The following is a 72089-nucleotide window of genomic DNA, read 5'->3' on the forward strand; positions in this document are numbered from 1 at the left end:
ATACTCCATGGAATTAGCGGCACACTTAAAGTTATCCTTGCGGGTGCTGGACGCTGAGGACCAGGAAGTGGTGGAACTGTCAGTCCGTCCACGTTCTAAAGCTGTATTTGTTTGTATTTGTGCACACCGTAAAATAGCTAAGTTGCAGGTTGTTAGGAGTACTGTGCTGCAGTTCCACTTATATGGAAAGAGACGATATTCATTTTCATTGACTGTCATGGAGTTTGCTTTGCTTTTCACATAAAACGCTGACCAAAGACCTCATCATTGCCATGTGCATGTGCTAAAAAAAGATGAAGAAAGCAACTTGAATGGGCGGAGACATACCTGGCACCGCAGAGTCACCACTCAGGAGGCGCACCAAGGGTGCGCCCCAACCACTAGTTATGAAGATGTGTGAGCAGCCAAAAAGAAATAGCATACCAATGTTACTATGACTAAATTAATTAGGGAAGGACAACCTAAAGACATATTGTTCTACCCCGAAATTTTTGACATGAATCACTAATCTTTGGTATTGAACTTAGGTACTTCTCGTCATAATCAAGTAACGGTTGGCCACCTGAAATTGGAAGGAGGCCGAAGCACAAAAATAGACAAACCACTTTTTTGCACCACATGATTATAGTAGCATGCGTCAATATACTGACCTACAAAGAAGTGAAAAACCAAAACTAATCTGACTTTATAAAGCACAAATAAAGATCTCTACATGTAACACTAAATCAGATTTCATTTTTATTAACATCACCTCATGGTTAATAAAACGACCAAAGAAAGGGAGCCCCACCTCATGGTCGCAGCAACTGTTGCTCAGAGAGCATCTCCATCTTTCCTGTCGTCAGGTAGTTGGCCCACTCCAATGCCCAGACGCGCTGAACGACCAGCATGATTCGCAAGAACCGTACAAAATGAACAAGTTCAGGCACAGGGGCGTGCTAGTGTACAATCAGTTAATGTGAATACAAGATTTATAATTTGCAGAAGCATATAAATCCTAGCAGGGACCGCACTAATCAAAACGAAGACTACAAGTGTAAGGATAGAAGGCGTTGTTTACCTTGGCTACGGCTGCGGCTAGGTTGGCGGTGACTTTGCTGTTGCAGATGTTAGTGATGAGGTGGTCGTAGATAAACTCATTATATCGCGATGCATATCAGAAAGAAATTGAAATCAATCAGATGGCTAGAAACAGAGACATGAAAGATGCGTATTGCACTGATAAGCACATATGAACACATGGGCAACAGGTTTATATTACAGATACTTTAGTTGATTCAGAAGCAATGACACTGTCCAACAGTATAGTCTCAGCGATGAAGGACATTTCTGTTGGGGAACGTCGCAGAAAACAAAAAAATTTCTACGGTTCCACCAAGATCCATCTATGAGTTCATCTAGCAACGAGTGATCGGATTGCATCTACATACCTTTGTAGATCGCGAGCGGAAGCGTTCAAAGAACGGTGATGAGGTAGTCGAACACGACATGATCCAAATCACCGGAGATCCTAGCACCGAACGGACGGCACCTCCGCGTTCAACACACGTACGGTTAGCGTAACGTCTCCTTCTTCTTGATCCAGCAAGAGGGAAGGAGAGGTTGAGGAAGATGGCTCCAGCAGCAGCACGACGGCGTGGTGGTGATGGAGCTGCAGTACTCCGTCAGGGCTTCGCCAAGCGCTATGGAGGAGGAGGAGGTGTTGGAGAGGGAGAAGGAGGCAACCAAAGGCGTGGATGAAAAGCCCTCCTTCCCCCACTATATATAGGAGGGCCAAGGGGGGGGGCGCCGGCCCTAGGAGATCCAATCTCCTAGGGGGGGGAGGCGGCCAAGGGAGGTTTCCTTCCCCCCCAAGGCACCTAGGGGGTGCCTTCCACTTGTGGGACTCTTCCCCTTTGGAAACCCTAGGCGCATGGGCCCCTTGGGGCTGGTGCCCTTGGCCCATGTAGGCCAAGGCGCACCCCCTACAGGCCATGTGGCCCCCGGGGCAGGTGGACCCACCCGGTGGACCCCCGGGACCCTTCCGGTGGTCCCGGTACAATACCGATGACCCCGAAACTTGTCCCGATGGCCGAAACAGGACTTCCCATATATAAATCTTTACCTCCGGACCATTCCAGAACTCCTCGTGACGTCCGGGATCTCATCCGGGACTTCGAACAACATTCGGGTTACTGCATATACATATCCCTACAACCCTAGCGTCACCGAACCTTAAGTGTGTAGACCCTACGGGTTCGGGAGACATGTAGACATGACCGAGACGACTCTCCGGTCAATAACCAACAGCGGGATCTGGATACCCATGTTGGCTCCCACATACTCCACGATGATCTCATCGGATGAACCACGATGTCGAGGATTCAAGCAACCCCGTATGCAATTCCCTTTGTTAATCGATATGTTACTTGCCCGAGATTCGATCGTCGGTATCCCCATACCTCGTTCAATCTCGTTACCGGCAAGTCACTTTACTCGTAACCGTAATGCATGATCCCGTGACCAGACACTTGGTCACTTTGAGCTCATTATGATGATGCATTACCGAGTGGGCCCAGTGATACCTCTCCGTCATACGGAGTGACAAATCCCAGTCTTGATCCGTGTCAACCCAACAGACACTTTCGGAGATACCCGTAGTACCCTTTATAGTCACCCAGTTACGTTGTGACGTTTGGTATACCCAAAGCACTCCTACGGTATCCGGGAGTTACACGATCTCATGGTCTAAGGAAAAGATACTTGACATTGGAAAACTCTAGCAAACGAACTATACGATCTTGTGCTATGTTTAGGATTGGGTCTTGTCCATCACATCATTCTCCTAATGATGTGATCTCGTTATCAATGACATCCATGTCCATAGTCAGGAAACCATGACTATCTGTTGATCAACGAGCTAGTCAACTAGAGGCTTACTAGGGACATGTTGGTGTCTGTTATTCACACATGTATTACGATTTCCGGATAACACAATTATAGCATGAATAAAGACAATTATCATGAACAAGGAAATATAATAATAATGCTTTTATTATTGCCTCTAGGGCATATTTCCAACAGTCTCCCACTTGCACTAGAGTCAATAATCTAGTTACATTGTGATGAATCGAACACCCATGGAATTCTGGTGTTGATCATGTTTTGCTCTAGGGAGAGGTTTAGTCAACGGATCTGCTACATTCAGGTCCGTGTGTACTTTACAAATATCTATGTCTCCATCTTGAACATTTTCACGAATGGAGTTGAAGCGACGCTTGATGTGCCTTGTCTTCTTGTGAAACCTGGGCTCCTTGGCAAGAGCAATAGCTCCAGTGTTGTCATAGAAGAGCTTGATCGGCCCCGACGCATTGGGTATGACTCCTAGGTCGGTGATGAACTCCTTCACCCAAATTGCTTCATGTGCTGCCTCCGAGGCTGCCATGTACTCCGCTTCACATGTAGATCCCGCCATGACGCTCTGCTTGCAACTGCACCAGCTTACTGCCCCACCATTCAAAATATACACGTATCCGGTTTGTGACTTAGAGTCATCCAGATCTGTGTCGAAGCTAGCGTCGACGTAACCCTTTACGACGAGCTCTTCATCACCTCCATAGACGAGAAACATTTTCTTAGTCCTTTTCAGGTAATTCAGGATATTCTTGACCGCTGTCCAGTGTTCCTTGCCGGGATTACTTTGGTACCTTCCTACCAAACTTACGGCAAGGTTTACATCAGGTCTTGTACACAGCACGGCATACATAATAGAACCTATGGCTGAGGCATAGGGGATGACACTCATCTCTTCTATATCTTCTGCCGTGGTCGGACATTGAGCTGAGCTCAATTTCACACCTTGTAACACAGGCAAGAACCCCTTCTTAGACTGATCCATATTGAACTTCTTCAATATCTTATCAAGGTATGTGCTTTGTGAAAGACCTATGAGGCGTCTTGATCTATCTCTGTAGATCTTGATGCCTAATATATAAGCAGCTTCTCCAAGGTCCTTCATTGAAAAACTCTTATTCAAGTAGGCCTTAATGCTGTCCAAGAGTTCTATATCATTTCCCATCAAAAGTATGTCATCTACATATAATATGAGAAATGCTACAGAGCTCCCACTCACTTTCTTGTAAACACAGGCTTCTCCATAAGTCTGCGTAAACCCAAACGCTTTGATCATCTCATCAAAGCGAATGTTCCAACTCTGAGATGCTTGCACCAGCCCATAAATCGAGCGTTGGAGCTTGCACACCTTGTCAGCATTCTTAGGATCGACAAAACCTTCCGGCTGCATCATATACAATTCTTCCTTAAGGAAACCATTAAGGAATGCCGTTTTGACGTCCATCTACCATATTTCATAATCATAAAATGCGGCAATTGCTAACATGATTCGGACGGACTTCAGCTTCGCTACCGGTGAGAAAGTCTCATTGTAGTCAACCCCTTGAACTTGTCGATAACCCTTAGCGACAAGGCGAGCTTTATAGATGGTCACATTACCATCTGCGTCTATCTTCTTCTTAAAGATCCATTTATTTTCTATGGCTCGCCGCTCAACGGGCAAGTCAGTCAAAGTCCATACTTCGTTTTCATACATGGATCCTATCTCGGATTTCATGGCTTCTAGCCATTTGTCGGAATCCGGGCCCGCCATCGCTTCTTCATAGTTTGAAGGTTCACCGTTGTCTAACAACATGATTTCCAAGACAGGGTTGCCGTACCACTCTGGTGCGAAACGTGTCCTTGTGGACCTTCGAATTTCAGTAGGAGCTTGATCAGAAGTATCTTGATCATCATCATTAACTTCCTCTCTAGTCGGTGCAGGCACCTCAGGAACATTTTCTTGAGTTGCGCCATTTTCCGGTTCAAGAGGTAATACTTCATCAAGTTCTACTTTCCTCCCACTTACTTCTTTCGAGAGAAACTCTTTCTCTAGAAAGGACCCATTCTTGGCAACAAAGATCTTGCCTTCGGATCTGAGGTAGAAGGTATACCCAATAGTTTCTTTAGGGTATCCTATGAAGACGCATTTTTCCGATTTGGGTTCGAGCTTTTCAGGTTGAAGTTTCTTGACATAAGCATCGCATCCCCAAACTTTTAGAAATGATAGTTTAGTTTTCTTCCCAAACCATAATTCAAACGGTGTCGTCTCAACGGATTTCGACGGTGCCCTATTTAAAGTGAATGCGGCAGTCTCTAAAGCATAGCCCCAAAAGGATAGTGGTAAATCGGCAAGAGACATCATAGATCGCACCATATCTAATAGAGTGCGATTACGACGTTCGGACACACCATTACACTGAGGTGTTCCAGGCGGCGTGAGCTGTGAAACTATTCCACATTTTCTTAAGTGCGTGCCAAACTCGTGACTCAAGTATTCTCCTCCACGATCTGATCGTAGGAACTTGATTTTTCTGTCACGTTGATTCTCAACCTCACTCTGAAATTCCTTGAACTTTTCAAAGGTCTCAGACTTGTGTTTCATTAAGTAGACATACCCATATCTACTCAAGTCATCAGTGAGGGTGAGAACATAACGATAGCCTCCGCGAGCCTCAACACTCATTGGACCGCACACATCAGTATGTATGATTTCCAATAAGTTGGTTGCTCGCTCCATTGTTCCTGAGAACGGAGTCTTGGTCATTTTACCCATGAGGCATGGTTCGCACGTGTCAAATGATTCGTAATCAAGAGACTCTAAAAGTCCATCAGCATGGAGCTTCTTCATGCGTTTGACACCTATATGACCAAGGCGGCAGTGCCACAAGTATGTGGGACTATCATTATCAATCTTACATCTTTTGGTACTCACACTATGAATATGTGTAGCATTACGCTCGAGATTCATTAAGAATAAACCATTTACCATCGGAGCATGACCATAAAACATATCTCTCATATAAATAGAACAACCATTATTCTCGGATTTAAATGAGTAGCCATCTCAAATTAAACGAGATCCTAATACAATGTTCATGCTCAAACTTGGCACTAAATAACAATTATTGAGGTTCAAAACTAACCCCGTAGGTAAATGTAGAGGCAGCGTGCCGACGGCGATCACATTGACCTTGGAACCATTCCCGACGCGCATCGTCACCTCGTCCTTCGCCAGTCTCCGCTTATTCCGCAGCTCCTGCTTTGAGTTACAAATGTGACCAACTGCACCGGTATCAAATACCCAGGAGCTACTACGAGTACTGGTAAGGTACACATCAATTACATGTATATCACATATACCTTTTGTTTTGCCGGCCTTCTTGTCCGCTAAGTATTTGGGGCAGTTCCGCTTCCAGTGACCACTTTCCTTGCAATAAAAGTACTCAGTCTCGGGCTTGGGTCCATTCTTTGGCTTCTTCCCGGCAGCTTGCTTGCCGGGCGCGGCAACTCCCTTGCCGTCTTTCTTGAAGGTTTTCTTACCCTTGCCTTTCTTGAACTTAGTGGTTTTATTCACCATCAACACTTGATGTTCCTTTTTTGACTTCTACCTCTGCTGATTTCAGCATTGCAAATACTTCAGGAATGGTCTTTTCCATTCCCTGCATATTGAAGTTCATCACAAAGCTCTTGTAGCTCGGTGGAAGCGACTGAAGGATTCTGTCAATGACCGCGTCATCCGGGAGATTAACTCCCAGCTGAGTCAAGCGGTTATGTAACCCAGACATTGTGAGTATGTGCTCACTGACAGAACTATTTTCCTCCATCTTACAGCTGAAGAATTTGTCGGAGATTTCATATCTCTCGACCCGGGCATGAGCTTGGAAAACCATTTTCAGCTCTTCGAACATCTCATATGCTCCGTGTCTCTCAAAACGCTTTTGGAGCCCTGGCTCTAAGCTGTAAAGCATGCCGCACTGAAGGAGGGAGTAGTCATCGATACGTGCCTGCCAAGCGTTCATAACGTCTTGTTCTGCAGGGAGAACAGGTGCATCACCTAGCGATGCTTGTAGGACATAATCTTTCTTGGCAGCTATGAGGATGATCCTTAGGTTCCGGACCCAGTCCGTATAGTTACTGCCATCGTCTTTCAGCTTGGTTTTCTCTAGGAACGCGTTGAAGTTGAGGACTACGTTGGCCATTTGATCTACAAGACATATTGTAAATATTTTTAGACTAAGTTCATGATAATTAAGTTCATCTAATCAAATTATTCAATGAACTCCCACTTAGATAAACATCCCTCCTGTAATCTAAGTATAACATGATCCGAGTTAACTAGGCCGTGTCCGATCATCACGTGAGACGGACTAGTCAACATCGGTGAACATCTTCATGTTGATCGTATCTTCTATACGACTCATGCTCGACCTTTCGGTCTTCTGTGTTCCGAGGCCATGTCTGTACATGCTAGGCTCATCAAGTCAACCTAAGTGTTTTGCATGTGTAAATCTGTCTTACACCCGTTGTATGTGAACGTTAGAATCTATCACACCCGATCATCACGTGGTGCTTCGAAACAACGAACTGTCGCAATGGTGCACAGTTAGGGGGAACACTTTCTTGAAATTATTATGAGGGATCATCTTATTTACTACCGTTGTTCTAAGCAAACAAGATGCAAAAACATGATAAACATCACATGCAATCAAATAATAATAGTGACATGATATGGCCAATATCACATAGCTCCTTTGATCTCCATCTTGGGGCTCCATGATCACCTTGTCACCGCCATGACACCATGATCTCCATCATCGTGTCTCCATGAAGTTGCTCGCCAACTATTACTTCTACTACTTTGGCTAACGCGTTTAGCAATAAAGTAAAGTAATTTACATGGCGTTTCTCAATGACACGCAGGTCATACAAAAAATAAAGACAACTCCTATGGCTCCAGCCGGTTGTCATACTCATCGACATGCAAGTCGTGATTCCTATTACAATAGCATGAACATCTCATACATCACATATAGATCATTCATCATTCATCACAACTTTGGCCATATCATATCACAAAGCACTTGCTGCAAAAACAAGTTAGACGTCCTCTAATTGTTGTTGCAAGTTTTACGTGGCTGAAGTAGGGTTCTAGCAAGAACGTTTTCTTACCTACGTGAAAGCCACAACGTGATTTGTCAACTTCTATTTACCCTTCATAAGGACCCTTTTCATCGAATCCGCTCCAACTAAAGTAGGAGAGACAGACACCCGCCAGCCACCTTATGCAACTTGTGCATGTTAGTCGGTGGAACCGGTCTCACGTAAGCGTACGTGTAAGGTTGGTCCGGGCCGCTTCATCCCACAATACCGTTGAAGCAAGATAAGACTAGTAGCGGCAAGAAAGTTGACAACATCTACGCCCACAACAAATTGTGTTCTACTCGCGCAAGAAGAACTACGCATAGACCTAGCTCATGATGCCACTGTTGGGGAACGTTGCAGAAAACAAAATTTTTCCTACGGTTTCACCAAGATCTATCTAGGAGTTCATCTAGCAAAGAGTGATCGGATTGCATCTACATACCTTTGTAGATCACGCGCAGAAGCGTTCAAAGAACGGGGATGAGGAAGGCGTACTCGACGTGATCCAAATCATCGAAGATCCTAGCGCCAAACGGACGGCACCTCCGCGTTCAACACACGTACGGTCAGCGTGACGTCTCCTTCTTCTTGATCCAGCAAGAGGGAAGGAGAGGTTGAGGAAGATGGCTCCAGCAGCAGCACGACGGCGTGGTGGTGGTGGAGCTGCAGTACTCCGGCAGGGCTTCGCCAAGCACTATGGAGGAGGAGGAGGTGTTGGAGAGGGAGAGGGAGGCACCAAAGGCTAAGGTAAGAAGTCCTCCATCTCCCCACTATATATAGGAGGGCCAAGGGGGGGCGCCGGCCCTAGGAGATCCAATCTCCTAGGGGGTGCGGCCAAGGGGAGGAATCCCTCCTCCCCAAGGCACCTAGGAGGTGCCTTCCCCTCCTAGGACTCTTCCTTAGGGTTTCCCCCCCCTTAGGCGCATGGGCCCTAGGGGGAAGTGGCGCCCCAGCCCACTTTGGGCTGGATCCCTTCCCACTTCAGCCCATGGGGCCCTCCGGGATAGGTGGCCCCACCCGGTGGACCCCCGGGACCCTTCCGGTGGTCCCGGTACAATACCGGTGACCCCGAAACTTGTCCCGATGGCCGAAATAGCACTTCTATATATAATTCTTTACCTCCGGACCATCCGGAACTCCTCGTGACGTCCGGGATCTCATCCGGGACTCCGAACAACATTCGGGTTACTGCATATACATATCCTACAACCCTAGCGTCACCGAACCTTAAGTGTGTAGACCCTACGGGTTCGGGAGACATGTAGACATGACCGAGATCGCTCTCCGGTCAATAACCAACAGCGGGATCTGGATACCCATGTTGGCTCCCACATGCTCCTCGATGATCTCATCGGATGAACCACGATGTCGAGGATTCAAGCAACCCCGTATACAATTCCCTTTGTCAATCGGTATGTTACTTGCCCGAGATTCGATCGTCGGTATCCCAATACCTCGTTCAATCTCGTTACCGGCAAGTCACTTTACTCGTACCGTAATGCATGATCCCGTGACCAGACACTTGGTCACTTTGAGCTCATAATGATGATGCATTACCGAGTGGGCCCAGTGATACCTCTCCGTCATACGGAGTGACAAATCCCAGTCTTGATCCGTGTCAACCCAACAGACACTTTCGGAGATACCCGTAGTATACCTTTATAGTCACCCAGTTACGTTGTGACGTTTGGTACACCCAAAGCACTCTTACGGTATCCGGGAGTTACACGATCTCATGGTCTAAGGAAAAGATACTTGACATTGGAAAAACTCTAGCAAACGAACTATACGATCTTGTGCTATGTTTAGGATTGGGTCTTGTCCATCACATCATTCTCCTAATGATGTGATCTCGTTATCAATGACATCCAATGTTCATAGTCAGGAAACCATGACTATCTGTTGATCAACGAGCTAGTCAACTAGAGGCTTACTAGGGACATGTTGGTGTCTATTATTCACACATGTATTACGATTTCCGGATAACACAATTATAGCATGAATAAAGACAATTATCATGAACAAGGAAATATAATAATAATGCTTTTATTATTGCCTCTAGGGCATATTTCCAACATCTAATCCCCATTAATCTCCACCATCGGTGGCCATGTGCATGTGTCTCGCAGGATCCAGCTTCTATTCACAATGCATTTACTGATTACTCTAATGCTTTGCTTCATATCCAAAGCCTATCATCAGACTTAATTTGCCTTGCACAACCAGGTGACAAAACTTGAATCTGTGTCATCAAGAGGAATAGATCAGGAGAGGGCGAGATATCAGAAGGTTGAAGAACTGAAAGAAACAATAAGAACAACAGAAGACGCAAAAAATCATTCATGCAAAGAGTATAAGGTTATTAAGGTAAATCACCCGCGTGTTGTACTTGATAGTAGCCTTCTGAGATGTGAGCTACTACTTATTTCTAAACTGTACAATTCAAGGTTGTTATGATGTAAGGTTGGATTACACCATTTCGTAGCATTTACTGATCGATCATTGGTTTGCCCCTTTTTTAGGTATCCTGCTTTTCAAGTATGCGGTGCTGTAGTGAACTAGTGATCGATTCATGTGTGGATTAGTTTACCTCTTTCTAAGGTATCTTGCTAATTATCCTAAAGGCATGCTATTCCTTTTTTGTTTGTGTTAAGCAGGTAACTTGTAATGGTTGCTAATTATATATTCATGTGCACCAGATTATGCTCTTTTGACTTCGTATCACTTTACTTATACTTAATTACAAGCTAAGTATCTGTTTACTTGTTTCCATTAAGAAAAGTATCTTAAAAATATGTGAAGGTTATATAAGATCAAAATATTAACATGTAAATCTGAAATATAAGCATCAGTGAGCAATGCTCCTGCATCAGGGACTCGGGGTATAAATGTGCGTTTTTAGATTGAGTACATTCTATTCCATTAACCGCTATGACCAGCAATATCGTCTCCAGCTACCAAACTGAGCACAAAGTCAGGATCACCATCTAGCTAGCCAAACACACGTCAGCGACCTTGTAACAATGCACCTTTGTTTCTCAGATATTTTTTTGACCTGTATACTATTTATTTGGTTTGTGTTCCTGTTATTTATCGAAAAATACATCCATATTGTTTATACACATTATTACCTCTCTGTAAAAATTGATGTTTTCAGAGATCCGGTGAAGAAATTGTTGGAAATATGCCCTAGAGGCAATAATAAAAGCATTATTATTATATTTCCTTGTTCATGATAATTGTCTTTATTCATGCTATAATTGTGTTATCCGGAAATCGTAATACATGTGTGAATAATAGACACCAACATGTCCCTAGTAAGCCTCTAGTTGACTAGCTCGTTGATCAACAGATAGTCATGGTTTCCTACTATGGACATTGGATGTCATTGATAACGAGATCACATCATTAGGAGAATGATGTGATGGACAAGACCCAATCCTAAACATAGCATAAGATCGTATAGTTCGTTTGCTAGAGTTTTCCAATGTCAAGTATCTTTCTTAGACCATGAGATGTAACTCCCGGATACCGTAGGAGTGCTTTGGGTGTACCAAACGTCACAACGTAACTGGGTGACTATAAAGGTATACTACGGGTATCTCCGAAAGTGTCTGTTGGGTTGACACGGATCAAGACTGGAATTTGTCACTCCGTATGACGGAGAGGTATCTCTGGGCCCACTCGGTAATGCATCATCATAATGAGCTCAAAGTGACTAGTGTCTTGGTCACGGGATCATGCATTACGGTACGAGTAAAGTGACTTGCCGGTAACGAGATTGAACGAGGTATTGGGATACCGACGATCGAATCTCGGGCAAGTAACGTACCGATTGACAAAGGGAATTGTATACGGGGTTGCTTGAATCCTCGACATCGTGGTTCATCCGATGAGATCATCGAGGAGCATGTGGGAGCCAACATGGGTATCCAGATCCCGCTGTTGGTTATTGACCGGAGAGCGTCTCGGTCATGTCTACATGTCTCCCGAACCCGTAGGGTCTACACACTTAAGGTTCGGTGACGCTAGGGTTGAGATATGTATATGCAGTAGTAACCCGAATGTTGTTCGGAGTCCCGGATGAGATCCCGGACGTCACGAGGAGTTCCGAATGGTCCGGAGGTAAAGAATTATATATAGGAAGTGCTTTCGGCCATCGGGACAAGTTTCGGGGTCACTCGGTATTGTACCGGGACCACCGGAAGGGTCCCGGGGGTCCACCGGGTGGGGCCACCTGCCCCGGGGGGCCACATGGGCTGTAGGGGGTGCGCCTTGTCCTACATGGGCCAAGGGCACCAGCCCCAAGGGGCCCATGCGCCTAGGGTTTCCAAAGGGAAGAGTCCCACAAGTGGAAGGCACCCCTAGGTGCCTTGGGGGGGGGGGAAACCTCCCTTGGCCGCCGCCCCCCTAGGAGATTGGATCTCCTAGGGCCGGCGCCCCCCCTTGGCCCTCCTATATATAGTGGGGGAAGGAGGGCTTTTCATCCACGCCTTTGGTTGCCTCCTTCTCCCTCTCCAACACCTCCTCCTCCTCCATAGCGCTTGGCGAAGCCCTGACGGAGTACTGCAGCTCCATCACCACCACGCCGTCGTGCTGCTGCTGGAGCCATCTTCCTCAACCTCTCCTTCCCTCTTGCTGGATCAAGAAGAAGGAGACGTTACGCTGACCGTACGTGTGTTGAACGCGGAGGTGCCGTCCGTTCGGTGCTAGGATCTCCGGTGATTTGGATCACGTCGTGTTCGACTACCTCATCCCCGTTCTTTGAACGCTTCCGCTCGCGATCTACAAAGGTATGTAGATGCATCCGATCACTCGTTGCTAGATGAACTCATAGATGGATCTTGGTGAAACCGTAGGAAAATTTTTGTTTTCTGCAACGTTCCCCAACAGTGGTATCAGAGCTAGGTCTATGCGTAGTTCTTCTTGCGCGAGTAGAACACAATTTGTTGTGGGCGTAGATGTTGTCAACTTTCTTGCCGTTACTAGTCTTATCTTGCTTCAACGGTATTGTGGGATGAAGCGGCCCGGACCAACCTTACACGTACGCTTACGTGAGACCGGTTCCACCGACTAACATGCACTTGCATAAGGTGGCTGGCGGGTGTCTGTCTCTCCTACTTTAGTTGGAGCGGATTCGATGAAAGGGTCCTTATGAAGGGTAAATAGAAGTTGACAAATCACGTTGTGGCTTTCACGTAGGTAAGAAAACGTTCTTGCTAGAACCCTACTTCAGCCACGTAAAACTTGCAACAACAATTAGAGGATCTAACTTGTTTTTGCAGCAAGTGCTTTGTGATATGATATGGCCAAAGTTGTGATGAATGATGAATGATATATATGTGATGTATGAGATGTTCATGCTATTGTAATAGGAATCACGACTTGCATGTCGATGAGTATGACAACCGGCAGGAGCCATAGGAGTTGTCTTTATTTTTTGTATGACCTGCGTGTCATTGAGAAACGCATGTAAATTACTTTACTTTATTGCTAAACGCGTTAGCCATAGTAGTAGAAGTAATAGTTGCGAGCAACTTCATGGAGACACAGATGAATGATGGAGATCATGGTGTCATGCCGGTGACAAGATGATCATGGAGCCCCAAGATGGAGATCAAAGGAGCTATGTGATATTGGCCATATCATGTCACTATTATTATTTGATTGCATGTGATGTTTATCATGTTTTTGCATCTTGTTTACTTAGAACGACGGTAGTAAATAAGATGATCCCTCATAATAATTTCAAGAAAGTGTTCCCCCTAACTGTGCACCATTGCGACAGTTCGTTGTTTCGAAGCACCACATGATGATCGGGTGTGATAGATTCCAAGTTCACATACAACGGGTGTAAGACAGATTTACACATGCAAACACTTAGGTTGACTTGACGAGCCTAGCATGTACAGACATGGCCTCGGAACACAGAAGACCGAAAGGTCGAGCATGAGTCGTATAGAAGATACGATCAACATGAAGATGTTCACCGATGTTGACTAGTCCGTCTCACGTGATGATCGGACACGCCTAGTTAACTCGGATCATGTTATACTTAGATGACTAGAGAGGGATGTCTATCTAAGTGGGAGTTCATTGAATAATTTGATTAGATGAACTTAATTATCATGAACTTAGTCTAAATTTACAATATGTCTTGTAGATCAAATGGCCCACGTTGTCCTCAACTTCAACGCGTTCCTAGAGAAAACCAAGCTGAAAGACGATGGCAGCAACTATACGGACTGGGTCCGGAACCTGAGGATCATCCTCATAGCTGCCAAGAAAGATTATGTCCTACAAGCACCGCTAGGTGACCACCCGTCCCACAGAACCAAGACGTTATGAACGCTTGGCAGACACGTGTGATGACTACTCCCTCGTTCAGTGCGGCATGCTTTACAGCTTAGAGCCGGGGCTCCAAAAGCGTTTTGAGAGACATGGAGCATATGAGATGTTCGAAGAGCTGAAAATGGTTTTTCAAGCTCATGCCCGGATCGAGAGATATGAAGTCTCCGACATTCTTCAGCTGTAAGATGGAGGAAAATAGTTCTGTCAGTGAGCACATACTCACTATGTCTGGTTGCATAACCGCTTGACTCAGCTGGGAGTTAATCTCCCGGATGACGGTCATTGACAGAATCCTTCAGTCGCTTCCACCGAGCTACAAGAGCTTTGTGATGAATTCAATATGCAGGGGATGGAAAAGACCATCCTGAAGTATTTGTTGGGGAACGTAGCAAAATTCAAAATTTTCCTACGTGTCACCAAGATCAATCTATGGAGTCATCTAGCAACGAGGGAGGAGTGGATCTACATACCCTTGTAGATCGCGCGCGGAAGCGTTCAAGAGAACGGGGTTGATGGAGTCGTACTCGTCGTGATCCAAATCACCGATGATCCTAGCGCCGAACGGACGGCACCTCCGCGTTCAACACACGTACGGAGCAGCGACGTCTCCTCCTTCTTGATCCAGCAAGGGGGGAGGAGAGGTTGATGGAGATCCAGCAGCACGACGGCGTGGTGGTGGAAGTAGCGGGATTCCAACAGGGCTTCCGCCAAGCGCTGCGGGAGGAGGGAGATGTGTCATGGGAGGGAGAGGGAGGCGCCAGGGCTTGGGTATGGTTGCTCTCCCTTCCCCCCACTATATATAGGGCCAAGGGAGAGGGGGAGGGCGCAGCCTTGCCCCTTCCTCCAAGGAAGGGTGCGGCCAAGGGGGGGAGGAGTCCATCCTCCCCAAGGCACCTCGGAGGTGCCTTCCCCCTTTAGGACTCTCCCCTCCTCTTGTCCCTTTGGCGCATGGGCCTCTAGGGGCTGGTGCCCTTGGCCCATGTAGGACAAGGCGCACCCCCTACAGCCCATGTGGCCCCCCGGGGCAGGTGGCCCCACCCGGTGGACCCCCGGACCCCTCCGGTGGTCCCGGTACATTACCGATAAACCCCGAAACCTTTCCGGTGACCAAAATAGCACTTCCTATATATAATTCTTTACCTCCGGACCATTCCGGAACTCCTCGTGACGTCCGGGATCTCATCTGGGACTCCGAAAAACATTCGGGTTACTGCATATACATATCCCTACAACCCTAGCGTCACCGAACCTTAAGTGTGTAGACCCTACGGGTTCGGGAGACATGCAGACATGACCGAGACGTTCTCCGGTCAATAACCAACAGCGGGATCTGGATACCCATGTTGGCTCCCACATGTTCCACGATGATCTCATCGGATGAACCACGATGTCGAGGATTCAATCAATCCCGTATACAATTCCCTTTGTCTATCGGTACGATACTTGCCCGAGATTCGATCGTCGGTATCCCGATACCTTGTTCAATCTCGTTACCGGCAAGTCTCTTTACTCATTCCATAACACATCATCCCGTGATCAACTCCTTGATCACATTGTGCACATTATGATGATGTCCTACCGAGTGGGCCCAGAGATACCTCTCCGTCACACGGAGTGACAAATCCCATTCTCGATTCGTGCCAACCCAACAAACACTTTCGGAGATACCCGTAGTGCACCTTTATAGCCACCCAGTTATGTTGTGACGTTTGGCACACCCAAAGCACTCCTACGGTATCCGGGAGTTGCACAATCTCATGGTCTAAGGAAATGATACTTGACATTAGAAAAGCTTTAGCGAACGAACTACACGATCTTTGTGCTAGGCTTAGGATTGGGTCTTGTCCATCACATCATTCTCCTAATGATGTGATCCCGTTATCAACGACATCCAATGTCCATGGTCAGGAAACCGTAACCATCTATTGATCAACGAGCTAGTCAACTAGAGGCTTACTAGGGACATCGTGTTGTCTATGTATCCACACATGTATCTGAGTTTCCTATCAAAACAATTCTAGCATGGATAATAAACGATTATCATGAACAAGGAAATATAATAATAATCAATTTATTATTGCCTCTAGGGCATATTTCCAACAGTATTTGCTATGCTGAAATCAGCAGAGGTAGAAGTCAAGAAGGAACATCAAGTGTTGATGGTAAATAAAACCACTAAGTTCAAGAAGGGCAAGGGTAAAAAGAACTCCAAGAAGGACGGCAAGGAAGTTTGCCGCGCCTGGCAAGAAAGCTGCCGGGAAGAAGCCAAAGAATGGACCCAAGCCCGAGACTGAGTGCTTTTATTGCAAGGGAAGTGGTCACTGGAAGCGGAATTGCCCCAAATACTTAGCGGACAAGAAGGCCGGCAAAACAGAAGGTATATGTGATATACATGTAATTGATGTGTACCTTACCAGTACTCGTAGTAGCTCTTGGGTATTTGATACCGGTGCAGTTGCTCACATTTGTAACTCAAAGCAGGAGCTGCGGAATAAGCGGAGACTGGCGAAGGACGAGGTGACGATGCGCGTCGGGAATGGTTCCAAGGTCGATGTGATCGCCGTCGGCACACTGCCTCTACATTTACCTACGGGATTAGTTTTAAACCTCAATAATTGTTATTTAGTGCCAGCTTTGAGCATGAACATTGTATCGGGATCTCGTTTAATTCGAGATGGCTACTCATTTAAATCCGAGAATAATGGTTGTTCCATTTATATGAGAGATATGTTTTATGGTCATGCTCCTATGGTGAATGGTTTGTTCTTAATGAATCTCGAGCGTAATGCTACACATATTCATAGTGTGAGTACCAAAAGATGTAAGGTTGATAATGATAGTCCCACATACTTGTGGCACTGCCGCCTTGGTCACATAGGTGTCAAACGCATGAAGAAGCTCCATGCAGATGGACTTTTAGAGTCTCTTGATTATGAATCATTTGACACGTGCGAACCATGCCTCATGGGTAAAATGACCAAGACTCCGTTCTCAGGAACAATGGAGCGAGCAACCAACTTATTGGAAATCATACATACTGATGTGTGCGGTCCAATGAGTGTTGAGGCTCGCGGTGGCTATCGTTATGTTCTCACCCTCACTGATGACTTGAGTAGATATGGGTATGTCTACTTAATGAAACACAAATCTGAAACCTTTGAAAAGTTCAAGGAATTTCAGAGTGAAGTTGAGAATCAACGTGATAGGAAAATCAAGTTTCTACGATCAGATCGTGGAGGAGAATACTTGAGTCACGAATTTGGCACACACTTAAGAAAATGTGGAATAGTTTCACAACTCACGCCGCCTGGAACACCTCAGCGTAATGGTGTGTCCGAACGTCGTAATCGCACTCTATTAGATATGGTGCGATCTATGATGTCTCTTACCGATTTACCGCTATCTTTTTGGGGCTATGCTTTAGAGACTGCCGCATTCACTTTAAATAGGGCTCCGTCGAAATCCGTTGAGACGACACCGTATGAATTATGGTTTGGGAAGAAACCTAAGCTGTCGTTTCTAAATGTTTGGGGATGCGATGCTTATGTCAAGAAACTTCAACCTGAAAAGCTCGAACCCAAGTCGGAAAAATGCGTCTTCATAGGATACCCTAAAGAAACTGTTGGGTATACCTTCTACCTCAGATCCGAAGGCAAGATCTTTGTTGCCAAGAATGGATTCTTTCTAGAGAAAGAGTTTCTCTCGAAAGAAGTAAGTGGGAGGAAAGTAGAACTTGATGAAGTGTTACCTCTTGAACCGGAAAATGGCACAACTCAAGAAAATGTTCCTGAGGTGCCTGCACCAACTAGAGAGGAAGTTATTGATGATGATCAAGATACTTCTGATCAAGCTCCTACTGAAATTCGAAGGTCCACAAGGACACGTTCCGCACCAAAGTGGTACGACAACCCTGTCTTGGAAATCATGTTGTTAGACAACGGTGAACTTTCGAACTATGAAGAAGCGATGGCGGGCCCGGATTCCGACAAATGGCTAGAAGCCATGAAATCCGAGATAGGATCCATGTATGAAAACGAAGTATGGACTTTGACTGACTTGCCCGTTGAACGGCGAGCCATAGAAAATAAATGGATCTTTAAGAAGAAGACAGACGCGGATGGTAATGTGACCATCTATAAAGCTCGGCTTGTCGCTAAGGGTTATCGACAAGTTCAAGGGGTTGACTACGATGAGACTTTCTCACCGGTAGCGAAGCTGAAGTCCGCGATTGCCGCATTCTATGATTATGAAATATGGCAAATGGACGTCAAAACGGCATTCCTTAATGGTTTCCTTAAGGAAGAATTGTATATGATGCAGCCGGAAGGTTTTGTCGATCCTAAGAATGCTGACAAGGTATGCAAGCTCCAACGCTCGATTTATGGGCTGGTGCAAGCATCTCGGAGTTGGAACATTCGTTTTGATGAGATGATCAAAGCTTTGGGTTTACGCAGACTTATGGAGAAGCCTGCGTTTACAAGAAAGTGAGTGGGAGCTCTGTAGCATTTCTCATATTATATGTAGATGACATACTTTTGATGGGAAATGATATAGAACTCTTGGACAGCATCAAGGCCTACTTGAATAAGAGTTTTTCAATGAAGGACCTTGGTGAAGCTGCTTATATATTAGGCATCAAGATCTATAGAGATAGATCAAGACGCCTCATAGGTCTTTCACAAAGCACATACCTTGATAAGATATTGAAGAAGTTCAATATGGATCAATCTAAGAAGGGGTTCTTTCCTGTGTTACAAGGTGTGAAATTGAGCTCAGCTCAATGTCCGACCACGGCAGAAGATATAGAAGAGATGAGTGTCATCCCCTATGCCTCAGCCATAGGTTCTATTATGTATGCCATGCTGTGTACCAGACCTGATATAAACCTTGCCGTAAGTTTGGTAGGAAGGTACCAAAGTAATCCCGGCAAGGAACACTGGACAGCGGTCAAGAATATCCTGAAGTACCTGAAAAGGACTAAGGAAATGTTTCTCGTTTATGGAGGTGACGAAGAGCTCATCGTAAAGGGTTACGTCGACGCTAGCTTCGACACAGATCTGGATGACTCTAAGTCACAAACCGGATACGTGTATATTTTGAATGGTGGGGCAGTAAGCTGGTGCAGTTGCAAGCAGAGCGTCGTGGCGGGATCTACATGTGAAGCGGAGTACATGGCAGCCTCGGAGGCAGCACATGAAGCAATATGGGTGAAGGAGTTCATCACCGACCTAGGAGTCATACCCAATGCGTTGGGGCCAATCAAACTCTTTTGTGACAACACTGGAGCTATTGCACTTGCCAAGGAGCCCAGATTTCACAAGAAGACAAGGCACATCAAGCGTCGCTTCAACTTCATTCATGAAAATGTTCAAGATGGAGACATAGATATTTGTAAAGTGCATACGGACCTGAATGTAGCAGATCCGTTGACTAAACCTCTCCCTAGGGAAAAACATGATCAACACTAGAATTCCATGGGTGTTCGATTCATCACAATGTAACTAGATTATTGACTCTAGTGCAAGTGGGATGTTGGAAATATGCCCTAGAGGCAATAATAAAATGATTATTATTATATTTCCTTGTTCATGATAATTGTCTATTATTCATGCTATAATTGTGTTATCAGGAAATCATAATACATGTGTGAATACATAGACCATAACATGTCGCTAGTGAGCCTCTAGTTAACTAGCTCGTTGATCAACAGATAGTCATGGTTTCCTGACTATGGACATTGGATGTCATTGATAACGATCACATCATTAGGAGAATGATGTGATGGACAAGACCCAATCCTAAACATAGCACAAGATCGTATAGTTCGTTTGCTAGAGTTTTCCAATGTCAAGTATCCTTTCCTTAGACCATGAGATCGTGTAACTCCCGGATACCGTAGGAGTGCTTTGGGTGTACCAAACGTCACAACGTAACTAGGTGACTATAAAGGTATACTACGGGTATCTCCGAAAGTGTCTGTTGGGTTGACACGGATCAAGACTAGGATTTGTCACTCCGTATGACGGAGAGGTGTCACTAGGCCCACTCGGTAATGCATCATCATTATGAGCTCAAAGTGACCAAGTGTCTGGTCACGGGATCATGCATTACGGCACGAGTAAAGTGACTTGCCGGTAATGAGATTGAACGAGGTATTGGGATACCGATGATCGGATCTCGGGCAAGTAACATACCGATTGACAAAGGGAATTGTATACGGGGTTGCTTGAATCCTCGACATCGTGGTTCATCCGATGAGATCATCGAGGAGCATGTGGGAGCCAACATGGGTATCCAGATCCCGCTGTTGGTTATTGGCTGGAGAGCGATCTCGGTCATGTCTACATGTCTCCCGAACCCGTAGGGTCTACACACTTAAGGTTCGGTGACGCTGGGGTTGTAGGGATATGTATATGCAGTAACCCGAATGTTGTTCGGAGTCCCGGATGAGATCCCAGGCGTCACAAGGAGTTCCGGAATGGTCCGGAGGTAAAGAATTATATATAGGAAGTGCTATTTCGGGCATCGGGACAAGTTTCGGGGTCACCGGTATTGTACCGGGACCACCGAAAGGGTCCCGGGGGTCCACCGGGTGGGGCCACCTATCCCGGAGGGCCCCATGGGCTGAAGTGGGAAGGGATCCAGCCCAAAGTGGGCTGGGGCGCCACTTCCCCCTAGGGCCCATGCGCCTAGGGTGGGGGAAACCCTAAAGGAAGAGTCCTAGGAGGGGAAGGCACCTCCTAGGTGCCTTGGGGAGGAGGGATTCCTCCCCTTGGCCGCACCCCCCTAGGAGATTAGATCTCCTAGGGCCGGCGCCCCCCCCCCTTGGCCCTCCTATATATAGTGGGGAGATGGAGGACTTCTTACCTTAGCCTTTGGTGCCTCCCTCTCCCTCTCCAACACCTCCTCCTCCTCCATAGTGCTTGGCGAAGCCCTGCCGGAGTACTGCAGCTCCACCACCACCACGCCGTCGTGCTGCTGCTGGTGCCATCTTCCTCAACCTCTCCTTCCCTCTTGCTGGATCAAGAAGAAGGAGACGTCACGCTGACCGTACGTGTGTTGAACGCGGAGGTGCCGTCCGTTCGGTGCTAGGATCTCCGGTGATTTGGATCACGTCGAGTACGCCTTCCTCATCCCCGTTCTTTGAACGCTTCCGCGCGTGATCTACAAAGGTATGTAGATGCAATCCGATCACTCGTTGCTAGATGAACTCCTAGATAGATCTTGGTGAAACCGTAGGAAATTTTTTGTTTTCTGCAACGTTCCCCAACATTAGATCCGTGGTGGCGGCGTCCTCCCATTGATCGAAACCACCACCGGCACCTTCTCCTCCCACCTGCTCCTCCGTCGGCTCCTTGCCACTGCTACTCAGGGTAAGACCGGAGGATCATAACATAAATTTATACCCAAAAACAAACATGTCATCGTTCTTTTATTAGTCTCAACTACGTACGGACTACTGCACAAGATTTCCATTGCCCCGAACATTAGTACAACAGCCCGAAATGCAAACAAAGGACCTATATGGTCTAAAGGTACAACAGAAATTTGATTTGCTCATATTAGCATGTAAGAAATGTAAAGGATGCATGTTGGAGCTGGATCAGTGTCAAACTAAAAAAGCTCAAATCAAATGTATGTGTCTGAAACATCAAAATTGTCTCCAAATCATGCAAAAATTGAATTGTTTCATGTGAAATTCCTTAAGAAAAACTCATTACCCTGCAATTAGTGTTGCACTTGAGTTCTTTTTGAGTCAACCAGATTCCTAGTTCCCTAGTACTACAAGGCTATCACAATCATTGGACGAGTGCAAGGAACAGAAGTGTAAGAATGTGTGAATCCACACATTTATTTAATTTAGCACATCCCAAGTTGCAGATCTAACAACCTGGTGTCCTACACTCCTACTACGTAGTATGAGCTGCAAAGCGCTATTCATTGACCACATTTCGTAGAACATCTTGCAGGCACAGAAACAAAGACGACAAAATCTAGAGAGAGATGGTAGTCTGTATTGTAAAGCAGGAATGGGAGAGGTGCGGCATCTCGTCTTGCCATGGCCGCTTGCACCTCGGGTTCGGCAGCGCTGCCATCTAATGGAGAGAGAGAGAGAGGATGGGTTGGATTGAACTCACCAGCGAGCTGAACTCGGCCGACCACCGCCGGCGATGTAGCCACACGACAAGGAGTTGCTGATTGATCTGTACGTGCCCACCTTGCTTCACTTCCCATTGCACGGCTGGAGCTTGCGCCGCCGCTAGAACCAAGCCGGTCGGACCTAAGGGGAGGGCGACTCGATGGGTCGATGAGGGATGCAGAGTACGCCGTTGACGGTGATGGTGATTGAGGGTACCGTCCCCATCCACGTGGTGGAAGAGGAGATGAAAGGAGAGGGCGGCAGTGGAGCTCGAAGCGTGGGGTAATGAAGGACCACGAGGGAGGCCGGCGTCACGGAGGCACGCGCGGCCGATCTGGCTAGAGCTAATGTCTCTCCTTCCCAATCCCTGCCCTGCACGGCCTCACCCAGATGGCCGGCTTTGTGGGCCTGGGCGCAGCACTCGGGCGCGAGGTCCTTCCCAGCTGGCGGTAGAGCTCGAGGTCGCGTGGTGTATGGGAAAGGTCGGAGGTGAAAGAAAGAGAAGAGGTCGCGTACGTGGAGGAGAAACAGAGTAGGAATGGCTTCTTAGAGAAGAAAACGAAAAAAGTTTTACCAGCGCAGGTACTATCTCGGGATGGTAGATACCCTTTCTCGAGAGGGCACCATCTGAACCCATGGGCATATGCATCCACTTTTCATAAAATGCATTTTAAGCACGTTTTAAAATATCAAAAAAATCAAAAGAAAATATCACGCATACATGTTTGCAAATGTGTGTACGCGGCACAAAGTTTTATGAAAAGATGTCTTTGTTTTGCCTCCGCAAAAAAGACAAATTTCAGTGCTTCTAAATAGTGTTTCACGATATAATTTTTTGTCTTTTTTGCACAGGCCACAAAAAAGTTATTTTCCCGTGAAACTTTATGCACGTACATAGAACATGGAGACGTACCCGTGCAATTTTTTTCCAGATATTTTTAGAATTTAGAAATGTGTTTTTCAAGTGGGTTCATATGTACCCGGGTTCATGCATGCACTTCTCCCCTTTCTCTTGCTTCTTCCTTTTCTTTTTAATCTCGCCGCCACAGTAAGAATCGCCAGGTGGATAGACTCACATAGCACCCTTGATGCACACCTTATTGTTAGGCTGCTCACAGTGGAGAGTAACATAGAGTAGTAACTTGCCGATGTTACTAGTCTATGTTACTACCTTCATAGTGGATAGTAACATATGAGTGGTATCATGAAAGAGTGCATTTATTAGACTATAGACTCATTATGCCTTGAAATGTGTGATGTTACAATAACTAGCTTAGTTACCACAAATTCCTCTCTCCTTATTAATTAGCTGTCACATAAGCAATCTTGTATTGAAATGTGTGATGTTACTGGTCTTATTGTTTTGGATGGCTCGTGGAAGCTTCGGAGTAGGATGAGAGACGGCAGGTGTTTTTTTTTTGCAACAAGGAGAGACGGCAGGTTTGTGCGCTAGCGACTTGGAATTCAACTCGCCTCGTGTGATGATGTCCATAAAAAAAATCGCCTCGTGTGATGTCGACTTGCGTGCGAGCTGCGTTTTTTCTTCTCTTTTTTTGGACAGCACGAGCTGCGGGTGAGGTGAGTAGCACGCGATCCCTTTTCTTCTCGTCTCCCCCTCCCGATCTGGGCCTGGGCTCGACGTCCATCTTGCAGTTCAAGTCGAAGCCCATCGGGCTGCAGAAACAAAAGCCCACCCACAGTTAGCTTCAGGATATCAGCGAACCCGGTGCGGGTGCGTGCGAGGAGCAGAGGCTGGTCGTTTCGTTTAGTCCCACATCGCGCAGCGGGAGGGATTGAGGGGGTCGGCGAGGCTATAAGAAGGAGGGGGTGGCGTGGGTAGCAACTCATACCTTTCTCGGCCTTTTGGCTAAGATCAAGTGTAGTATCTGTTCTTATCAGTTTAATATCTGATATGTGGGCTATGTGCCCACAACGATATTAAATTTATTTTTTGTGAGGGAGGGTCCACCATAATGGCTTGCCATTGGGGCCTTCACGTGTCGCCCAGGCGTTGCACTGCTGCCTGGGCCCGGCGCACCCCAACCAAACCAAAAGAAAAAAACTTTGTTAGTTTGAGCCGTTTTTCTCTGGAGCTCACTTAAGATCTCTGAAACTAACGTAGCATTATAGTTTTGCTGTAAGGGTGCTTAGTTTACCTGGATAGCTAAAATTGTAAGCTGTTGTCAAGGATGAGAAGAGTAGGCAGATGAATCAACTTGAAAGAAGCCTGCTGCAATCCAATATACAGGTTCAGGTTGAGAGGATTCTCAGTTTTTTTTTTTTTTTTACGGGTTGGATACTCAGGTAATATCTCCTTGAGTGCAAACTTCGGACAAAATGGATGGAGCAAAGCAGAGATAATTGGATATTACTATATGACACTTCGATTCCCTTCCAAAATTGCCATTTCCAACTTGGCAACAGGAAATTCTACACGTTCTTAAGATGTTACCATCTCAAGAGACAGCTCTCAGAGCATAAAATAAACGAGTGGGCGACATAGACAGATGTCATAAGAAAATTTATCCAGATCCCACCAGCTCCAGCCATCGGTTTGGAACTCAGGACCAGACAAAGAGGTATATATCACCGCCCTAGCTGCATGATGAGCACAAACAGGAGATGTGTAATCACAAGGGTTGATTGTAAATACGCCCGTGTAAGATTGGCCATCGGTTCAATCTTGAAGCCAGAAATGAATGTGCTTTCTAAACATGATTTGTTTCTTTTTCTCATAGTGAAACAAATAGCCGGCAGAGCTGAAGATGCCGCCATGTTTCCTCTTTTTTCTGTATAAAGTCGTGTGTACTGCCATGAGCTTTAGACCAACCTGCCATTGCTCAAGCTCTTGCAGCTACAAAAATTCAGTAAACCATCTACCTGTAGTATTTGCACAAATATCTGTCTCACCTACCACCCACCACTGGAAAGGCAGCAATGAGGATTAATGCCTGATAGCACACAGCAAGTTTGTAGTATTTGCACAAACTTGCTAGTTTCCTTGCGGCACGCGGCAACAGCATAGCACACGAATATATATATGTATAGCCTCCATGTCTGCATAAAAGCTTTTTCAAAACGGAAAAAGAAGGGGCTGCCCCGTTTGCAAAACGCTATGTACAACGAACAGGGGGAGCTACAAAGATTCATGGATAACAAGGTTACAGGCGACTCATGCAATTGCCCGTTGCGAATGACCCAGTCAGCTAGCAACTGTTTTTTTTTTTCCTTCGACTTTGAGACAAGCATCCGGTTTGGACAGGTAAACGATCGGCCATTGTTTTGTCCGCAGATGCTCGTATATCCACTGTGCTTCCGTCCCTTGAGTTAGACCATTGGTGAGTTGTATGTCCTAGAGCCTGCACTGACAATTTCAACTGGTCAGACGCGAGCAGAATGATGCAACATCGTGCGATACAACAAGCCCAAGAAAGAATATATGCAAGAGCGGAAGATTTTTGCTGTGTGTGCTAATTATTTGAGATTGTAAGAACATGGTGAGAATAGAAGGTCTTCATTGCACGATCATGCTAATATCACTACCACTGAATGGAACTCTAGGTAGTCAGGGGTATTTGTTCAGACATGGATTAATCAATTATGCACCAATTGGTGGCATCTAGTAATATTCCAGATGTGACATAACGTGTGATTGCAGCAGAGATTTCCACGGTCATCCTACCAGAAGGCTCTCAATAGATTGTTATAACCCATATCACCCAACCATTAAAGATTGTTCGGGCTTACCAGCAGTGTTAAAACAAGAATAAAAACAGGTTTATCTGCCGAAACAGTGGACTTGAAATTACCTTCCACCGAGGGGAACAGCACAGAGCTCAGAAACGGGGAACTTTTGACAGAGGACCCACTGTAGATGTTGGTGAAGGATCTGCAACCGGACCTCTTGTCTGATGGTTGGCAATTGAATTATTAGCAACTAATTTATTGCTTGCGCTTCTAACTCCAGCAGCGTCACACTCTGGCTGTTGGGGATCCACTACTGCCTTTACCTGTTGCAGTTCTACAATCCAGTCAACCTTTTGTTTGTGTATGTTAAAAGCAGAGGCGTGGATGCAAGTAAAAGCGATTACGAAGAAGGCACATTCATTTCAAAAAATGCACCGCACACATGAAAGTTAATGTTTTTTCCATGTTAAAAGAGCAAAGACTATTTCAGTTTTCAGCCATGGCCACAAAATGAGCAGATTAACATAGTCAATGGAGGCTGAAACTCCATCAGGTACTAACTGTTTGTACTGTGTGAGAGACTACCGGCTTGTCAACTTCGAAAGCTGGAAAAGCCCCAAACATACAGCAAATTTACTGAAATAGTCAGGACAGTGCCATGGCCAGTAGAGTTCAGTGGGATTTGTGCATAGCACAAATGCATACGTACTGAATATAACGGGATAACAGCATCGTGGCGATTCCATATAGAACATAAGTAATGGCAAAATACCCTTCATCTTACATAATTTCTCTGTGGATTCTTGTCTTCCTTGGAAAAACCAGGAACTGTCAGATGCCAATTTCTCTCTGCATGAAATCAATACTGAATATATAAGCACAAAAAATTGCTTGCACCACATGAAAGAGAGAGAGAGAGAGAGAGAGAGAGAGAGAGAGAGAGAGAGAGAGAGGGAGCATACGTAAGTGCAGCAACACATCCTTGGCTTCCAGAACGGATGACTTCCTGTGCTTTGCCAGGGTACACGCAAATGCAGTCACCTAGTGACAAACCCAAGTCAGGCAAATCACAAGATTCTCCAGCAGATAATTATGACCAAAACCAAAAGAAAACACTACTATAACTCTGAATCGAATACGGGACGATCTACAAAGAATGAACAATACCGATTCAATGAAGTCATCAGCAATCTCTAAAACCAAATCTTCCACTTCTGGATCAAGTTTGCCGAGGGGATCCACCTGAAATAAGGATTTCAAATTCAAAGACGGACCAGAGTACAGTCAGCCACAAACTGAACATGCATTTTCCCTGAAAACATTAATCACATCTCGCCAACAATATATAAGCTAAAATGCATGTTCCCAGAAAAGGGGAAGCCGTTAATTACCTGTGCAACCAAGTCTTGTATTTTTCTCTTCCCAAGAAGTTGGTTAGTTCCTTCTGCTCCTTGACTTCCACTTCCACCAGCCATAGTCCCCCCTGACAAAGGCGTGCCCGGCTGTGATCCTGTCAAGTTTGCAGACTTCTGGGAGCCAGATGCTGACATCCTTGGAGATTGTTGCTGTTGCTGCTGCTGAAGCTGCTGCATAATGTGCTGCTGTTGCATCAACTGCTGGGCATTGAGATGTGGTGGATGCTGTTGTTGGGCTTGTGCAATCTGGTGTGGAGTCAGTCCTGTTTTCTGAAGTTGTTGCATCAATAGCATCCTGTGCTGCTGCTGAATTTGATGTTGAGATGGCGAGGCCAAAGATGATTGCATTTGCTTCAACCACTGCTGCTGTTGTTGCGAAGGTGACATTTGCATCATCTGCCCATTTTGTGACACTCCAGGCAGTTGTGAGTTTAATCCTGTGATCGATGCTGTTCTCGACAAGCCTTGAGCAACCCCCTTCTGATAAATGGACCGATATCAAATTTAGGTTGTGGTCCTTGGCAAAAAGAAACTACCGCATAATATGAAAGCCTTTGCAAAACCGAGATAAACAAGTGACTATGGCAGCATGCAACATGTGGATAGCAGATGAGATAAACCCTGGCTATGAGAATTCGTACTCATGTAACATGGAGCAACAAAAAACATGAGTAAGCACACACAATATCTCAACTTCTGTTTGGTTCATTCCTTGTGCCATAAGAATTTCATATTGCCCCGTAACACAGAATAAAATGCGGCAGAGATATTGGTTATTGCCTCGGACGATCTTCCAAGAAGAACCTTTTGCTTAATCATAGCATCCAAACACTAGAACCACCACGAGGCCATGGACAGATATTACACCCAACATACTTGAGAAAAGAATGCAAGGGAACCAAAGATAATTTCTTTCGCTTATACAGATCAAAAGTCATTAGAGGTACCTGCGGAGATAGTGCAGCTTGCTGCGGCCTCATTTGGGCCTGGGCAAAGCGTTGTTGAGCATATGGAATAGTTCCATTTGGTCTCATCTGGTTCATCCCCAAAGTACCCATGACTCCCATGGATTGCATCCCTTGCAACGCTTGAGCTGCGTTGGCAGTATTAAATTGTGCACCTTGTACCATGCCTTTTTGCCTTGGCTGCAGTAACAGGAAAGGTTAATTACACTGCAAGGCTTATAAGTTATAACCAGCTGCAGGTAGACAGCAAAGACAAGTGTTAAAAAATACAAGTGTTAAAAAATGGAAGACCTTACTCTGGGGCTAGAAATTTGGTCTTTATTTATTTATTTATGAGCATCTAGTCTTGAATTCTTACAAGCATAATGACCAACATTTACTATTCGAATGAGTTGCCAGGAGATTCTAGGTGTAAACGAGATGTTCACTTCTATTTAATTTGCAATTGCAATGCACCATCGCACCCAATAGGTGACATCCTTCCCTCTCTCCATGCCATGGGAGCAACAAATGACTTCAAACGAATTCAAAATTCCGGATCCATGAACCATTTATTTTTACCCCATCTGGTCCTCTAAAAGCTGTCGTTCTGGACACCGACACAATCTTCAAAATACAACTTTGATTACTAGTTTCTATTATAATATACTATTTACTTATCAAATACAACACGGTTGTACATCGTGGTATTTTTGGAGGCAGATGCCGACAAGTACACTAAAAAGTTTTAACCAGACTCACATCACACTTAAATAGCTATATGATTTTCAATTCTATTCCTGCACATTTAATTTTATCCAGACATTTGGATAGATTCCCTATAAGATGATAAAAAAACTGCCTCCATGTATGAATGTTACACAAATGCAGTGATAAGAAAACAAGCAATGTCTAACCACAATTAATCGTGATCTTCCGAGAAAAAAATGATTTGTAATTAAAGGCGTAGTTTTCCCTCTTTTTACAAGTGGCATTTATGCATGATAAGGCTAATGTGTGATATTCAGATTACTTATGCCCCAAACCCCAACTTCACCTGTGCCATCATCTGTGACTGGAGCCCGTAGTGTGCAGCAGAAGCCGCGCTGCCCTGCCCTTGCATCATCCCGAGCTGCCCCTGACCAAGCATTGCCGCGCGGGCCGCTAGCTGCTGCTGCTGCTGCTGCCCCAGCTGCGCACCGCCACCTGAGAAGCTCATCTGCCCTCCGTACATCCTAGCCGTTGCCGCGGAGTATTGTGGAAGCTGGCTGGCAGCGGCGAGGCGGGAAGCCGAACCCGAGCGCTGGATCTGGCCGTAGCCTCCGGCGCCGGCCACTGCCTGCGTGGGCGAAGGCGCCTGCAACTGCTGCGGACGAGGCGGGAAGTCCGCGGACCCTCCTCCCGCAGCTGCCGCGGCTGGATCGAGCTGCGGGGAGGAGATGACGGAGAGGTCGGAGACGGTGGGGGAGGGGGGGATTTGGGGGGACAGGAGGGAGTTAGGGTTGGAGTTTTGAGGGGCGGAGGCTGAGCCGCCGAGCTGGTCGGGCTGCGGCGAGGCGATGGCGGCCACGGACGGCGGATCCGCCATGGCGGGCGGGGTGTAGGGTTTCCGCGGGCGGCGGTGGCCGGAGACGACGCGGGGTGGACGGTCGCGTGGAGGGCCGGGGAGTAGGTGACGGTCGTGTGGGACAGTTTGACGTGTGCGCGTAGTCTTTTCCTGATCGAGTTAGAAAGTATTTGGGTGACTGACAGGTTGGCCCACGCGATCGTTTTTCCTTTCAGAGCACCAGCCATACGCATGACACGCAAATCCATGGACGCTCACCGTCTTCCTTGGCGGTGTACCTTAGGAGGTGTTTGTTTCAGAGTGTGGTAATGGAAATGGTAAGGGAATTAAATCACGCTGGAATCACGGATGTAACAGATAATTCTCTGTCCTGTTTGGTTCATGCCAGTAAAGGAATCGAGTGTTGTCTTTGCTTTGGCCGCCGGTGGCAGAAAATGGAAGAGAAGAAAGAGAGCAGACAGGGCAGATGGTGGTCGCTTCTTCTTCGCCAGCGTCGCCGGCCGCCGGCGGAAGCACCCACCCGACCTACAACAAGGCCAGCTTCCTCCGGCCACTCACGAAGCTGAGGCTGCAAGGCATCTCCGGCCACTCCGCTATCAGCAACTAACTCGCCGGCCGCTGCATCGGCCTCCCCATCGGCCACGACGTGCTCCTCCCCGCCCACCTGCGCCGCCTCGTATGTCTTCTGCGGCCCCGCCGGGCCAGCACCAGAAGCGGGACGTGGCCTCCGCAGTTGCAACTAGGGCAGAGGGTTCGAGGCATAGTTGGTAACGGGACCTATTTATGGCTGGGGTTGGGCGGAATCAGAGTTGAGCTGGGCTATAAACAGTTACGGCGGTATTTGTTACCGGGCCCAGCTAACCAAACACGATTAACGAAATCAAATAACGATGTAATCAGATAACGGGTAAAATGGAGCGAACCAAACACCTCCTTAGTTAATTTTTGGAGAATGCATGTATACTCTTTCTGTTTATGTTTCTGTGAAATGGCTTACCGCACTTGCTGCTTAGTACTATTATGGGACAGAGGAATTAGAGCATCTCCAGCCGTTGGGGTTGCCCCGACGGACAAATTTTCCAGCCGGCCCCCCACCCAGCCGATGAACCCACTGCGCACGTGCCCACCGAGAACGACCGCCGCCGCTTCATCCTCATGCCCCGCATGCCCGGTGAAGACCCCGACGAGCGTGGACGCCGACGTGACTCGTGGGTGACCATGGAGAAGACGACGGCCGCGCACGGCGGGGGCGCCCGCAGGCTGCCTCGCCTCGTCCTGTTCGCCATCATGTCCGCGCATCAGTCGCTCGTCACCGCCGCCCCCGCGTCCGGCCGCGAGGACGGCACCCAGCCGCGCTTCCCAACGGCGCCCTCGGCGCGCCCCTAGACTGGAGCCGGCGTCCACGCCCGTGTCAAGCGGTACGACTACCTCACCGGGCGGGTCGAGGCGCCGCGGGATGGCGACGCGAGTATGGCGCCCAGCCGTGCTTCCCAACGGCGCCCTCGGCGCGCCCCTGGACTGGAGCCGGCGTCCACGCCAGTGTCAAGCGGTACGACTACCTCACCGGGCGGGTCGAGGCGCCGCGGGATGGCGACGCGAGTATGGCGCCCAGTCGCGCTTCCCAACGGTGGCCTCGGCGCTCCCCTGGACTGGAGCCGGCGTCCGCGCCCGCGTTCGGCAGTACGAAGCTGCATGGCGACGCGCGCGGCCACGGGGACGACCACTGCGAGGACGAAGAAGACGAGCCATGAGGCCGCGGCGCTGGAGCCGTCCGAGTGGTCAACGCACATCCACCGGAGGCAGGAGCAGAAGCTACGGAGCTCGTTGCGCGCGTGCGGCATGCAGCGTTGGTACGAGCCCCTCCGCCGCAGCAGTAGCGGCGCCGGCACGCGAGCTCGGGAGGGCGGGAGGAGGTATCGGGCGGCCGTGCGTGTAGGGGTACGCAGTATTTCAAAAAAATTCCTACGATCACGCAAGATCTATCTAGGAGATGTATAGCAACGAGAAGGGAGAGTGTGTCTACGTACCCTCATAGACCGAAAGCGGAAGCGTTTAGTAACGCGGTTGATGTAGTCAAACGTCTTCGCAATCCAACCGATCAAGTACCGAACGCACGGCACCTCCGCGATCTGCACGCGTTCAGCTCGATGAACTCTTGATCCGGCTGAGGCCGAGGGTGAGTTACATCAACACGGCGGTGTGTTGACGGTGATGATGAAGTTACCGACGCAGGGCTTCGCCTAAGCACTACGACAATATGACCGAGTTGTAAAACTGTGGAGGGGGGCACTGCACACGGCTAAAGATCAACTTGTGTGTCTATGGGGTGCCCCCTCCCCCGTATATAAAGGAGGGGAAATCCTACTCCAAGTAGGGATCCCCCCCGTTCCTAGTCCAAGTAGGAGAAGAAGGAAGGAGAGGGAGAGGGTGAGGGAGTCCTGGACTAAGGGGTCCTCGGGCGTCCGGCCTGTTATCTATGGGCCGGACTGATGGGCTGTGAAGATATGAAGACCGAAGACTGTACCCGTGTCCGGATAAGACTCTCCTTGGCGTGGAAGGCAAGCTTGGCGAACAACTATGAAGATTCCATCTTATGTAACCGACTCTATGTAACCCTAGATCCCCCCGGTGTCTATATAAACCGGAGGGTGTAGTCCAGAAAGGATATACTCAATATTGTAGTCATACAGGCTAGACTTCTAGGGTTTAGCCATTATGATCTCGTGGTAGATCAACTCTTGTAATACTCATATTCATCAAGATCAATCAAGTAGGAAGTAGGGTATTACCTCCATAGAGAGGGCCCGAACCTAGGTAAACATTGTGTCCCTTGTCTCATATTACCATCAACCTTAGACGCATAGTTCGGGACCCCCTACCCGAGATCCGCCGGTTTTGACACCGACATTGGTGCTTGCATTGAGAGTTCCTCTGTGCTGTCGCTGAAAGGTTTGATGGCCCCTTCAATCATAAAAAATGACGCTGTCTGCGGAGAAACTTTCCTCCCCGGGCAGATCTTCGTGTTCGGCGGCTTCGCACTGCGGGCCAACTCGTTTGGCCATCTGGAGCAGATCGAAAGCTACGCCCCTGGCCATCAGGTCAGATTCGTGAGCTTGAACTGAGTCGCGGACATCCATGGAGACTTAATCTTCGCTGGATTCGATACCGCGGTAGCCGCTCCCGGTCACCCCGATGATCATGACCTTAATCTGTCATCGGGCCGCATCCAGGAGATCGCTCATGTAACCGCTCTGGCCCTAGAGTCGGAGTAGGCCACGCCATCCAAAGACGGGAGAATTAACCCCACCACGGAGGCCGCAGATTCCACGACGTTGGAGCCGCACATGGACCTGGTCTCACACGATGCCTATGAAGGAAATATGCCCTAGAGGCAATAATAAAGTTATTATTTATTTCCTTATATCATGATAAATGTTTATTATTCATGCTAGAATTGTATTAATCGGAAACATAATACATGTGTGAATACATAGACAAACAAAGTGTCACTAGTATGCCTCTAGTTGACTAGCTCGTTGATCAAAGATGGTTATGTTTCCTAACCATAGACATGAGTTGTCATTTGATTAACGGGATCACATCATTAGGAGAATGATGTGATTGACTTGACACATTCCGTTAGCATAGCACTTGATTGTTTAGTTTGTTGCTATTGCTTTCTTCATGACTTATACATGTTCCTATGACTATGAGATTAGGCAACTCCCGTTTACCGGAGGAACACTTTGTGTGCCACCAAACGTCACAACGTAACTGGGTGATTATAAAGGTGCTCTACAGGTTCTCCGAAGGTACTTGTTGGGTTGGCGTATTTCGAGATTAGGATTTGTCACTCCGATTGTCGCAGAGGTATCTCTGGGCCCTCTCGGTAATGCACATCACTTAAGCCTTGCAAGCATTGCAACTAATGAGTTAGTTGCAGGATGATGTATTACGAAATGAGTAAAGAGACTTGCCGGTAACGAGATTGAACTAGGTATTGAGATACCGACGATCGAATCTCGGGCAAGTAACATACCGGTGACAAAGGGAACAACGTATGTTGTTATGCGGTCTGGCCGATAAAGATCTTCGTAGAATATGTGGGAGCCAATATGAGCATCCAGGTTCCGCTATTGGTTATTGACCGGAGACGTGTCTCGGTCATGTCTACATTGTTCTCGAACCCGTAGGGTCCGCACGCTTAAGGTTTCGATGACAGTTATATTATGAGTTTATGAGTTTTGATGTACCGAAGGAGTTCGGAGTCCCGAATGAGATCGGGGACATGACGAGGAGTCTCGAAATGGTCGATACGTAAAGATCGATATATTGGACGACTATATTCGGACATCGGAAAGGTTCCGAGTGATTCGGGTATTTTTCGGAGTACCGGAGAGTTACGGGAATATGTATTGGGCCTTATTGGGCCATACGGGAAAGAAGGAAAAGGGCCTCGAGGGTGGCCGCACCCCTCCCCTTGGTCTGGTCCGAATTGGACTAGGGAAGGGGGGCGCCCCCTTCCTTCCTTCTCCTTTTCCCTTCCTCTTTTCCTATTCCATATGGGAGGTGGAATCCTACTAAGACTAGGGAGTCCTAGTAGGACTCCACACTTGGCGCGCCCCCTCCTAGGGCCGGCCTCCTCCTCCCTTGCTCCTTTATATATGCGTGCAGGGGGGCACCGCAAAGACACAAGTTGATCAGTTGGTCTCTCCCAGCCGTGTGCGGTGCCCCCCTCCACCATATTCCATCTCGGTCATATCGTAGCGGTGCTTAGGCGAAGCCCTGCGTCGGTAGCAACATCATCACTGTCACCACGCTGTCGTGCTGATAAAACTCTCCCGTGAAGCTCTGCTGGATCGGAGTTCCCGGGACATCATCGAGCTGAACGTGTGCTAAACTCGGAGGTGCCGTGCGTTCGATACTTGGATCGGTGGATCGTGAAGACGTACGACTACATCAACCGCATTGTGCTAACGCTTCCGCTTTCGGTCTACGAGGGTACGTGGACAACACTCTCCCCTCTCGTTGCTATGCATCACCATGATCTTGCGTGTGCGTAGGAAAATTTTGAAATTACTACGTTCCCCAACAGCCTATGCCACCGGGACGCCGGACTCGTCTCTGGCCGTAGGTTCCGAACCACGCGAGCCCGCGGACGCCGAGCTTGATCGTTTATCGATGTTCAAATTCAGCACCATAGACATCTTCCAGCACTCGCCTTTGGGCGATGTGCTAAACTCATTAAAAAAACCTGTCCTTGGCGGAGGACTCTCAGCCGAACTATATCTGGCTCGAACTAGGGGCTGACGATGGAGAATTTTACTTCCCACCCGCCACCCACTTTATAGCCACGATCGAGGATTTAACCGACGAACTTGATTACGACTCCGAGGACATCGATGGTATGGACGACGATGTCGGAGAAGAAGAGGCCTAGAACCCGCTGTTCACCGGACGCTGGACGGTCACTTCCTCGTATGACGTATACATGGTGGATGCACCAAAGGAGAACAGCGGTGACGACAAGGAAGACCCAAGTGAGGATAAACCTTCCAAAATACAGGCCAAGCGCCAGCGTTAGCGACGCCGCTCTAAGTTGCGCCGCAGTAAAGACAGCAACACCAGCACAGGAGAAGATGACACTCCGGAAGGTGCCGAAGACAACGAAGACCCCATCGGTAAAGCAAACAAACAAGACGAACGGGAAGATGAGCAGGTTAGCCCTGTTAAACAGGCCACGCATGAAGATTCGGAGGATGATAATTACCTTCCGCTCTCCGAAGACGAGGTGAGCCTCGGCACCGAAGATTTCATCATGCCCGAGGAACCTCTTGAGCAGGAGCGCTTCAAGCGCCAGCTAATAGCCACGGCAAGGAGCCTGAAAAAGAAGCAGCAGCAGCTTCAAGTTGACCAAGATCTGCTCAATGATAAATGGACTGATGTCCTACCAGCTGAAGAATACGGCCTCAAGCGCCCAACCAAAAGCTACCCAAAGCGCAAACTGCTACCTCAGTTCGACGAGGAGGCGCCATAGTACATACCACCATCGCATAATACGGCCGACCGACCACCACGTGGTCGGGACAAAATGGCAACTCATGCCGAACATCATCCCGCCCCGCCTCATCACTCAGGCAGAGGTAAATTAGCCCACGGCCATACATATGACCTCCGGCAGAACCTGAACAATAAAGCAGGACATACCAGATCAATCTACGAATCGCGAGGACGTGCCTCGACACGTGACAACGGCCACCTATTCGGACATGAAAAACCCAGTCATGCGCGGGCTGAACACCGCAGACGGACTCCATCAGAGCTGTGTCATGATACGGCCCTCTATAGAGGCCCCGCACACCCTCATTGATTCACTGATGAGGTCCTGGATCACGAATTCCCCGAAGGATTCAAGCCTGTGAACATAGAATCATACGATGGAACCACGGACCCCGTGGTGTGGATCGAGGACTTCATTCTCCACATCCATATGACATGCAGAGATGACCTCCACGCCATAAAATACCTCCCTCTAAAACTCAAAGGGCCAGCTCGGCATTGGCTAAACAGTCTGCCTGAAAATTCCATTGGCAGCTGGGAGGACTTGGAAGAGGCTTTCCTTGATAACTTCCAAGGTACATATGTTCGACCTCCGTATGCTGATGACTTAAGCCATATATTTCAACAGCCCGGAGAGTCCGCCAGGAAATTTTGGACAAGGTTCTTAACTAAAAAGAACCAAATTGTCGACTGTCCAGACGCCGAAGCTCTAGCAGCTTTCAAGCATAGCATCCGCGACGAATGGCTCGCTCGCCACCTCGGCCAAGAAAAGCCAAAATCCATGGCAGCCCTCACGACACTCATGACCCACTTTTGTGCGGGCGAGGACAGTTGGTTGGCCCGTAGCAAAAACAACACAAGCGACGCCGGCACCCATGAAGTTAAAAGCAACAAAGACAAGTCTCGACGCAATAGATACAAGCGTCGAAACAACAGTGACAACACTGAGGATACAACGGTCAACGCCGGATTCAGTGGCTCTAAATCCGGTCAGCGGAAGAAGCCGTTCCAAAAGAACAATTCGGGCCCATCCAGCTTGGACCACATACTTGATCGTCCATGCCAGATTCACGGCACCCCCGACAAGCCTCCTAATCATACAAATAGAGAGTGATGGGTTTTCAAACAGGCCGACAAATTAAACACCGAGAATAGGGAAAAGGGATCGTAAAGCAAGGACGATGACGAAGAGCCACGTCAACGGAACATAGGGGGACAGAAGAAGTTTCCCCCTCGGGTCAAAACGGTGAACATGATATATGCTACCCACATCCCCAAGAGGGAGCACAAGCGTGCGCTCAGAGACGTCTACGCGATAGAGCCAGTCGCCCCAAAATTCAATCCATGGTCATCATGCCCAATCACTTTTGATCGCCGGGATCACCCGACCAGTATCTATCACGGAGGCTCATCCACACTGGTATTAGACCCAATAATTGATGGGTTCCACCTGACTTGTGTCCTTATGGACGACGGTAGCAGCCTCAATCTGCTCTATCAGGATACAGTGCGAAAAATAACCCATCAAGGATCAAGCCTACAAAGATCACCTTTAAAGGAGTCATTCCAGGCGTAGAGGCCCGTTGTACGGGCTCAAACATATTAGAGGTTGTCTTTGGATCTCCGGACAACTTCCGAAGCGAGGAGTTAGTCTTTGATATCATCCCATTCCGCAGCGGCTATCATGCACTGCTCGGACAAACTGCGTTTGCTCGATTCAACGCAGTGCCACACTATGCTTATCTCAAGCTCAAGATGCCCGGACCACGCGGCGTCATAATGATACTTCTCCGTCGTATCTACAATTTTTGATTGTTCCATGCCAATATTCTACAACTTTTATATACTTTTGGCAACTTTTTATACTATTTTTGGGACTAACATATTGATCCAGTGCCCAGTGCCAGTTCCTTTTTGTTGCATGTTTTTTGTTTTGCAAAATATCCATATCAAACGGAGTCCAAACGGGATAAAAACTTACGGAGGTTTTTTTGAAATATATATGATTTTTGGGAAGAAAAATCCACGTGAGATGATACCCGAGGGGGCCACGAGGCAGGGGGCGCGCCCCTGACCCTCGTGGCCACCCCGTAAGGCGGTTGATGCCCTTCTTTCGCCGCAAGAAAGCTAATATCTGGATAGAGATTGTGTTAAAATTTCAGCCCAATCGGAGTTACGGATCTCCGGGAATATAAGAAACGGTGAAAGGGTAGAATCTGAGAACGCAGAAACAGAGAGAGACAGAGAGACAGATCCAATCTCGGAGGGGCTCTCGCCCCTCCCATGCCATGGAGGCCAAGGACCAGAGGGGAAACCCTTCTCCCATCTAGGGAGGAGGTCAAGGAAGAAGAAGACAAAGGGGCCCCCTCTCCCCTTCTCTTCCAGTGGCGCCGGAACGCTGCCGTGGCCATCATCATCGTCACCGCGATCTACATCAACACCTCCGCCATCTTCACCAACATCTCCATCACCTTCCCCCCTCTATCTACAGCGGTCCACTCTCCCGCAACCCATTGTACCCTCTACTTGAACATGGTGCTTTATGCTTCATATTATTATCCAATGATGTGTTGCCATCCTATGATGTCTGAGTAGATTTTCGTTGTCCTATCGGTGGTTGATGAATTGCTATGATTGATTTAATTTGCTTGTGGTTATGTTGTTGTCCTTTGGTGCCCATCATATGAGAGCGCGCGTGGATCACACCATAGGGTTAGTTGTATGTTGATAGGACTATGTATTGGAGGGCAAGAGTGACAGAAGCTTCAACCTAGCATAGAAATTGATGCATACGGGATTGAAGGGGGACCAATTTATCTTAATGTTATGGTTGGGTTTTACCTTAATGAACGTTAGTAGTTGCGGATGCTTGCTAATAGTTCCAATCATAAGTGCATAGAATTCCAAGTCAGGGATGACATGCTAGCAGTGGCCTCTCCCACATAATACTTGCTACCGGTCTAGTAAAGTAGTCAACTGCTTAGGGACAATTTCGCAACTCCTACCACCACTTTTCCACACTCGCTATATTTACTTTATTGTTTATTAATCTAAACAGCCCATACCTTTTATTTACTTGCTCTTTATTATCTTGCAAACCTATCCAACAACACCTACAAAGTACTTCTAGTTCCATACTTGTTCTAGGTAAAGCGAACATCAAGTGTGCGTAGAGTTGTATCGGTGGTCGATAAAACTTGAGGGAATATTTGTTCTACCTTTAACTCCTCGTTGGGTTTGACACTCTTACTTATCGAAAACTGTTGTGATCCCCTATACTTGTGGGTTATCAAGACCTTTTTCTGGCGCCGTTGCCGGGGAGCAATAGCGTGGGGTGAATATTCTCGTGTGTGCTTGTTTGCTTTATCACTAAGTAATTTTTATTTGCTGTTCTTAGTTGTTCTCTATCTTTAGTTATGGATATGGAACATGAAATACCAAAAAAATTAGGTGTACTTGCTACTCATGGAGATGAGGAACCTCCTAAAACCCTCGATGCTGGTTATGTGAAAAATATTATGTACTACTTTAATAATCCTGAGAAAACCCCATTCAATTATGTAATGGGAGTAATGTTGGATCAACGTGAATACTTTAGGTATTACCGCTTGACATAAAAAGGGAAACTATTATGGGATCAAATTCATATATTGAATCGGTATGCTAGGCAACTATGCTTGAGATATGATTATACTTGTTGCTCTAAGGTGAAGGCTCCACACCTTCCCTTTTCATGTGAATTTAATGATAATGAAACCTTAGCTTCTTATGCTAATGGTATATATGATTACTATGATGTGGAACAAATAGAAGAATTTGTTGCTTTTAAGGGTGCTTATGAAATTGAATCTTTGTTTGAAAAGCATGAAGCTTTTGATGATGATGTTTATAGGCCTGAAAATGTAGCTATCTTAAAATATTGCTATGATAATTATGAATATAATTCCTATATTAATGCGCTTATTGAGAAAGTCTCCGCTGTCCAAGAAGAGACTAATATTTTGCAGTAGTCTATGGAAGAAGAAATTGATGAAACTGTGAGCTCATTGGATGAAAAAGATGAGGAGGAGAGCGAAGAACAAAAGGAGGAAGAGCGGATTAGCTACCCGTGCCCACCTTCTAATGACAATAACTCTTCAACTCATACATTGTTTAATTTCCCTTCGTGCTTACCGGAGGATGATTTCTATGATGATTGTTATGATCCCGTTGATTCTTTTGAAATATCCCTTTTTGATGATGCTTGCTATGCTTGTGGCCAAGATGACAATATGAATTATGCTTATGGAGATGAACTTGCTATAGTTCCTTATGTTAAACATGAAATTGTTGTTATTGCACCCACACATGATAGTCCTATTATCTTTTTGAATTCTCCAAACTACACTATATCGGAGAAGTTTGCTCTTATTAAGGAATATATTGATGGGTTGCCTTTTATCGTTGCACATGATGATTTTGATGAATATAATATGCATGTGCTTGCTGCTCCTACTTGCAATTATTATGAGAGAGGAACTATATCTCCACCTCTCTATGTTTCCAATATGATAAAATTGCAAGAAACTGTTTATATTATGCATTGGCCTTTACTTTGTGTGCATGAATTGTTCTTTTATGACATGCCGATGCATAGGAAGAGAGTTAGACTTCGTCATTACATGATATATTTTACCTTGTGCTCACCACTAAATTACAAATCATTGTTAATTAAAATTGGCCTTGATATACCTTGGGATCCGGGTGGGTCCATTACTTGAGCACTATATGCCTAGCTCAATGGCTTTAAAGAAAGCGCTGCCAGGGAGACAACCCAGAAGTTTTAGAGAGTCATTTATTTATGTTGAGTGCTTTTATATAGTTTAAAAACAACAAAAATAAAGAGGGGAACCCAAAACTTTTTCAAAAAGGAAAGCGAAAGTGAGAAAGACAAGCATTGTTGAAGTGGGAGCTAGCCTTGAACTTTGTTCATGCTCACGGAAACTTTGTGAATCTTGATTACAGAAACTTTCAATAAAAATAATTATCCCCTTGTACAATTCCATTGTATTATAAAAATAATATGCCAAGGTTTGCCTTTAGGATGTTTACATTTGCTTGATGGTTTGTACGGTGCAGGACAGAAACTTTGGCTGTAGTGCGCGATTTTACATTTTTAGCTGGAATGTCAAATGGTTCTGATTCTTTTTGCACTGTCTTTATATACAAATTGTTTATTTTTCCTAATTTTGGCAGAATTTTTCAAGTATAATAAGTATGGTGAATGTTTAGATTATTACAGACTTTTCTGTTTTAGACAGATTCTGTTTTTGATGCATAGTTTGCTTGTTTTGATGAACCTATTGATTCATATCAGTGGATTAAGCCATGAAAAAGTTATATTAAAGTAGAAACAATGCAAAAAATATGAATTGGTTTGCAACAGTACTTAGAGTAGTGATTTGCTTCATTATACTAACGGATCTTACTGAGTTTTCTGTTGAAGTTTTGTGTGGATGAAGTGTTCGATGATCGAGAAGGTCTCGATGTGAGAAGAAGGAAGATAGGCAAGAGCTCAAGCTTGGGGATGTCTGAGGCACCCCAAGTAGATATTCAAGGAGACTCAAGCGTCTAAGCTTGGGGATTCCTCGGAAGGCATCCCCTCTTTCTTCAACAAATATCGGTATGTTTTCGGATTCGTTTCGTTCATGCGATATGTGCAATCTTGGAGCGTCTTTTGCATTTAGTTTTCACTTTTCTTTTATGCACCATGCTGGTATGAGATAGTCCTTGGTTGATTTATAGAATGCTCTTTGCACTTCACTTATATCTTTTGAGTATGGCTTTATATAATGCTTCATGTGCTTCACTTATATCATTTGAAGTTTGGATTGCCTGTTTCTATTTACATAGAAAACCGTCATTTGTAGAATGCTCTTTTGCTTCACTTATATTTGTTAGAGCGTGGGCATATCTTTTGTAGAAAAGAATTAAACTCTCTTGCTTCACTTATATCTATTTAGAGAGATGACAGGAATTGGTCATTCACATGGTTAGTCATAAAATCCTACATAAAACTTGTAGATCACTGAATATGATATGTTTGATTCCTTGCAATAGTTTTGCAATATAAAGATGGTGATATTATAGTCATGCTAGTGGTAGTTGTGGATTGTAGAAATACTTGTGTTGAGGTTTGTGATTCCCGTAGCATGCACGTATGGTGAACCGTTATGTAACGAAGTCAGAGCATGATTTATTTATTGATTGTCTTCCTTATGAGTGGTGGTTGGGGACGAGCGATGGTCTTTTCCTACCAATCTACCCCCCAGGAGCATGCGCGTGGTACTTTGTTTCTATGACTAATAGATTTTTGCAATAGTATGTGAGTTCTTTATGACTAATGTTGAGTCCATGGATTATACGCAATCTCACCCTTCCACCATTGCTAGCCTCTCTAGTACCGTGCAACTTCCGCCAGTACCTTAAACCCACCATATACCTTCCTCAAAACAGCCACCATACCTACCTATCATGGCATCTCCATAGCCATTCCGAGATATATTGCCATGCAACTTCCATCATCATCATATACATGACTTGAGCATTCATTGTCATATTGCTTTGCATGATCGTAAGATAGCTAGCATGATGTTTTCATGGCTTGTCTGTTTTTTGATGTCATTGCTATGCTAGATCATTGCACATCCCGGTACACCGCCGGAGGCATTCATATAGAGTCATATCTTTGTTCTAGTATTGATGACCCACAAGTATAGGGGATCTATCGTAGTCCTTTAGATAAGTAAGAGTGTCGAACCCAACGAGGAGCAGAAGGAAATGATAAGCGGTTTCCAGCAAGGTATTCTCTGCAAGTACTGAAATAAGTGGCAACATATAGTTTTGTGATAAGATAATTTGTATCAAGCAACGAGTAACAAAGGTAAATAAAGTGCAGCAAGGTGGCCCAATCCTTTTGTAGCAAAGGACAAGCCTGGACAAACTCTTATATGACGTAAAGCGCTCCCGAGGACACATGGGAATATCGTCAAGCTAGTTTTCATCATGTTCATATGATTCGCGCTCGGTACTTTGATAATTTGGTATGTGGGTGCACCGTTTCTTGGGTGCTGCCCTTACTTGGACAAGCATCCCACTTATGATTAACCTCTATTGCAAGCATCCGCAAATACAACAAAAATATTAAGGTAAACCTAACCATAGCATGAAACATATGGATCCAAATCAACCCCTTACGAAGCAACACATAAACTAGGGTTTAAGCTTCTGTCACTCTAGCAACCCATCATCTACTTATTACTTCCCAATGCCTTCCTCTAGGCCCAAACAATGGTGAAGTGTCATGTAGTCGACGTTCACATAACACCACTAGAGGAGAGACAATATACATCTCATCAAAATATCGAACGAATACCAAATTCACATGACTACTAATAGAAAGACTTCTCCCATGTCCTCAGGAACAAAAGTAACTACTCACAAAGCATAAACATGTTCATAATTAGAGGGGTATTAATTGTTGGGGAACATAGTAATTTCAAAAAATTTCCTATGCACATGCAAGATCATGGTGATGCATAGCAATGAGAGGGGAGAGTGTTGTCTATGTACCCTCGTAGACCGGAAGCGGAAGCGTTAGCACAACGCGGTTGATGTAGTCGTACGTCTTCACGGCCCGACCGATCAAGCACCGAAACTACGGCACCTCCGAGTTCTAGCACACGTTCAGCTCGATGACGATCCCCGGACTCCGATCCAGCAAAGTGTCGGGGAAGAGTTCCGTCAGCATGACGGCGTGGTGACGATCTTGATGTTCTACCGTCGCAGGGCTTCGCCTAAGCACCGCTACAATATTATCGAGGATTATGGTGGAGGGGGGCACCGCACACGGCTAAGAGAACGATCACGAAGATCAACTTGTGTGTCTAGAGGTGCCCCCCTGCCCCTGTATATAAAGGAGCAAGGGGGAGAGGCCGGCCGGCCCTTGGGGCACGCCAAGGAGGGGGGAGTCCTCCTCCTAGTAGGAGTAGGACTCCCCTTTCCTAGTCCAACTAGGAAGAGAGAAGGGGGAAGGAAAGAGAGGGAGAGGGAGAGGGAAAGAGGGGCCGTGCCCCCTCCCCTAGTCCAATTCGGACTCCCCATGGGAGGGGGGGCGCCACCTCCTGGGCTGCTGCCCTCTCTCTCCCCTCAGGCCCACTAAGGCCCAATACTTCCCCGGGGGGGTTCCGGTAACCCTTCCGGCACTCCGGTTTTCTCCGAAATCACCCGAAACACTTCCGGTGTTCGAATATAGCCGTCCAATATATCGATCTTTATGTCTCGACCATTTCGAGACTCCTCGTCATGTCCCCGATCTCATCCGGGACTTCGAACTCCTTCGGTACATCAAAACTCATAAACTCATAATATAACTGTCATCGAAACCTTAAGCGTGCGGACCCTACGGGTTCGAGAACAATGTAGACATGACCGCGACACATCTCCGGTCAATAACCAATAGCGGAACCTGGATGCTCATATTGGCTCCCACATATTCTACGAAGATCTTTATCGGTCAAACCGCATAACAATATACGTTGTTCCCTTTGTCATCGGTATGTTACTTGCCTGAGATTCGATCGTCGGTATCTCAATACCTAGTTCAATCTCGTTACCAGCAAGTCTCTTTACTCGTTCCATAATACATCATCTCGCAACTAACTCATTAGTTGCAATGCTTGCAAGGCTTTAGGTGATGTGCATTACCGAGAGGGCCCAGAGATACCTATCCGACAATCGGAGTGACAAATCCTAATCTCGAAATACGCCAACCCAACAAGTACCTTCGGAGACACCTGTAGAGCACCTTTATAATCACCCAGTTATGTTGTGACGTTTGGTAGCACACAAAGTGTTCCTCCGGTAAATGGGAGTTGCATAATCTCATAGTCATAGGAACATGTATAAGTCATGAAGAAAGCAATAGCAACAAACTAAACGATCAAGTGCTAAGCTAACAGAATGGGTCAAGTCAATCACATCATTCTCCTAATGATGTGATCCCGTTAATCAAATGACAACTCATGTCTATGGTTAGGAAACATAACCATCTTTAATCAACGAGCTAGTCAAGTAGAGGCATACTAGTGACACTCTGTTTGTCTATGTATTCACACATGTATTATGTTTCCGGTTAATACAATTCTAGCATGGATAATAAACATTTATCATGGTATAAGGAAATAAATAATAACTTTATTATTGCCTCTAGGGCATATTTCCTTCATTAATGTGCATATAGGATCTGAACATATGATATTCCACCAATTAAACCAACTAGCATCAACTACAAGGAGTAATTAACACTACTAGCAACCTACTAGCACCAATCCTGGACTTGGAGACAAGAATTGGATACAAGAGATGAACTAGGGTTTTGAGATGAGATGGTGCTGATGAATATGTTGATGGAGATTTCTCTCTCCCGATGAGAGGAGCGTTGGTGATGATGATGGCGATGATTTCCCCCTCCGGGAGGGAAGTTTCCCCGGCAGAACAACCCCGCCAGAACCCTAGATTGGTTCCGCCAAGGTTCCGCCTCGTGGTGGCGGAGTTTTGTCCGAAAAGATGGCTTATGGTTATTTTCCCAATCGAAAGAGTCCATATAGCAGAAGATGGTCACCGGAGGGCCACCAGGGGGCCCACGAGGTAGGGGGCACGCCTAGGGGGGTAGGGCGCGCCCCCACCCTCGTGGACAGGGTGTGGACCCCCTGGTGAAGTTCTTGCACTCAATGTTTTTTATATATTTGGAAAACATCATCCGTGAAGTTTCAGGACTTTTGGAGCTGCGCAGAATAGGTCTCTAATATTTGCTCCTTTTCCAGCCAGAATCCCAGCTGCCGGCATTCTCCCTCTTTATGTAAACCTTGTAAAATAAGAGAGAATAGGCATAAGTATTGTGACATAATGTGTAATAACAGCCCATAATGCAATAAATATTGATATAAAAGCATGATGCAAAATGGATGTATCAACTCCCCCAAGCTTAGACCTCGCTTGTCCTCAAGCGAAAAGCCGAAATCGAAAAATATGTCCACATGTTTAGAGATGAAGGTGTCGATAAAAATAAAATACGGACATGAGGGCATCATGACCATTCTTAGAGCAACAACTTATATAATTCTTGTCATATGATATCTTATGCTAGAGTAATAATTCAATCACAATATCAAGTATGAATCATAAACTTCATTGAAAACTAACAAACTATAATCTCAGTCATTGAAGCAATTGCAATTTATCATAACATAGGAAAGAGTCAATGTATAAGAGCTTTTCAGCAAGTCCACATACTCAACTATCATATAATCTTTCACAATTGCTGACACTCACGCAATACTTATGGGTATGGAGTTTTAATCGGACACAGAGAAAGATAGGGGCTTATAGTTTTGCCTCCCAACGTTTTACCTCAAGGGTAATGTCAACAGTAATAGTTCATGAAAACTCACATCCAATTAGCCATATATACCAAGATCTTTCAAACATATTGTGCTTGCCAAAGGATAAAATGTAAAAAGGAAGGGTGAAGATCACCATGACTCTTATGCAATGTAGGAGGTAAAAGTAAAAGATAGGCCCTTCGCAGAGGGAAGCAGAGGTTGTCATGCGCTTTTATGGTTGGATGCACAAAATCCTAATGCGAAAGAACGTCACTTTATATTGCCACTTGTGATATGGACCTTTATTATGCAGTCTGTCGCTTTTATTACTTCCATATCACACGATCGTATAAAGCTTATTTCTTCCACACCAATCAATCATACATATTTAGGGAGCAATTTTTATTGCTTGCACCGATGACAACTTACTTGATGGATCTTACTCAATCCATAGGTAGGTATGGTGGACTCTCATGGCAAAACTGGTTTAAGGGTATTTGGAAGCACAAGTTGTCGGGGGTTTGGTGCGACATATGCCAAAGGATGGCTTATCATGGTGGGGGCGAGTAGAACGTCGCCGGTGCCTGGAAACGGGATGAGGTGAAGGCATGCACGCCGGCGAATCTTACCCAGCTTCAGGGCTCTTCGGGGAGATAATACCCCTACTGCTGCTCTGCGGGGTCTCCGCATGGTCACTATGGCAAAGTGTTTACACGGTTGCTCCTTGAGCTGTTTCTAGGAGGTAGGAGAGGGCAAGGCTAGCTCTCTCCCTTCTATATGGTCTGGTCTAGAGCTAATGGGTTCCAACCCTTTGCATGGGTGCCCTGGGGGGTTTATATAGGCCTACCCCCCAGGGGTACAATGGTAATCCGGCTGGACGCGGGCCCAGCCGTCAGTGCCTTTGGCCTCCGTTTCTCTGCTGACCACTGGGGCCCGCCGACTGGCGGGCCCCGCCGACTGGCCTAGTACGGAGCCGACAGGCCACGTCCACTGCGGGCGGGTCTTGTCGGCTGCTGGTTACTGTAGCCGTGCTTTTGATGACGCGGGCTTGATCATGAGGTCGTGGCAACAGCCCCGCCGCCCGGCGGGCGATCACTGTCGCCACTCCCCATCACATCTTGATTAATGGCTCGTGGGCCCCGGGGGAGGGCTCGGCCGACTCCCCCGGGCCGACTCCCGACGGGTCCGACTGGTGGTCCTCTTGCCGTCTCCTGGGGTCTCACTGACTGGTGGAGCCCGCTGCCTCTAGGCCGTACAGACAAGCCGTCGTGGGTGCAGGATTCGGTCCTGCGGCACTGATGTCAGGGCTGGCATGGCAACAGTGCCACGCCGCACGGAGATCTTCCGGGGTACGGCGTGCTGTAGCCATGCCTGCCCTTAGTAAGGGGCAGGAGCGGGCTTCATTATTGCCACTCCCCTGCCCTGTCCCACTTGATGAGGCCGTGGGGGGGTGTTGGAGTCGCAGGCCGACTCCCCAAAGCCGGCTTCTCTGGAAGTCGCTAGTCAGGAGTCGGCTTTCCCTGAAGCCGTCCCTGGGACTCGGTCGTGGGTGGTCAGTCGGCCGTCTTGCCGTTGACGTCCTGAAGGCGGCTCTTCGTCCTGGGGTCTTGAGGGGCGCAACCTGCCCCGATGTCTTGAAAGGTTCTGGGGCTCGGGTTGGCCTACCCGTGGCCCGTTACTCCGACAGTAGTCCCCGAAGCTGGTGAGGCGCCGTGGACGATCGGCCGAGAAGCCTCAGCAGTTTCTCTTTCCGGGTGCTCAACACACTGTCTTTGGTTGACTTCTGCCGGGCCGACTAGGAGGAGTCGGACTCGCTCGATTCGGACTCACTTAATTCCGACTCGCACAATATTTCGAACGTCACGGCGGGATCCAAGTGGCGTGCTAGCTAAGCCTCCAGGCCTCCACCCGTCCTAGGCCTGTCACGCGATGGCACGTGGCTGGGCCGTCCTGCCAGCCTACGCGCGCGACGGGATAGGCCCATAGGCGGGGCCCGCCACTACCGCGCCTCGGCGCCCGAGCGGATCCGCTGCGGCCCCGGTGGACGGTTGGATTCCCGTGGAGTTACTGCGCGCAGTAACTTTATCGTGGAACGTGGGGGTCGTGGGGCCGTGGGCGCAGTAAATCCTCACGATGCCCCCTCGGCTTCGCAGCCCATGAGGCTATAAGTAGGGGGAAGAGGGGGGCACGCGCGCCCCTCCTTCCCACTACTCCTCGTTCTCTTCCTTCTCACCGCTCCTTGCTCTCCTCCTTCTTCTTCTTCTTAGCTCCGCCGCGCGCCCAAGCTCCGGCGAACGCCGCGGCGACAGCTTGCGATGAGTTCTTCCTCCGCCGCCGCGCCTCCCCCAGTGCGCTCCGGCACTTGGGACGGTTCCGAAGTCCATGATGACCACATTGAGTTCCTTCGCCGGACTCGTCGGCTCCCCGGCGAGGATCACGTGCGGGTGCACCTCGCGCCGAAGGGGGAGATTTCCCCCGCACCGCAGGAGGGCGAGCGGGTCATCTTCCGCTCGCACTGCCTGCGCGGGTTGGGGCTGCCGTGGCGAGGCTACTCCTCCAAGTCGGCTCGCCAATGCGCCGCCGTCTGGAGAAGGCAACTTCGGCACCCCGCCCCCTGGAAGCCGGCACCACCAGTTCGGCGATCCCAGACGCCGAAGCGACGAGCGCCGCGCCCATTGGGTGGGTGTGAGGAGGCAGCACAGGGCCACTGAACCAGGTGCTTTTGGACGTCCAGGCGAAGCTTCGTGCCGAGGGCGAGGCTCTCCAGAATTGCAGCAAGGCGTACCTGGCGTCGCGGGCAGCCGTCCGGGTATGTTTTTTCCTTTGGTCTTTGTTTTCTTGTTCCTCTCCGTGGGGGCGCGCCAGCGCACCCACTGGGTGTAGTCCTCGAGTTTCGGGCTGGCTGCTGAGCAGGTGGCCCGGAACTCCAATTGATGAACTCTGGGTATTGACTTTTTGTCTGAAATACTTGACATAGGATTACCACAACCTCCGCGTCACTGCCTTCAACCGTAACGTTGAAGAGCTGGGCAAGCGGACCGCCGATTTGTTGGAGAGCCGGAGTAAGTCTTTTTCCTTCTTTGCGGGGGTGCGCTGGCGCACCCGCGGGCTGTAGTCCCCGAGATTCAGGCCGACTGCTGAGCAGTCGGGCCGGATCTCCCCGGCGACCTTCTTTACCTGATGACTTAACGCCTTTTTTCTTCCTTCTTTTCAGGAGCCAACGCTGCTCTTCAACAGCAGCTGAGCGACGCCAACTCTGCTTTGCGCGCCAAAGAGGAGGAGTGCAGCAAGCTCGCCACGGAGCGCGACCTGCTGGCCACTCAATTGGCAGAGCAGAAGGAGCTGCTTGTGAAGACGTAGAGGGAGGCGGAGGAGACGGAGACCGCCCTCCTGGCCGAGTTCGCGAGCGAGCGCTCCTCCTGGTTTGACAAGGAGGCGCTGCTGGCCTTCGGCTTCCATGAGATCGAAGACATCGTTGATGGTGAGTTTCTTTACCTTCTTTCTTCGAGCTGCCGATTTAAGTCGTGCCGACTCCCGGTTTTTGACTTGCTTCTTTGTTTCTTCCTGTCTTTGCAGACTTCTTTCCTGGGCACTCGCAGGCCGCCATCCAAGCCATCGAGGTTGACTGAGAAGGTCGGAGGGTGCAGAGATTGCCGCCGACGCCCCCGAACTCTTGACGAGCACATCCTGAGCATCGAGGCTCGCCTTCGGCCGGTTCACCGGATGCTGCACCGGCTTCAGCGTGTTGGTGCCCAGGCGATTGCCGCCCTGTGGCCGGACATGCAGGCTCCGCGCACCCCCAGCCTGACGGCCGACTGGCTAGAGGTCGCAACTGGTCGTATTGAGGCCTGGAAGGGCTCTTCGGCCCGAGCTGGAGTGCGCCGGGCCTTGGAGTTCGTCAAGGCATGGTATCCGGGGCTGGATCTAGACCGGCTGGCCATGCTTCGGTCGGAGGCCCAGCCGGAGCTGGTAGCTACAGAAGACGCCCTCGTCAAGCGTGCTGCGGCGATCGCCGAGTACACCGACACCAGCATCTTCGTCCCTGAGCGGTCTGAAGACGGCGATGAGGTACCGCCAGAGTGGTTTGGGATGAACCCAGACTACGGCGAGGACTCGACGGAGGTGATTGGCTCCAGCGTCGAGGAGGAAGGTAAGGCGGAGGACGGAGGCGAGACGGAGGCACCAGAAGACAGAGCAGATGGCCAGCCTCAGCTCGACCGCGCCTCCAGCAATGAGCCGCGTGCGACCGACCCGACTGCTGCTGGAGGCGATCAAGCCGAGACTAGCCAGCCGGCCGCCCCGACGCCTGACGCTGCCGCCTCCTCCGATCCTCCGAATCCGTCTGCTGCTTCCTAAGTTGCCGCTTTACCTTTATTTTATCTGCTTCAGTAGTCTTTGAAGAACTTGTTAATTCGCACAATTCCACCCGCGGGGTGTATTTTGAACCTCTGCTCGAAAATTCGGCCAAGGGCCTATGTTATGTAAATATATTTATTCGAGTTCTATCTTTTCTTGCTCATTGCTCTTTTGGCTTTTTTCCTTTGCCGCTTTCTCTTAGTTGCCTGCCTTCCCAATTGGACAGCCGCTCTGCGTACTGTCGCTGGATCAATTGCTTGGCTACTTTGGGAAAGTAAGTACTTAGCCGTTTTTAAGAGTTTTTGAGCAAGTTGAATAGAAGGCGGCAATCCGACTATTCGAGAGTCGGTTTGCGAGAAAGGCTGGAAGCTGTCTTGAGCTATGTTTTATGCTTTGAGTCCTTAACCATTTTTCATGCGAACGCCCATTCTACCTTACCTCTGCCCACCGTACAGTCGCTCTGCGAGCTGCAGCTTCTGACAGAAGACGGTTTAGGTGTTACACACTACTTGTCCGGCTGCATGAAGCATTTCATAGTGCAAGGCGGCAAGTCCCCGGGCCGACTTGTCGAGCCCGGTGCCAAGCGGCATGACAAAGAGTAACATACTTGTAGGCATAATTTTTATCATAGAGACAAAAGAGGGCAGTCCCCGAGTTTGTCTCGGGGGGCCCGAAGTCTTGGTACTTTAATACAAAAGGTAGCGTGGTACATACTGCGTCAACTGTAAAATCTTTGGAGGAGATTTGCATTCCATGGCCGCTCTGTCTCCTTGCCGGAGTCGTCCCTCTTGCGTGCTCGGGGCTTCTGAGCATCAATCAGGTAGTAGGAGTCGTTGCCCAGTACTTTGCTGATGATGAAAGGGCCTTCCCAAGGCGCCGACAGCTTGTGCTGGCCGGCCGTTCGCTGGATCAGCCGGAGCACAAGGTCGCCTTCTTGGAAAGATCTTGGCCTGACCTTCCTGTTGTGGTATCGACGCAGGCTCTGCTGGTAGATGCTGGACCGGCTGAGTGCCAACAGCCGGCCCTCTTCCAGCAGATCGACACCGTCTTGTCGTGCTTCTTCTGCTTCCTCCTCGGTGTACATGGTGACTCATGGGGAATCAAACTCTATATCCGTTGGGATGACGGCTTCGGCACCATAGACGAGGAAGAAAGGCGTGAAGCTGGTTGACTTGTTTGGAGTTGTGCGCAGACTCCAGAGGACGACTGGTAGCTCATCGAGCCAGCAGCCAGCCGAGCGCTCCAGAGGCTCGATCAGCCGGGGCTTGATGCCGGACAGGATGAGGCCGTTTGCTCGCTCCACCTGGCCGTTTGACTGTGGATGGGCGACGGACGCTAGGTCTAGTCGGATGCCCTGTGTTGCGCAGAAACGGGCCAAGGCGCCTTTGGCGAAATTTGTGCCGTTGTCGGTGATGATGCTGTGTGGTATGCCGTACCAAATTGTGATATCGGCGATGAAAGTCACGGCAGTTGGACCGTTTAGCTTCTTGATTGGCTTTGCTTCTATCCACTTGGTGAACTTGTCCACTGTGACAAGTAAGTGAGTTAAGCCACCTCGTGCTGTCTTGAATGGTCCCACCATGTCTAGACCCCAAACTGTGAAAGGCCAGGCAATGGGGATGGTCTTGAGTGCAGAAGCTGGCTGGTGCGGCTTGGAGCTGAACTTCTGGCACCCTTTGCATTTTTGGACCAACTCCTTGGCCTCTTCCAAGGCAGTTGGCCAGAAGAAACCGTGTTGAAAGGCTTTGGCGACGAGTGCTCTTGAAGCCGCATGGTGGCCGCACTCGCCTTGATGGATGTCTTTGAGAATCGCTTGGCCTTGCTCTGGCTCTACGCAGCGCTGGTAGACACTAGTGACGCTATGCCTGACCAGCTCTCTGTTGACTATGGTGTAGGCTGCCGCCCGACGTTGTATTTGCCGAGCTGAGGTCTCATCAGTCGGCAGCTCTTTGTTCACCAGGAATTTGAGGATGGGCTGGGCCCATGAGGGTGTTGCTATTTCTTCGACTGCCAAAACTGCGACTTGGACGAGGGCGGTTGGGCTGGGAGGCGGCGGGTCGGAGTCAACAACCGCTTGCTGGGTTAATGAAGTCCCCAGGCCGACTGGCGCGGTCCTTGGGCCGAGTTCTGGAGTCTTCGAGTCCGCCACCGCAGTCCCCGGGCCGGGCTTGACTGTGGCGGCTTTGGAGTCATCCGCCAAAATCCCCGTACCGACTACCTGGAGCTCTGGAGTCGGATCCGACATCTTCGGGAGGAGCCGGCACAAAAATGGAGTCTGATTCTGGTGAAGGCTTGACAGACGGCTTGAGGAGGCGTTGAAGGGTGACGCCGGATGGTATTGCTTGGCGGGTAGAGCCGATTCGTGCCAAGGCATCTGCTTGGTCGTTGTCGTTTCTTGGCACATGGAGGAACTCGCACCCTTCGAAATACCCGCTGAGTTGCTGTACGAGGAAACGGTAACTCGCCATGTTTGCATCTTTCGTGTCCCATCGCCAGATGATTGCTGGACCACTAAGTCCGAGTCGCCATAACACAAGATCCGGCGGATGCCAAGCTCTTTGGCAAGCCGGAGCCCGTGAATGAGCGCCTCGTACTCGGCGACGTTGTTGGAGGCGGCAAAATGGATTTGTAGTGCGTATTTGAGCTTGTCGCCTTTAGGAGAGGTGAGGACGACGCCGGCTCCCAAGCCGGTGCGCATCTTGGAGCCGTCGAAATGCATCCGCCAATGGGTGGAGTCAGGCGCTGGAGGTAGGTACTGGGTCTCGGCCCAGTCGACGAGGAAGTTGGCCAGTGCTTGTGACTTGATAGGTGCGGGGGCTGGTAGTGGATGGTGTAAGGAGCCAACTCTATGGCCCACTTGGCCACTCGGCCAGAAGCATCTCGGTTGCCAATGATCTTGACAAGTGGGGCCATGCAGACCACCGTGATTGGATGCTCTTGAAAGTAAGGCTTCAATTTCTTGGCAGCAAAGTGTACGCCATAGCACATCTTCTGGTAGTGGGGGTAGTTCTGCTTGGAGGTCGACAATACCTAGCTCAGGTAATATACCGCTCTCTGGATAGGTAGCGCCTTGCCTTCCTCCTTGCGTTCCACTACAATGGCCGTGCTGACTACCCGACTGGTGGCGGCGATGTACAGGAGAGCATAGGTTCTTTGGGAGTCAGAGCCGCCAGGACGGGTGGAGTAGTTAGCATCTTCTTCAACTGGTGAAAAGCTTTGTCCGCCTTATGGTTCCACTCGAAAAAAGTGGTCTTTTCATGAGTTGGTATAAGGGGAGGGCTTTCTCGCCCAGCCGACTGATGAATCGGCTGATGGACGCCAAGCAGCCGGTGAACTTCTGCACATCCAGCAGTCAGCTGGGTACCTCCATTCTCTCAATGGCCTTGGTCTTTACAGGGTTGCATTCTATGCCGCGTTCAGAGACCAGGAAGCCTAGGAGCTGGCCGGCTGGTACTCCGAAGACACACTTCTCGGGGTTGATCTTGATCTGGAATCACCGCAGGTTCTCAAAGGTCTCCTTGAGGTCTTCTAGCAGTGTTCCACGCTTTTCCGTCTTCACCACCACGTCGTCCACATAGACGTGGGCGTTCCTGCCGAGCTGCTTGAGGAGGCACTTCTGCATGCAACGCTGAAAGGTGGCGCCGGCATTCCTTAAGCCGAACGTCATGGTGAGGTAGCAGAAGGCTCCAAACGGCGTGATGAAGGCGGTCTTCAGTCTGTCAGCCGGGTTCAGCTTGATCTGGTGATATCCTGAGTATCCATCCAAAAAACTCAACAACTCGCATCTGGCTGTGGAGTCTATCACCTGATCGATTCTTGGTAGAGCAAATGGGTCCTTGGGGCAGGCCTTGTTGAGGCTCGTCTAGTCCATACAAATTCGCCATTGCTTGTTCTTCTTCAGTACCAGGACCGGATTTGCTAGCCATTCTGGAAAGAACTCTCCCATAATGAAGCCGATTGCTAGGAGTCGGGCTATCTCTTCTCCGACAACTCTTCTCTTCTCTTCTGATAGGCGGCGCAGGGGCTGCCTGACCGGCTTTGCATCAGATCGGACATGTAACTTGTGCTCGGCGAATTCCGTCGGTACACCTGGCATGTCTTTGGGGGACCATGTGAAGATGTCGCGATTCTCATGGAGGAAATCGGCGAGCTCGCCTTCCTATTTGCTATCGAGGTTTGCACCTACGACGGCATACCTCTCTGGGTGCTCCGGATCCAAGGGTATCTTCTTTGTCTCTTTGGCCGACTTGAACGAACCCTTAGCCTCCGAGTCTTTTGGGTTGGGCGATACCTCAGGCTGCTTGCCGGCCATCGCCACAACTCGCTCAAGGAGCCGCTTCTCGGCCGCGATTACCAGGGACTCAGCCAGCCGACTGCTGTCAGCCGCGCAAGCAGACGACTTCCGGTAGTCGCCAGCCACAGTCAGAATTCCCCTGGAACTGGGCATCTTCATCTTGAGGTAGGCGTAGTGGGGGACCGCCATGAACTTGGCCAAGGCGGGTCGGCCAAGTAGCGCATGGTATGGGCTCTCAAGGTCCACGACCTCAAACCAAACAGACTCTCTGCGGAAGTGATCTTTGTCTTCAAAGAGGGCGTCCATCAGGATCTTGCCGATTGGCGAGCAGGAAAGCCTAGGAACAATGCCGTGGAACACAGTTCGGCTGTTCTGAAGCTGTCTTTGCTTGATTCCTAACTTCTCCATGGTGTCCTTGTACAGGATATTGATGCTGCTGCCTCCGTCTATCAGAACTCGCGAGAAACGCGTGGCTCATCTGTCCGTAGCAAAGGTGGCGTCTAGGACCAAGGCATAGGAGCCCGGACTCGGCATCACTTCTGGGTGGTCGGCCCTGCTCCAGCTGATGGGCTTCTCAGACCAGTGCATGAACTCTGGCGTCTCCGATGCTACGGCATTCACCTCTTGTCGCTGCAGCCGCCTGCTGCGTCGATCATCAGCCACACTGGTGAACACCACATAGGCTCCGTGCTCTTCAGGGTATTCGTCTTGTACTGCGCTGCCTGGCCTGACAGCCGGCTGCTGGGGCGGAGGCGGAGGCGGCTGCCCAGCAGGTGGGGGAGGCAGGAGGCCGTCTCCCTTAGCGATCCCGGTGAGCCAGTGACACTTCCGGGTGGTGTGATTCGACGGCTTCGTGCCGCTATGGAACTTGCAAGGTCCATCCAGGGTCTGCTCATAGGAGAAGGCCGGCAACCAGTTTGGCTTGCCGCCTTTCTATCGCTTGGGCGGAGGCTGCTCATCTGGCTGCTGGGCTTCAATGGTCGCGACCTGCCGACTGCTGGAAGCCGGCTGCGGGGCCTTGCGCTTGTGGTCGCCCTGCTGTTGTCGCCGGCTGGCGTCTCCTGCTGGAGTTCTTGGAGCTTGCGGGGCCACTTTGCCAGTTGTGCTGATTTGAATCTCCGCCTTCATGGAGGAGTCGGCCGTGACGTACTTGTCCGCTATGATCAGCAGCTCGTCGAGGGTTTCTGGCTCGTCACAAAGGAGCTTGTGCTTGAGGAGGGTGCCTTCTCTGCACCCGGCTGTGAAGTACTCGATGGCCTGCACCTCGTGCATGCCCTCACAGGAGTTCCGAAGCTCGGCCCAGCGCGTGAGGTAATCGCGAGTCGACTCGTCGGGGCCTTGCACGCACAAGGAGAGCTGACGGGGCTTGGGAGGACGCTTGTACGTGCTCGTGAAGTTGCGGACGAACACTTCGGTGAAGTCGACCCAGCTATTGATGCTGCGGGGCTTTAGGCTGTTCAGCCATGTCCAGGCCGTGCCCTGGAGCATGAGCGGAACGTACTTTACGGCGACATGCTTGTTGCCGTTTGCTATGCTGACAGCCGTGGAGTAGTCGACTAGCCAGTCCTCCGGCTTCACGGAGCCGGTATACTTGGGCGTGTCTCTTGGGAGCGTGAACCCTCTGGGAAAGGGCTCGTCCCGAATGCGGGGCCCGAAACAAGGCGGACCCAGCTCGTCTTCTTCTTCCAGCGCTAAGGATCGGTGAAGTCGGTCGATCCGGTGGCGGGCGTCATTCTCTCCAACTCCCTCTCGGTGGCCAAGGCACTCGCCGAGAGTCGGATGGTCAACAGGCGGCGGGGAGACTCGCCTCTCCTTGCGGGGAGGGGGAGGCGGACAGTCGTCCCGTCATTCCACTGCTCTCGGGCGGCCGTCTCAGTCGCGCTCTATGGTAATGCGAGTCCGACTGTGGCTGACAGCCGGCTCCTTGTCTCTTCTTCCTCGGGCGCCGCCAGTCGGCGTCCGAGACGTCACGCCTTGATCTCGGTGAAGGTCGTCGTTTGGCCACTGCGGCGCCTCCGTGCGGCAGCCGGCCTCATTCTGCGCGGCGGCCGCGTCGAGGAGCCGCTGGACTCGCTCCATCATGAGGCGGCGCTCTTCGCCATCGAAATTGTCCAGCTCATCCGCCGCTGCCTGGGCGGCTCAGATGTTCTCCGCTGGTGTAGCGTACACAGGGCGGCTTGCCCCAAACAGGTTGGCGATGGCCACGCCGCGCTGTTGGACCGCGCCAAGGCGGCTCGGCCCCGCTGGGGCCGGCGAGCCGCCGGCGGCGCGATCCATTTCCCGCTGGTAGGCTTCTGACAAGCGTCTGATGCTGGCCAGCTTCTTCGCGCCTTCAACGAGCTGAAGGCGGCGCGCCTCCAATGTCTCTGTGTCAGCGTCTTCCAGAATGGGCGCAGTTAGGCCTTGCAGCGCCGCGCCGAGTGAGTCGTGCGCTCCTCCGCCGGGGAGCTCGTCATGACTGATGACTAGCACCTCGGTGATGGTGCTTCCGTTGCTCTCCGTGCGAGGGAGAGGTTCGTCGTAGACCACAACATTGGTGGGGAACGCGTCGAGCGACGCGGTGTCGGAGTCGACCAGCATCGGGTCGGTGGAGCCTACGGATTCCAAGTCTATGGCAGGCTCGCCGGAAATGTGGAGTTGATCGAGGAGGTTCTCGGGGCCGCCCGTGCCTGCGTTGGATGCAGGTTCGTCGGAGAGGCGGACCTCGCCGACAAGTTTGGCCAAGCAGCTGGCTGCGCAGGCGATCTCAACGCCGCTTAGCGCGTCGGCGCAAACTCCGTCTGGCGTGCCTGGCTGGCTACGCTCGCCAGGGAGAAAAAGGGTTCCCGTCCAGAACAGGTCTCCGGACGGCGGTGCACCAGGCCCCACGGTGGGCGCCAAATGTCGGGGGTTTGGTGCGACATATGCCAAAGGATGGCTTATCATGGTGGGGGCGAGTAGAACGTCGCCGGTGCCTGGAAATGGGATGAGGCGAAGGCATGCACGCCGGCGAATCTTACCCAGCTTCAGGGCTCTCCGGGGAGATAATCCCCCTACTGCTGCTCTGCGGGGTCTCCGCATGGTCACTATGACAAAGTGTTTACACGGTTGCTCCTTGAGCTGTTTTTAGGAGGTAGGAGAGGGCAAGGCTAGCTCTCTCCCTTCTATATGGTCTGGTCTAGAGCTAATGGGTTCCAACCCTTTGCATGGGTGCCCTGCGGGGTTTATATAGGCCTACCCCCAGGGGTACAATGGTAATCCGGCTGGACGCGGGCCCAGCCGTCAGTGCCTCTGGCCTCCGTCTTCTCTGCTGACCGCTGGGGCCCGCCGACTGGCCTGGTACGGAGCCGACAGGCCGCGTCCGCCGCGGGCGGGTCTTGCCGGCTGCTGATTACTGTAGCCGTGCTTCTGATGACGCGGGCTTGATCATGAGGTCGTGGCAACAGCCCCGCCGCCCGGTGGGCGATCACTGTCGCCACTCCCCATCACATCTTGATTAATGGCTCGTGGGCCCCGGGGGAGGGCTCGGCCGACTCCCCCGGGCCGACTCCCGACGGGTCTGACTGGTGGTCCTCTTGCCGTCTCCTGGGGTCTCACTAACTGGTGGAGCCCGCTGCCTCTAGGCCGTACAGACAAGCCGTCGTGGGTGCAGGATTCGGTCCTATGGCGCTGATGTCAGGGCTGGCATGGCAACAGTGCCACACCGCACGGAGATCTTCCGGGGTACGACGTGCTGTAGCCATGCCTGCCCTTGGTAAGGGGCAGGAGCGGGCTTCATTATTGCCACTCCCCTGCCCTGTCCCACTTGATGAGCCCGTGGGGGGTGTTGGAGTCGCATGCCGACTCCCCAAAGCCGGCTTCTCTGGAAGTCACTAGTCAGGAGTCGGCTTTCCCTGAAGTCGTCCCTGGGAGTCGGCCGTGGGTGGTCAGTCGGCCGTCTTGCCGTTGACGTCCTGAAGGCGGCTCTTCGTCCTGGGGTCTTGAGGGGCGCAACCTGCCCCGATGTCTTGAAAGGTTCTGGGGCTCGGGTCGGCCTACCCGTGGCCCGTTACTCCGACACAAGTAGTATCTCTACTTGGTGCAATGAATTTGGCTAGCATGAGGGGGAAAGGCAAGCTCAACATGTTGGAGGATCCAAGACAATATAATTTATCTCAGATGTAAGAAAACATAACCCATCATGTTGTCTTCCTTGTCTAATGTCAACTCTTTAGCATGTCATATTTTAATGAGTGCTCACAATCATAAAAGATGTCCAAGATAGTATATTTATATGTGAAGACCTCTCTTTCTTTATTACTTCCTATTAATTGCAACGATGACCAAAACTATGTTTGTCAACCCTCAATAACTTTTATTCATCATAATCTTTCTTTGTGAGCTCATTACTCTCCATAAGAGTCACATGATCTCTTTGTTTCTTTTTATTTCTTTCTCTTTTCTTTTATTCACTTAGGATCATGGCAAAATAGTCAAGCCCTTGACTCAACACTAATCTTTATTATATAGCTCACGGACTCGATTACATAGAAGGATAATAAAGCAAAACTCACGACTAGATCATACTAAGAACTTTTATTCTGCTAGATCAAGATATTACCAAAAGGATCGATCTAAGAAAAACGGTAAAGATAAAAGTGATGGTGATACGATACCGGGGCACTCCCCCAAGCTTGGTAGTTGCCAAGTGGAGTGCCCATACCAGATACTCAATTCTTCTTTGTTGGAGGAGACGGTGGTGATTTTGTTGGTGGCGTAGGCTTGTCGTCCTTCTTCCAAGGCATAGGCTCACCATCATAGAAGGATGACCGAGTCTCCGGGATCCTCAAATCTGCAGCCAAACTCATCCTTTTGAATCTATATTCATACTCACAGTTTTGGTTTTGCAGGTCATAGATCTGAGCTTGAAGGTGCTCGATTTTCTCGTGAAGCTTGAAGATGGTCTCCCCAATGTTGTCGGCATCCAGCTTGTGTTTGTTGGTGAACTCCGCGATCATCATGTAGTTGGAGTTGAGTCCACGCTCCACCATCCCCTAACACTTGAAAACTTGTTGCTCCATTGCTTCGAGCCTCGTCTCCGCGCTTACGTTCCCCTTCGGTCCCTCAGCATCACGGATGTGCAGCAACCCATCACGCATCTCAATGGTTTGAGGGTGTCGCTGCACCTCCGCGAGGTAAGGGTTGATGACCTTCTCGAAGAACTTGTCCTTGGGAGCACTTGGAGACGTCATGATAATCTAGATCTGTCAGAAAAATAGCTCGAAACAAAGACAGGAGATTTTTGCATGGTACGGGAGTCAAAACCCCCGGGAGGTTATATAATGAATTTTTACCGACCAAAATACGTGTCCTGTAAGAAAACGGAGTCTGGAGAGCACACGAGGTGCCCACGAGGTAGGGGGCGCGCCTAGGGGGTAGGGCGCTCCCTCCACCCTCGTGGAGCCCTCGTGTCCTTTCCGGACTGCCGCTTATTTTTCTATTTTTCTAAATATTCCAAAACGGAGAAATATTGCCTTAAAAACTGTTTTGGAGTCGGTTTACTTACCGTACCACATACCTATTCCTTTTCGGAGTCTGAAACGTTCTGAAAAGTGTCCTTTATGTATTCCTCCGGGGTTACGGTTTCAATAACATTGGTTTCAACATTTATGGGATTACCTGAGATATAGTGTTTGATTCTTTGACCGTTCACCACCTTTGGATTTGTGCCTTCGAAGTTGTTGATTTTCATGGCACCGGAACAATAGACCTCCTCGATAACGCAAGGACCTTCCCATTTAGAGAGAAGTTTTCCTGCAAAAAATCTTAAAAGAGAGTTGTATAGAAATACATAATCACCTACATTAAACTCACGCTTTTGTATCCTTTTGTCATGCCATCTTTTAACTTTTTCTTTAAACAACTTGGCATTTTCATAGGCTTGAGTTCTCCATTCATCAAGTGAGCTAATATCAAATAACCTCTTCTCACCGGCAAGTTTAAAATCATAATTAAGTTCTTTAATAGCCCAATAAGCCTTGTGTTCTAGTTTGAGAGGTAAGTGACATGCTTTTCCATAGACCATTTTATATGGAGACATACCCATAGGATTTTTATATGCAGTTCTATAGGCCCATAATGCATCATCTAGTTTCTTGGATCAATTCTTTCTAGACCTATTGACAGTCTTTTGCAAAATTAATTTGAGTTCTCTATTGCTCAATTCTACTTGACCACTAGATTGAGGGTGATAAGGAGATGCAATTCTATGATTAACATCATATTTAGCAAGCATTTTATGGAAAGCACCATGAATAAAATGTGAACCACCATCAGTCATTAAATATCTACGGACTCCAAACCTTGGAAAAATAACTTCTTTAAGCATTTCAATAGAAGTGTTATGATCAGCACTACTAGTTGGAATAGCTTCTACCCACTTAGTAACGTAATCAACAACAACTAAAATATGTGTATAACCATTAGAGGAAGGAAAAGGTCCCATATAGTCAAAGCCCCAAACATCAAATGGTTCAATAACAAGTGAATAATTCATAGGCATTTCTTGACGTCTACTAATATTACCAATTCTTTGACATTCATCACAAGATAAGACAAACTTACGGGCATCCTTGAAGAGAGTAGGCCAATAAAAGCCAGATTGCGATACCTTATGTGCTGTCCTATCTCCAACATGGTGTCCTCCATAAGCTTCGGAGTGACACTTGCATAGGATTTGTTCCTGTTCATGCTCAGGTACACAACGTCTAATAACACCATCTACTCCTTCTTTATAAAGATGTGGGTCATCCCAAAAGTAATGCCTCAAATCATAGAAGAACTTTTTCTTTTGCTGGTATGTGAAACTAGGTGGTATAAACTTAGCAACAATATAATTAGCATATCAGCATACCATGGAGCAGTATGAGAAGTATTTATGACATTTAATTGCTCATCAGGAAAGCTATCATCAATAGGTAGTGGGTCATCAAGCACATTTTCTAGCCTAGACAAGTTGTCTGCAACGAGGTTCTCAGCTCCTTTTCTATCAACAATATCTAAATCAAATTCTTGTAGCAAGAGAACCCATCTAATAAGTCTAGGTTTAGCATCTTTCTTTTCCATAAGATATTTAATAGCAGCATGATCAGGGTGAATAGTTACTTTAGAATCAACAATATAAGGTCTAAACTTATCACAAGCAAATACAACTGCTAAGAATTATTTTTCAGTAGTAGCATAATTTCTTTGAGCATTGTCTAGAGTTTTACTAGCATATTGAATAACATTTAGTTTCTTATCAACTCTTTGTCCTAGAACAACACCTACAACATAATCACTAGCATCCCACATAATTTCAAAGGGTAAATTCCAATCAGGTGGCTGAACAATAGGTGCAGAGATCAATGCTTTCTTAAGTATTTCAAATGCTTCTACACAATCATCATCAAAGACAAATGGTATATCTTTTTGTAATAAATTAGTCAAAGGCCGAGAGATTTTTGAGAAGTCCTTGATGAACCTCCTATAAAAACCGGCATGACCAAGGAAACTTCTTATACCTTTGATGTCCTTGGGACATGACATATTTTCAATAGCATCAACCTTGGCTTTATCAACTTCAATACCTCTTTCAGAAACTTTATGCCCCAAGATAATACCTTCATTAACCATAAAGTGGCACTTTTCCCAATTCAAGACAAGATTAGTTTCTTCACATCTCTGCAAAACTCGATCAAGGTTGCTCAAGCAATCATCAAAAGAAGATCCATAGACGGAAAAGTCGTCCATGAAAACCTCACAAATCTTTTCACAAAAGTCAGAGAATATAGCCATCATGCATCTTTGAAAGGTAGTAGGTGCATTACATAAACCAAAAGGCATACGTCTAGAAGCAAAAGTACCAAAAGGGCATGTAAAATGTTGGGTTTCGTAGTAATTTCAAAAAAATTCCTACGCACACGCAAGATCATGGTGATGCATAGCAACGAGAGGGGGAGAGTGTGATCTACGTACCCTTGTAGATTGACAACGGAAGCGTTAACTTGGTTGATGTAGTCGTACGTCTCCACGGCCCGACCGATCAAGCACCGAAACTACGGCACCTCCGAGTTCTAGCACACGTTCAGCTCGATGACGATCCCCGGACTCCGATCCAGCAAAGTGTCGGGGAAGAGTTCCGTCAGCACGACAGCGTGGTGACGATCTTGACGTTCTACCGTCGCAGGGCTTCGCCTAAGCACCGCTACAATATTATCGAGGACTATGGTGGAAGGGGGCACCGCACACGGCTAAGAATATGATCACGTGGATCAACTTGTGTCTCTAGGGGTGCCCCTTGCCTCCGTATATAAAGGCTCAAAAGGGGGGGGGGCCTGGCCGGCCAAGAGGAGGCGCGCCAGGAGGAGTCCTACTCCCTCCGGGAGTAGGACTCCCCCCCTTTCCTAGCTGGAATAGGATTCGCGGAGGGGGGAAAAGAGGAGAGAGAGGAGGAAGGGGGGCCGACCCCCTCTCCTTGTCCTATTCGGACCAAGGGGGGGGGGGGAGGGGCGCGCGGCCCATCTATGGCCACCTCTCCTCTCTTCCACTAAGGCCCACTAAGTCCCATATACCTTCCGGGGGGTTCCGGTAACCTCCCGGTACTCCGGTAAAATCCCGATTTCACCCGGAACACTTCCGATATCCAAACATAGGCTTCCAATATATCAATCTTTATGTCTCGACCATTTCGAGACTCCTCGTCATGTCCGTGATCACATCCAGGACTCCGAACAAACTTCGGTACATCAAAATGCATAAACTCATAATATAATGTCATCGTAACCTTAAGCGTGCGGACCCTACGGGTTCGAGAACAATGTAGACATGACCGAGACACGTCTCTGGTCAATAACCAATAGCGGAACCTGGATGATCATATTGGCTCCTACATATTCTACGAAGATCTTTTATCAGTCAGACCGCATAACAACATACGTTGTTCCCTTTGTCATCGGTATGTTACTTGCCGGAGATTCGATCGTCGGTATCCCATACCTAGTTCAATCTCGTTACCGGCAAGTCTCTTTACTCGTTCCATAATACATCATCCCGCAACTAACTCATTAGTTGCAATGCTTGCAAGGCTTCAGTGATGTGCATTACCGAGAGGGCCCAAAGATACCTCTCCGACAATCGGAGTGACAAATCCTAATCTCGAAATATGCCAACCCAACATGTACCTTTGGAGACACCTGTAGAGCTACTTTATAATCACTCAGTTACGTTGTGACGTTTGGTAGCACACAAAGTGTTCCTCCGGCAAACGGGAGTTGCATAATCTCATAGTCATAGGAACATGTATAAGTCATGAAGAAAGCAATAGCAACATACTAAACGATCGGGTGCTAAGCTAATGGAATGGGTCATGTCAATCATATCATTCAACTAATGATGTGATCCCGTTAATCAAATGAAAACTCTTTGTCCATGGTTAGGAAACATAACCATCTTTGATTAACGAGCTAGTCAAGTAGAGGCATACTAGTGACACTCTGTTTGTCTATGTATTCACACATGTATTATGTTTCCGGTTAATACAATTCTAGCATGAATAATAAACTTTTATCATGATATAAGGAAATAAATAATAACTTTATTATTGCCTCTAGGGCATATTTCCTTCAGTCTCCCACTTGCACTAGAGTCAATAATCTAGATTATACTATAATGATTCTAACACCCATGGAGCCTTGGTGCTGATCATGTTTTGCTCGTGGAAGAGGCTTAGTCAATGGGTCTGCTACATTCAGATCCGTATGTATCTTGCAAATCTCTATGTCTCCCACCAGGACTAGATCCCGGATGGAATTGAAGCGTCTTTTGATGTGCTTGGTTCTTTTGTGAAATCTGGATTCCTTCGCCAAGGCAATTGCACCAGTATTGTCACAAAAGATTTTCATCGGACCCGAAGCACTAGGTATGACACCTAGATCGGATATGAACTCCTTCATCCAGACTCCTTCGTTTGCTGCTTCCGAAGCAGCTATGTACTCCGCTTCACATGTAGATCCCGCCACGACGCTTTGTTTAGAACTGCACCAACTGACAGCTCCACCGTTTAATGTAAACACGTATCCGGTTTGCGATTTAGAATCGTCCGGATCAGTGTCAAAGCTTGCATCAACGTAACCGTTTACGATGAGCTCTTTGTCACCTCCATATACGAGAAACATATCCTTAGTCCTTTTCAGGTACTTCAAGATGTTCTTGACCGCTGTCCAGTGATCCACTCCTAGATTAATTTGGTACCTTCCTTCTAGACTTATAGCAAGGCACACATCAGGTCTGGTACACATCATTGCATACATGATAGAGCCTATGGCTGAAGCATAGGGAACATCTTTCATTTTCTCTCTATCTTCTGCAGTGGTCGGGCATTGAGTCTGACTCAACTTTACACCTTGTAACACAGGCAAGAACCCTTTCTTTGCTTGATCCATTTTGAACTTCTTCAAAACTTTGTCAAGGTATGTGCTTTGTGAAAGTCCAATTAAGTGTCTTGATCTATCTCTATAGATCTTAATGCCTAATATGTAAGCAGCTTCACTGAGGTCTTTCATTGAAAAACTCTTATTCAAGTATCCCTTTATGCTATCCAGAAATTCTATATCATTTCCAATCAGTAATATGTCATCCACATATAATATCAGAAATGCTACAGAGCTCCACTCACTTTCTTGTAAATACAGGCTTCTCCGAAAGTCTGTATAAAACCAAATGCTTTGATCACACTATCAAAGCGTTTATTCCAACTCCGAGAGGCTTGCACCAGTCCATAAATGGATCGCTGGAGCTTGCACACTTTGTTAGCTCCCTTTGGATCGACAAAACCTTCTGGTTGCATCATATACAACTCTTCTTCCAGAAATCCATTCAGGAATGCAGTTTTGACATCCATATGCCAAATTTCATAATCATAAAATGCGGCAATTGCTAACATGATTCGGACAGACTTAAGCATCGCTACGGGTGAGAAGGTCTCATCGTAGTCAATCCCTTGAATTTGCCGAAACCCTTTTGCGACAAGTCGAGCTTTGTAGACAGTAACATTACCGTCGGCGTCAGTCTTCTTCTTGTAGATCCATTTATTCTCAATTGCTTGCCGATCATTGGGCAAGTCAACCAAAGTCCACACTTTGTTCTCATACATGGATCCCATCTCAGATTTCATGGCTTCAAGCCATTTTGCGGAATCTGGGCTCACCATCGCTTCTTCATAGTTCGTAGGTTCATCATGATCTAGTAGCATGACTTCTAGAACAGGATTACCGTACCACTCTGGCGCGGATCTCACTCTGGTTGATCTACGAGGTTCAGTAGTATCTTGTTCTGAAGTTTCATGATCATTATCATTAGCTTCCTCACTAATTGGTGTAGGTGTCACAGAAACAATTTTCTGTGATGCACTACTTTCCAATAAGGGAGCAGGTACAGTTACCTCGTCAAGTTCTACTTTCCTCCCACTCACTTCTTTTGAGAGAAACTCCTTCTCCAGAAAGTTTCTGAACTTAGCAACAAAAGTCTTGCCTTCGGATCTGTGATAAAAGGTGTATCCAATAGTCTCCTTTGGATATCCTATGAAGACACATTTCTCCGATTTGGGTTCGAGCTTATCAGGTTGAAGCTTTTTCACATAAGCATTGCAGCCCCAAACTTTCAGAAACGACAACTTTGGTTTCTTGCCAAACCATAGTTCATAAGGCATCGTCTCAACGGATTTTGATGGTGCCCTATTTAACGTGAATGCGGCCGTCTCCAAAGCATAACCCCAAAACGATAGCGGTAAATCAGTAAGAGACATCATAGATCGCACCATATCTAGTAAAGTACGATTACGACGTTCGGACACACCATTACGCTGTGGTGTTCCGGGTGGCGTGAGTTGCGAAACTATTCCGCATTGTTTCAAATGTACACCAAACTCGTAACTCAAATATTCTCCTCCACGATCAGATCGTAGAAACTTTATTTTCTTGTTACAATGATTTTCAACTTCACTCTGAAATTCTTTGAACTTTTCAAACGTTTTAGACTTATGTTTCATTAAGTAGATATACCCATATCTGCTTAAGTCATCTGTGAAGGTGAGAAAATAACGATATCCGCCACAAGCCTCAATATTCATCGGACCACATACATCTGTATGTATAATTTCCAACAAATCTGTTGCTCTCTCCATAGTACCGGAGAATGGCGTTTTAGTCATCTTGCCCATGAGGCACGGTTCGCAAGTACCAAGTGATTCATAATCAAGTGGTTCCAAAAGTCCATCAGTATGGAGTTTCTTCATGCGCTTTACACCGATATGACCTAAATGGCAGTGCCACAAATAAGTTGCACTATCATTATCAACTCTGCATCTTTTGGCTTCAACATTATGAATATGTGTGTCACTACTATCGAGATTCAATAAGAATAGACCATTCTTCAAGGGTGCATGACCATAAAAGATATTACTCATATAAATAGAACAACCATTATTCTCTGATTTAAATGAATAACCGTCTCGCATCAAACAAGATCCAGATATAATGTTCATGCTTAATGCTGGCACCAAATAACAATTATTTAGGTCTAATATTAATCTCGAAGGTAGATGTAGAGGTAGCGCGCCGACCGCGATCACATCGACTTTGGAACTGTTTCCCACACGCATCATCACCTCGTCCTTAGCTAATCTTCGCTTAATCCGTAGTCCCTGTTTCGAGTTGCAAATATTAGCAACAGAACCAGTATCAAATACCCAGGTGCTACTGCGAGCATTAGTAAGGTACACATCAATAACATGTATATCACATATACCTTTGTTCACCTTGCCATCCTTCTTATCCGCCAAATACTTGGGGCAGTTCCGCTTCCAGTGACCAGTCTGCTTGCAGTAGAAGCACTCAGTTCCAGGCTTAGGTCCAGACTTGGGTTTCTTCTCTTGAGTAGCAACTTGCTTGCTGTTCTTCTTGAAGTTCCCCTTCTTCTTCCCTTTGCCCTTTTTCTTGAAACTAGTGGTCTTGTTGACCATCAACACTTGATGCTCCTTCTTGATTTCTACCTCCGCAGCTTTCAGCATTGCGAAGAGCTCGGGAATGGTCTTATTCATCCCTTGCATATTATAGTTCATCACGAAGCTCTTGTAGCTTGGTGGAAGTGATTGGAGAATTCTGTCAATGACGCTATCATCCGGAAGATTAACTCCCAGTTGAATCAAGTGATTACAACACCCAGACATCTTGAGTATATGCTCACTGACAGAACTGTTCTCCTCCATCTTGCAGCTATAGAACTTATTGGAGACTTCATATCTCTCAATCCGGGCTTTTGCTTGAAATATTAACTTCAACTCCTGGAACATCTCATATGCCCCATGATGTTCAAAACGTCGTTGAAGTCCCGGTTCTAAGCCGTAAAGCATGGCACATTGAACTATCGAGTAGTCATCAGCTTTGCTCTGCCAGACGTTCATAACATCTGGTGTTGCTCCAGCAGCAGGCCTGGCACCCAGCGGTGCTTCCAGGACGTAATTCTTCTGTGCAGCAATGAGGATAATCCTCAAGTTACGGACCCAGTCCGTGTAATTGCTACCATCATCTTTCAACTTTGCTTTCTCAAGGAACGCATTAAAATTCAACGGAACAACAGCACGGGCCATCTATCTACAATCAAACATACATAAGCAAGATACTATCAGGTACTAAGTTCATGATAAATTTAGGTTCAATTAATCATATTACTTAAAGAACTCCCACTTAGATAGACATCCCTCTAATCCTCTAAGTGAGTACGTGATCCAAATCAACTAAACCATGTCCGATCATCACGTGAGATGGAGTAGTTTCGTTGGTGAACATCACTATGTTGATCATATCTACTATATGATTCACGCTCGACCTTTCGGTCTCCGTGTTCCGAGGCCATATCTGTATATGCTTGGCTTGTCAAGTATAACCTGAGTATTCCGCGTGTGCAACTATTTTGCACCCGTTGTATTTGAACGTAGAGCCTATCACACCCGATCATCACGTGGTGTCTCAGCACGAAGAACTTTCGCAATGGTGCATACTTAGGGAGAACACTTCTTGATAATTAGTGAGAGATCATCTTATAATGCTACCGTCAATCAAAGCAAGATAAGATGCATAAAAGATAAACATCACATGCAATCAATATAAGTGATATGAGATGGCCATCATCATCTTGTGCTTGTGATCTCCATCTCCGAAGCACCGTCGTGATCACCATCGTCACCGGTGCGACACCTTGATCTCCATCCTAGCATCGTTGTCGTCTCGCCAATCTCATGCTTCCACGACTATCGCTACCGCTTATTGATAAAGTAAAGCATTACAGCGCGATTGCATTGCATACAATAAAGCGACAACCATATGGCTCCTGCCAGTTGCCGATAACTCGGTTACAAAACATGATCATCTCATACAATAAAATTTAGCATCATGTCTTGACCATATCACATCACAACATGCCCTGCAAAAATAAGTTAGACGTCCTCTACTTTGTTGTTGCAAGTTTTACGTGGCTGCTACGGGCTTAAGCAAGAACCAATCTTACCTACGCATCAAAACCACAACGATAGTTTGTCAAGTTGGTGTTGTTTTAACCTTCGCAAGGACCGGGCGTAGCCACACTCGGTTCAACTAAAGTTGGAGAAACAATCACCCGCTAGCCACCTTTGTGCAAAGCACGTCGGGAGAATGTTGGGGAACGTTGCAGAAAACAAAAAATTTTCCTACGGTTTCACCAAGATCCATCTATGAGTTCATCTAGCAACGAGTGATCGGATGCATCTACATACCTTTGTAGATCGCGAGCGGAAGCGTTCAAAGAACGGGGATGAGGTAGTCGAGCACGACGTGATCCAAATCACCGGAGATCCTAGCACCGAACGGACGGCACCTCCGCGTTCAACACACGTACGGTCAGTGTAACGTCTCCTTCTTCTTGATCCAGCAAGGATTCCTTCGAAGGGCGACTGACGTAGTGAGCCTGCTTGGTGAGGAGCTTGCTGATGAAGACGCGCGCCTTGAGGCTGAGGGCCTGCGCCTGGCTGCAGAGAGGCGCGAGTTGGAGGGCGCCGTCACCCTTGTGCGCCGTCAGCGCGACCTTGATGAAGCAGAGGCCAAGGCGTCGTTGGTGGCCTCTCGGGAGGCCCAGTCTCGGGCTGATGAGGAAGCTCGGGAGGCTGACTGGCGGCGAACGGCTGTAGAGGAGCGGGCTCGGGAGCTCTTGGCCTGGTGCCACTCGCTGGAGGAGCAGGTGGAGCTATGCGAGGCAGCCCTCGCGTCGATGAGGGTGGCCTCCGGCGACTCGGCGGAGCTCCAGAAGCGTGAGGAGGCGCTGACACTGGAAGCCGCCGAACGTACCCGCGAGTACGAGCGTCTGGAGACAAGGGAGCGCTTGGTGACGCAGGCGGAGGACGATGTCACTGCACAGGAAGCCCGTGTCCTGGAGGAGGTCGGACGTCGGGTGGCGATGGCGCATTTGAACCTCGAGCACGAGTTCGAGGAGAAGCTGGGGTTGATCCGGGCCGAAGCCGAAGGTAGGACTGCTGCCCTGAGGGCCAAGCTGGAGGAGGTGACGCGGCGGGCCGATGCTTCCCGAGCCGCCCTTGAGGTGGCGCAAGGTGGGCTAACCACCTCCCAGGCTGAGGTGCTCCTTCTTCGCCAGCGGGTGGAGGAGGCTGAGGCCGTCGCGCGCCAGAACGCGGACGAGATACGTCAGCGGCGGCTCCTGGAGCATGAGCACGGCCCCATGCTGACCACGCTCTGGGAGAGGGCCAACGCGTCCTTGGGCAACATCTGCGGGGAGACCGTCGGCGAGCTGCACGCGGTTAACTACGCGGGAAATCTTCAATTCTTTACTGACGTGGTGACGCAGCTGGAGGCGCGGTCGATCAGGGCTGACAGGTTGGTGGAGGAGAGGAGCCGCGCCCTGCTCAGGCGCGCCTTTTCTCGTGTCTTCAGCCATCTCCGGAGCATGGATCCCCACTTCGATTTCGACGCCGCCATCGCCCCAGTCCCCCAGGCCGTCCGAGGTGAGCTGGCACACTTGGTGGAAGACCATGTGGAGGCTCTTATTAGGGCCTTCGCCTCGGACAATGACGACGCGATCGTGGTGGCCGACGAGGGCGGCGTGACGGGCGGCCCTGACGCCGCTGGTGGCAACGCGGGCAGCGGTGGCGAGTTCAGCGACGCCAGCGACGGCCCCGATGGCGCTCCTGAGGACGCATTGGGAGATTCATCCGACTGATTGTGCATCGTTCCTGCTTACCCTGTATGAATAGAACTTAGGTTTTGGCCTGATAGCTGTGAGAGCATTTTGGAGGGGGAGCCCCTCATGTAAAACTTGTGTTTATCGTATCAGTAGGAGCTACATTGCCCATGCGCCCGCGCCAAGTGGTTGGCTTAAGTGACGCGCTGGTCGGCTAATTTACCTTTGTCCCGTGCTGGCCCTGGGGTAGCCCGCAGGAGACTTTGGAGCCCAGAGTGTTTCCTGTTTGAATCCGTCGGACCTACAGTAAGACGCCCTCCTGAGAGGACGCAACGGCGGCAGTCTGGGCTGCGCGCAAGCTAGGCCTGACCCGGCTCGCGAGGGGCCCATGAGGGGAGGCAACTGAGGCGAAGCGGTAACCGAAACATGAGTAATTTCTCGAACGAGACTAAGCACCCCTTCCCCGAACACATGCAAATCTCAAATTCGAATCCAACTTGAATCCAGCGGGGGAAAGCGGCAACCAAAGGGAAGAGCAACAAAAGTAAACAAAAGGCCGCGTCCGGCACCTAGTCTAGTCTTGGACGTCTTCTCACCAGCGCGGAGCTAAGTGCTTCCAC

The 72089-nt window shown here is 48.3% G+C and overlaps 1 protein-coding gene, 1 long non-coding RNA gene and 1 other non-coding gene across 12 annotated transcripts in view; 2 read left to right on the top strand and 1 right to left on the bottom strand.

The window, feature by feature from the left end:
- LOC125545273 overlaps positions 1 to 208 on the top strand; it is a 4195-nt gene extending 3987 nt beyond the window's left edge. For all 8 annotated transcript variants that reach the window (XR_007299963.1, XR_007299967.1, XR_007299962.1 and 5 more), the window contains one exon: positions 1 to 208. This exon is cut by the window's left edge. This is a non-coding gene — a long non-coding RNA (uncharacterized LOC125545273).
- A 24145-nt stretch (positions 209 to 24353) lies between these two features.
- On the top strand, positions 24354 to 24550 carry LOC125549782. Its single transcript, XR_007301501.1, has one exon. It is a non-coding gene; the product is annotated as a U2 spliceosomal RNA (small nuclear RNA).
- A 976-nt stretch (positions 24551 to 25526) lies between these two features.
- Positions 25527 to 30256, bottom strand: LOC125545274 (transcription initiation factor TFIID subunit 12b). Of its 3 annotated transcripts, none has more exons than XR_007299970.1 (8): positions 29611 to 30256; positions 28557 to 28754; positions 27586 to 28089; positions 27362 to 27436; positions 27157 to 27235; positions 26979 to 27043; positions 26317 to 26528; positions 25527 to 25866 (listed from the first exon to the last, which is right to left on the bottom strand). XR_007299970.1 is itself a non-coding variant. In XM_048709166.1 (8 exons), exons 1-7 carry the CDS (start codon positions 30139 to 30141, stop codon positions 26344 to 26346), a joined length of 1626 nt encoding a protein of 541 aa, XP_048565123.1. In that variant the 5' UTR covers positions 30142 to 30256; the 3' UTR covers positions 25527 to 25871; positions 26317 to 26343. The 3 variants fall into 3 exon arrangements, 2 of the variants coding, with proteins under 2 accessions (XP_048565123.1, XP_048565122.1); XM_048709166.1 differs by having other exon boundaries at positions 25527 to 25871; positions 26317 to 26517; XM_048709165.1 differs by having other exon boundaries at positions 26317 to 26517; positions 29611 to 30255.
- Positions 30257 to 72089: the final 41833 nt, after the last annotated feature.

The sequence above is a fragment of the Triticum urartu genome, chromosome 3, assembly GCF_003073215.2.
Source record: "Triticum urartu cultivar G1812 chromosome 3, Tu2.1, whole genome shotgun sequence".
Taxonomy (NCBI): domain Eukaryota; kingdom Viridiplantae; phylum Streptophyta; class Magnoliopsida; order Poales; family Poaceae; genus Triticum; species Triticum urartu.

Coding starts and splice junctions, on each gene's coding strand:
- LOC125545274 (XM_048709166.1), bottom strand. CDS start 30,141: ATGGCGGATCCGCCGTCCGTGGCCGCCATCGCCTCGCCGCAGCCCGAC. Junction 27,437..27,585: donor TACAAGACTTGGTTGCACAG/GTAATTAACGGC, acceptor TCCTTATTTCAG/GTGGATCCCCTCGGCAAACT. Junction 27,236..27,361: donor CTGATGACTTCATTGAATCG/GTATTGTTCATT, acceptor GTTTGTCACTAG/GTGACTGCATTTGCGTGTAC.